General features: G+C 44.8%; 1 pseudogene; it reads left to right on the top strand.

Moving 5' to 3' along the window:
- The first annotated feature begins 26016 nt into the window (after nt 1-26016).
- On the top strand, nt 26017-69655 carry LOC116895737 (annotated as a pseudogene).
- Nucleotides 69656-72089: the final 2434 nt, after the last annotated feature.

The following is a 72089-nucleotide window of genomic DNA, read 5'->3' as shown; positions in this document are numbered from 1 at the left end:
ATGCCCGGCAGGAGACCCCTGTAGTTTGTGTTGGCAGAGTCCAAACCAGGAAGTAATTGGACACAGATAAGCTGGTAAATGGTGCCTTAGAGGCTGAACTAAACCCGTGGGAGCTTGAGTGGGCAGTGATTTCCATACGACATTTCATCTATCCCAACACAGCCTAGGACATCTCAGATACCCAGCTCCAGGGACTCACCTGGCAATTCCTTTCTTAAGGAATTCTCATCATGATTGAAATGTAGGATTCTAGGGGGCAGAGACTTTCAGCCACCTCAATATCATGGGTGGGATTTTGTGGAGCCTAAAAAAAAATGGGAGAACATTTGCAATGAAGGTCATGGAGTCAATCTGTTAAATACAGGGTTAGATCCTGAGACACCACTTTTTCTTTTCAAAAAACAGCCTTGGAGAAGTCTATCTTTAAAGTCCCATGGAAATACAGTGCCGAAAATAAAGGCCGTGTGACAGAGGGCTTGCACTTTTGAATCCGAGTCACGTGTCCTTTGCATAGGCATCTGCCTGAGCATCAGCCCACCAGATGTTCTCTAGGTGACCAGGCTAGGTTCACCTCCTCCTTTTTCATCCGGGGAAACAGGACCAACCTTAGGTAAAAATAGCAAGAGGAATTTGTGTTTCTTTTAAAGATTTATTTATTTTTATTTTGTGGATATGAGTACACTGTAGCTGTCTTCAGACACACCAGAAGAGGGCACCAGATCCCATTACGGATGGTTGCGAGCCACCATGTGGTTGCTGGGAATTGAACTCAGGACTTCTGCTCTTAACTGCTGAGCCATCTCTCCAATCCTTGTGTTTCTTTTAAATGTTCCCCATGCTGAGGTTCCAATGGCAAATACCTTTGAGCCTGAAGTGAACCCTGATTTCAAATATTGATTATACTACCTGATAGTTACGATACATATGAAAGTAGCTGAATTTATGGATAGTTGGAATGGATACAAAGATTGGAGCCAACTCTTTATGGTTTTCCCCATTAAGTAAAAATGTAGATTTTATAATTAATGCAAGTGTATTCTACATTAAAATAAAATGACTGCTGTGTGATGAAACTTTTTCCCGGGGCAGTGCAACACACACATCTACCCCCCCACCCCCCCACCCCCCCACCCCCTCACCTCCCCGCACAGGGTGACCACGACAAACAAAAGCACAGACACCATTGTCTCAGTTAGGGTTTCCATCACTGTGGAAGAGACATGATGACCAAGGCAACTCTTATAAAGGAAAATATTTAATTAGGGCTGGCTTATAGGTTTAGAGGTTCAGTCCATTATCATCAGGGCAGGAAGCATGGGGCTGGAGATGGAGCTGAGAGTTCTAAATCTTTTTTTTTTCTTTTTCTTTTTTTTTAAAGATTTACTTTATTTATACGAATACCCCATAGCTGTTTTCAGACGCACCAGAAGAAGGCATCAGATCCCATTACAAATGGTTGTGAGCCACCATGTGGTTGCTGGGATTTGAACTTAGGACCTCTGGAAGAGCAGTCAGTGCTCTTAACCACTGAGCCATCTCTCCAGCCCGAGAGTTCTAAATCTTTTTTGTTTTTTTTTATTAACTTTGAGTATTTCTTATTTACATTTCGAGTGTTATTCCCTTTCCCGGTTTACGGGCCAACATCCCCCTAACCCCTCCCCCTCCCCATCTTTATGTGTGTTCCCCTCCCCGAGAGTTCTAAATCTTGATTTGGCTGTAGCCAGGAGAAACTGATTTTTTTCTGCAGTGGGTGGAGCTTTAAAGCCCACCCCCACAGTGATGCACTTCCTCCAAAAGGCCACACCCACTCCAACAAGACCACGCCTCCCACGGACCAAGATCATTCAAGCTACCACAACCAACAAAGTCCAATTTGGTGAAGCGTAAGTTCTGGTGTATTTTTTTTTTCCACGTGTTTGTTTGTTTACATCCTGGTCTCTGACCCCTCCCAGTCTCCTCCTCACAAGTCCCTCCCTCCATCCTCAACCCCCTCTCTCTGAAGGTGGGACCTTCCTTCCATCCCCCACCCCCCCACCTCCCACCCCCCACCCCCATTCACCCCACCCCACTCCCTCCTTGTATTCCTCCACCCTGGCACATCAAGTCTCTGCGGAGCTAGGTGAATCCTTTCCCACTGAGGCCAGACAAGGCAGCCCAGCCAGGGGAACAGATTCCGTAGACAGGCAACGGAAGCATGAGTTTTTATCAGAGTACTTAGAGGACTGTGGGTGAAGGATTAATTATGGGAGCAGAAATGACTCCAAGACAGCTGCATCACTGAAGCCTACCCCAGCACGGGTGACAGCTCAGCAGAACCTGAGAACCTAAAGCACACAGATTGAAAAGTCCTTTCCGATGCTTCTTTGCTCCCAACCTCTTCCAGGCCGCCGGTTTCATCTAAGCCCGTTTTGCAGCTTGGCTTGTCTGAAGAGAAGCCCTCAGCAATTGCTGTTTGCTTTGGCAGGGAGGGGCATGTGGAATTCTGTTTACCTTTGAGCTTCCCTACAGCGTGGGGTGTTTCCACCTGGTGAAAACTAATGCAACAATCACCTTGACACACAAAAACTTATCTCCCATCCATTGTTCACTATATAGAAAACAACCGATGGGTTCTAGAAACTGTACCAGATACTAGAGGAAGGAGAACTAGATGCGGTTTTTGCCTTCACATAGCCTGGATGGATAGCTAGAGTAGAAATGGTATTGGGCTAGACAGCAAAGTGTAAACTGTATCAGTGTTTCTAAGGAAAAGCACAGAGCACTGCCTCTGTGCACAGGCGGGACAATTCCTTAAGGACTAGTTCCGGAATTATGGTAAATGGCTCTTCCTTCAGACCTTGTCTGCTCTGTCCTTGTGGAAAGTAGGAATGCGTTCTTCCCTTCTGCAGCAATGTGTCTTTTAACAAGGACTACGTAGAAGCGATAACCATTTCCTTAGTGTTCAATTCCAAAGACAAAGCCAAGGAAAGGATTTTTTAGGTCCAAGGTAGGGGAGGAGGATTTGCCAAACCACAGTCCTGATAATAGTTATCTTAATTAGGATTCTGTCCAGGTAAACAGAAACCTAAAGGGAAGTTTCTGTTTACCCGAAAGCTCCCTTAATCTGCCCCACGAAGGTAACCTTGCTTCAGGCAAGGTTTTCTGGTCAATCTGAACAGCTTGTGTCAGCCCAAAGACCACCACCACCACCCCCCCCACAACCTCCACCTCACCCCCCCCCACCCCACCCCACCCCACCCCCCCACCCGGCTGACTGTCATAAAACCCTCACTTTCCAACCAGTTTGCTTCTCTCTCAAGAGACGGGCTTGGCGATTTGATTCCCAATAAACCTTTCTTTCTACCCATGGAGTGGTCAGTGGTGGCTTCCTTGCACCCTCACTGACAGAAGGAAAGGTGGGGAAGGAGCACAGTCCTGTCTGATGAGCAGCGGTCCCTCCAGCACAGCACTAGCTGAACAGAGGGCTATCGCCGACTCCTGCAGTCCTTTCTCTGGGCTGTTTATCCACCGTCAAATCCAGTTAGAACTAGAAAGGGCCACAATGGTCTTCAACTTTTGTTGTGGTTTTTGTTTGTTTGGGGTTTTTCTATGTTTTCGTTTGGTTTTAGATTTGTTTACTTTTAGGTCAGGCATGAGGTGCACACACCTTTAGTCCTAGCACTTGGGGGGTAGGGAAGGTGGTTCTCTGTGAGTTTGAGGCCAGCTTGGTCTACATAGTGAGTTCCAGGACAGCCATATTTTGACCTCTACCTGTTCAGGAGCATAGGCACATCCACCAGCATAGTCATGTGTATGCAACACACATGGGTACAGGACAGACTCATAACACACAGAGAATAAAGTGAGGGCTAGAGAGGTGGCTCGGTTGGTAAGAATGCCCATGTAAACATACTTGGCGTGGCCCTGCACATCTGGACTGCAGTGCTGGGGGTTGTACAGAGACAGTAGCATTGCTAGACCTTTCTGGTCCCCATCCTGGTCCTGACTCAGTAGGGAATGATGTCTCAAAGGATACATGACGTCCAACTCTAACCTATACACATATACCACACTCCCACACAGGCACACACATACAGAAAAAGTTAGGATGAGAGTAAATTATGAACATTTAAGGTCAGTGAAACAATTACGTATTAACCAATGCCATAGGATGCTTTCTGTGACCTATTTATATAGAAAATGGGCCTGTTTGTGGGCTTATAAGTTCAGATCCTTCATCCAACATTATACTGGATGTTCCCAAGAGATTGTTTTTCACATGAAATTAGCATTTAAGTTGGTAGATGTGCATGCGTGTGTGTAAGCGCATATGTGTGTGTGTGGTGTGTATATGTGTGTGTGTGTATGTATGTATGTGTGTGTGTGGTGTGTATGTATGGTGTGTGTATGGTGTGTGTGTATGTGTGTGTGTGCGTGTGTGTGTGTGTGTGTGTGTGTGTGTGTGTGTGTGTGTGTGTGTGTGTGTTTGTGTGTGTGTGTGTGTGTGTGTGGGTGTGTGTGTGTGTGTGTGTGTGTGTGTGTGTGTGTGTGTGTGTGTGTGTGTGTGTGTGTGTGTGTGTGTGTGTGTGTGTGTGTGTGTGTGGGTGTGTGTGTGTGTGTGTGTGTGTGTGGGTGTGTGTGTGTGTGTGTGTGTGTGTGGGTGTGTGTGTGTGTGTGTGTGTGTGTGTGTGGGTGTGTGTGTGTGTGTGTGTGTGTGTGTGTGTGTGTGTGTGTGTGTGTGTGTGTGTGTGTGGGGGGGTGTGGGGTGTGTGTGGTGTGTGTGGGGTGTGTGTGTGTGGTGGTGTGGGTGGGTGTGTGTGGGGGGTGTGTGGTGTGTGTGTGTGTGTGGGTGTGGTGGGTGTGTGTGGTGTGTGTGGGGGGGGGTGCATGTGTGTGTGACCTTACTCTGTTTACGTCATTTCCTTGTGTTTTTGCTTTAAAGACTCTAATATATGCTTAGCTAATCCCCTACATTGGATCCCCTTCCTTAAGTACCTATGCAGACATGAGAATATATGTATGACACAGAGACACATTGTCTTGGTTTTGCTTCTCGAGAGAGTCCTGACAGTACTTGAGCCAGTCTGACAGAACTTGACACGGTCTGTTTGCACATGCTGGGATCCAAGTGACCCCAGATTGTCTCCATCTCAAATGAGCTTCATGCCAGTCTTTCCTCAGCTCCATGGAGAAAACAGGTGCTCTCAAAGCAATCGTTTGCTTTTAGTTCGTAACGATCCTGAGTAACCATTACAACTAGATGATGATTCCCACACAATAAGCAGGCTGTGTTGTGTCTCTGTGGATAAAGTTGCACATACACACAGAGACACAACACAACACACAGTATGCTGACTAACACCGGTGAAGCTGCATCCCTTGATGGTTGCCATGTGATATAATGGCAGGCTAGCCTAACCACAAAGGGAAAAACAACCCCGTGAGCGCTTCACCACGGGCTGTGTGGAGAAGGGCGCCGAACCACGAGAATCAGAGAGCTGTGATTACACAGGATTTTCCCTTCCCTAGATACAACTTTTCTTCAGAAAATTCAATGTCTCTGAATTCAATGCCGCACGAAAGGGTTTGTTTTGGAGCAATGTTATTTTTTTTTTCCTCCCCTTCCTGGTATTTCTAATTACAGTCAATACCACATGATGGATTTTCTCCTGTAAACCAATAAACACTAGTGCGAGAATACGGAGCTGCTGAGCCAGCGCGGTTGGGTTGACTGACAGATTATACATTCTCTGGTGTGAAGCCCCGAGCCTTGATCCCTAACGGGGATAGAGTGCATCAGGCAGGAATCAATTGCAGTTACAGATCACGCTGGCTCTTAAATTATAAGATAGGAGTCACTAAAGCAAGCCAGGCACGGCGGCACAGGCCTGTAACCGCGGCTCCGAATGGGCTGAAGCACGAGGCTTGTCATTTCAAGAAGATGGATGAAGAAGGGGAAGAGGAGAAAAGAAAGGTTCTCTTATGGATTGGTGTGTAGAGCGTGTTCCAATGGATAAAATGCTTGCTGTAAATGTGAGGTCCAGAGTTCGAATCCCCAACATCCACATTAAAAACTAGAGGCATGCTGCACCTGCCTGGAATCCCAGCACTTGGAAGCAGAGAAGGGGGATGGGGGAGGGGGTCTCTGAGATGAGCTAGTATCTAAGGGGAATAGGCGAGCCTTGTGTTCAACAGCAGACCGCCTCATCCCTCAAGTGGAGAGAAATGTAAGACACCTGATATTGACATCAGCCGCGCTTACCTGTGCGTACATTCCATGCACCTGCACATACGTGTGTGTTTCCACACATGAGAATACACACATACATAAGCAGAAGAGAAAAGTAAATATGAAGTTTTTAAAAAGTTAACTCAAAGGAAAGTACTAGAAATCTCTTAACAGGCAGGTACAGTGACTTCAAGACACCCGGAAGCAAGGAGTGGAATTTCCCATTTTGCTGTTATATTTACCTTTCAATCCTGCTACCAAAGGCCCACATCTTTTCTAACCTGGATTCCTGATATTCTTCACAATTGATTTCTCTTTAAATATAACTCCCTAAAAAGAGAAATCTGTCTTTGAATTTCTTATGTCTGATTGGTTTTTTTTTTCTTCAAAACGCAAACATGATTGTAATTCTTTCCATCTCAGTCATTCGGTGGCTTTCTCTGTCTTTGGGAAAAACTAGAAACATTAGCACCGAGCATAAAGTCTCAGTGGTTGGCTCCTAATCATTGTGACTGTCACCTACCCACTCCGCCCCATATCTCCTCCATCCAGGGTGCCTGATGCTGTCTCCTTCCTATCAGCTTGGAGTCTGTGAAGCCTGAGAGGGACCAGCCCTTATTCGAGGCTCAGCTATCAACATCTTGGAATGTTTAATGTTTTTCTCAATAATGGGACTCCAATCTAGGGATTTGCACATGCGTATCAATCACTCTATCACTGTGACACATACCCAATGTGATGGTTTGTATATGCTTGGCCCAGGGAATGGAGCTACTAGGAGGTATGGCCTTGTTGGAGTAGGTGTGTCACTGTGGGTGTGGGCTATAACACCCTCTTCCCAGCTGCCTGGAAGTCAATCTTCTCCTAGCAGCCTTCAGATGAAGATGTAGAACTCTCAGCTCCTCCTGTACCATGCCTGCCTGGATGCTGTCCTGCTCCTTGATGATAATGGACTGAACCTATGAACCTGTAAGCCAGCACCAATTAAATGTTGTCCTTATAAGAGTTGCCTTGGTCATGGTGTCTGTTCACAGCAGTAAAACCCTAACTAATACACCAAGCTCAAAGTCCTTAATCATCATTAAATAGAGTGTCCCACAATTTAGTTTTGCTCAGGAAACTTCAAATAACCTGGCAATCTCTTCTAGTTTTCCAGACACACTATTCTCTTTGAGTGAAACATAATTTACCCGTATATCATCTCACCTAGTGGGCAGTGCAGGGATATGAGGTGGGTGGGGAGTGTTCTAGGCACAGTGACAACGGGACAAGAGAGCTTAAGTAAAATGTGAACTGGAGCTCCTGGACCTGAATTCAGCTCTACCAGATTTGTAGCTTCAGCCTAGTCCTGTTCCATTGCTTGTGGTAGGGATTAGTCTTTCCTACTCACAACTGTTGAGAGGATGGTGGAGACCGTACGAAAATCTGCACACAGGGGAGACAGGTAAGAGTCTTATCACATCACTACCATTGTAAGTGGTTTCTTCCTTTCAGCTGACACAGGTACTCCTTTCCAAGAGGAAGGGTTGGGTTTGTCAGAGCAACTCATCATGGTTCAGACTCCTGCAACAGCAGAGAGGGCTTCAACAGTGGACTTATTCAGGACCAGCCTGGGTTTCACTCTTCCTTTATGTTCTTCCGCCCATACAATGTATGAGAACATCTCAGCTTTTGTATAGGAAGGTGGAAATTATGAAGCCAAAGTCATGAACACATTTCAAAATTATCAATCCATTAGTTTATCTTGAAAAGTGTAATGGTTAATTTCGTCAACTTGATGGGATTCAGAGTCACCGTGGAAGCAAATCTTTCGGTCTGTTTGAGAAGGGTTATTTAGATTAGGTTATCTGAGGTGGGAAACCACACCAAATGTAGGTGGCAGCATTCCACTACTGAGACTGTGGGCTCTCGGACTAGATAAAAAGAAGAAAATATGGTGGTGCACAGCTTTAGTCCCAGCACTCCAGAGTCAGGGGCAGGCTGATCTTTGTGAGTTCAAGGCCAGCCTGGTCTGTAGAGTGAGTTCCAGGTCGGCAGGGATACACAGAGAAACCAAACAGGAAAAAAGATGAAGATAAGGAAGAGGAGGAGGAGGAAGAGGAAGAGGAGACCATGTGCTAAGCACTGTCTCTCTCTGCATCCTGACTGTAGACGTGACCGGCTGAATCTTGCTCTTGTCATTAGAACTTCCCTGACACAGTGGAATGTAACCCCTGCAGCTAAGTGAAAGACAAATCGTTAATACAAAGAGAACTACAGTGCCCGGGAAATGAGCCTTTACGCATGACTGGTGTAGACACGGAAGCAAATGCAGGTCCTTGTGACAGAACACAATTCAGCAATGAATAGGATGGAGCGGCCGATACACCCAGCAACATGGTGGCCTTGACAACAAGAGCAGGGTAGGAAACCGGGCACAAGAGCTCTGTGTTTGAGAACCATTTGTAGAAAGCTATGGAAAAGTCAGGGTGGGCCAGGGAAAGCTGCCCTGTGGTTGAGGATGAGGAGGAAGGTGGGGTTGGTGGGAAACGGGCACAAGGCAGCTTCCTGGAGTGAGGGGAAGGACCTGGAGCCATGGCGATGTAGTTGTCCAGCTCTCAGACTTACTGAACAAACATCACCTAACCGTACACGCAGTAGAGGATTTCATGGGCTATTAATTGAACCTCAATGAAACAGGGAGAGAAAGTAAACATGTGTAGGGAGGTGTCTTAGTCAGGGTTTCTATTCCCGCACAATCATCATGACCAAGAAGCAAGTTGGGGAGGAAAGGGTTTATTCAGCTTACACTGCCCCATTGCTGTTCATCACCAAAGGAAGTCAGGACTGGAACTTATGTCAGGAAGCAGGAGCTGATGCAGAGGCCATGGAGGGATGTTACTTACTGGTTTGCTCCCCTGGCTTGCTCAGCTTGCTCTCTCATAGAACCCAAGACTACCAGCCCAGGGACCACACTACCCACAGTGGGCCAGGTCTTCCCCCCTTGATCACTAATTGAGAAAATGCCTTACAGCTGGGTCTCATGGAGGCATTTCCTCAAGGGAGGCTCCTTTCTCTGTGATAGCTCCAGCTTGTGTCAAGTTGACACACAAAACCAGCCAGTAGGGGAGGGGAGGGGAGAAGAGGGGAGAGGAACACACTCGCCACTAGCCCACTTTACCTCCAGCCCTGTCCTCTGCATCAGCCGGCAACTCTAATAACTGACAGCTCTGTGGTCTCAGCCAATTGTGCAATAAAGACTTGGGATTCCTTCTTCCCACCACCAGGGAAATTAAATGGGATTTAAGCCACTAATCGCTGCTGAGCTGGCCTCCCCTCTTCTTCAGGAAACCTTCACAACTTATTATTTCCACTCACAAAAGGGAAGATCTTTTGGAAACAAACCCCTCAGTTTGTCATCAAAAATGGCCTGGCATCTATCTCTTCTCGCCTTATCTATCATTTAGATTCCTGATCTTATCTCCCCCCGCCCCCGCCCCCGCCCTCGGAGATGGAGTTCTGATCTAACTTCTCTTGTGTCATCATCTCTTTCCTTTCTGAAGGCCTCCCTTGCCCTAAAATACACCAAGATTTCTCAGTTGTTTTCATTTTTTACTGTCATTTGTTTAGGCTTCTTGGGTTTTGTTTTATTTCTGGTTTCGTTTGTTTGTTTCCCTGTGAGACAGGGTCTCGCTATGTAGCCTCAGCTGACCTCCAACTCGGAGGTCTGCCTGCCTTTGGCTCTAGAGTGTTGAGAATAAAGGTATGCACCATCACACCCAGCCACACGACCTCCTTCTCACTATTCCCATGACGTCCTTGGGAACAGACCTTAGAAGCACTGTCCTGCCTCAACCTTCCTCTTGTAAAGAACCAACAATCATATCCAGTGTTCCTTGTCCTTTCTAGCTCTCGCGTTTCTACACAACGATGCTTGAGGAACCCTTTTAAATTCTACTAATCGTTGTGAGTCTCTCCTGCCACTCCTCTCTCTGCAGACGCTCGTTTTCCCGTCCTCTTCTAGCTCTCCTTCCATGGAATTCTTTCTTCAGCTTCTGGCATTGATTGACGTCTGTGCACTTCACTGCTACCTTACCCAGCCATGCTCTTCTCACCTCTGCTTTGAGGTCAACCCCAGCTCTATTGCCATCTCTAATTACAGTTCAGCTTCTTTTTGAACAACTTAACTTGTATGCACAACCTCCAGCCCAGACATAGCACATCCAACCCCAACTCAAATGTTCCAGCTCATCTGACTCTGAGTAATAACTCTTGAGAATAAAGGGCAACCTCATTTTCTGTGCATTTGGCTATACCGGGATATAGGGACTTAAAAATCACTCAGTATAAGTGTGGCTATCAATGCCTTCCACAAAGAAGAGAGGAGTCAAACACTCCAGAGAATATGAAACTCTTGCAAAAAAAAATTTAATTCAAATACGTTTTGATAAGTTCTCTTGACTTGCCCAGATGTTACCCAATAAGACGCTCATTTTCACACTATACTTTTTTAAAATTTGTTTATTTTATCTTATTTTATGTGTATGGTTGGTTATTTTCCTGCATGTGCCTGTGCACCATGTGCTTGCAATGCCTACAGAGGCCTGATGAGGGCACCAGATCACGCTGAAGTTAGAGTTAAATACTGTTAAGTGATGCCACATAGGTGCTGGGACCTGAGCATGGGAGCATGGGTCCTCTGCAAGAGCAGCAAGGGCTCTTTTTTTTTTTAAATTTTTTTAAATTTATTTATTATGTATACATGATACAGCTTTCTGCCTGCATGTATACAACTACAGGCCAGAAGAGGGCACCAGACCTGATTATAGGTGGTTGTGAGCCACCATGTGGTTGCTGGGAATTGAACTCAGGACCTCTGGAAGAGCAGACAGTGCTCTTAACCTCTGAGCCATCTCTCCAGCCCCCAGCAAGGGCTCTTAACTGCCAAGCCACCTCTCCAATCGCTGTCTTCAATTCTTTAGAGAAAACCAGACTTATGCTCTAGGTGTTTGATGGCCTGCAGAACACTGCCTCCCTTGGCGTTAAGATTTGTAAGAGAAAATAAAGTCACCTTAGAATCGCTCCGTACTCGTGTATGACTTTAGTCCTGAAAGATGACAGACAGTGAGCACACGGCTAAGACTCCTAACAGTACAACTGCCCCTGCTGCCCAGAAACCACAGATTCTGAATGCAAACTATCACGTGGAATAATTTCAATCTGAAATTCCAAAAGTCAGGCCTCTGTTGTCTGCCATGCACACAGCATTAGCGCCCACCACAGTTCCGAGCTCTGAGCACTCTGTTTTTTCCAGCCCATAGCTCCAAATTTTCCACAGAACAAAGGGATGAAAGCTACTGGGTCATGTTCATCCCAGCAACACACCCCTCTTGGTACCAAGATTTCTATTAATTATGGTTCCCCAGAGGATCACAATAGTGACCCAGGTCACCTCATACCTGAGAGGCAAAGAACCCAGGGGTAGCTTAGTGCTTCAAGCTGAACACCTCAGCGGTACCATTCTGGCTCCAAAAACCTTAAGGGTTCCTGAAGAGATGTTGGTCCTTTAGCCAAGGCTAGAAGCCCAGAACCCCAGGTTCTAATATCAGTTAAGAAGTCATCTTCAAGGACAGCAGAGACGACACAAATCACCTCATCAACAAGCAAAGCAAATGATCTCTACAATGGGGGAGGTGGACTTTGTGAGGAGAAAAACAGAAGAGTAGAAAATGCTGCCCAACATCACATTATTTTAAGCTGGCTTACCTTAAAAAATCTATTTGACTAGGACGAGCACAGTGAGTGGGATGTGAAGTGAATAAATAAAAATAAAGAATTAATTAATTACAAATGTATTTTATTTTACCTGTATGAATGTTAGCCTGCATATGCTATATATGCATCACCTATGTGCAGTACTAGAGGAGGCTAGAAGAACGCATCGGATCCTCTGGAAGTAGAGGTTGTGAGCTACCATGTGGGTGGGTGCCTGCTGGGAATCCTCTGGCAGGGCAGCCAAAGCTCTTCGCCCCTGATTCATGACAGCAGACTACATTTTTACTGAAGCAGAGGCGAGTCCCTTGTGTACGGTCTGGTCCGTTGAGACCTGGAGTGGGAGCTCAGGCCGGAGCCATGGTAATAATGCCTTCTGATTATTTTAACTTCTTTCTTGACATGAAATTGTTGGCACGGTCAGCAAAAATGAATCCATTTCTGATGCTGGCTGTAAGTAGGAGGAGGCAAAAGAAGATACACGATGCCCACAAGCCATCTGAAAAAATAAGGACTCATTTATTTACTCTTCAAAATGACTCTAAGCTTCACAAAAAAGGGACTATTTGAAGGTTTTATGACAAGCTGATTTGATACGTGGTTTTGGATGACGACTTTGTGTTTTTGAGTAAACAATAAATTGTAGAGGGCAAAGCAGAGGCTCGAGATCACTCAGGAAGGCCCTGTAAAACCTGTTGATTTATTCATCCATCCCCTGTCTATTGAGTATCTAGGATTTGTGTCATCTCAGGCCGGGTGAGATAGCCATCATCCACAGAAGCCCTGGGCTGAGGTAGCAAACATTGTAGCGAGATGAAACCACTAACCATACAAATAGAGACCCTCAGAATTGGGCAACCAGATAGATAGATAGATAGATAGATAGATAGATAGATAGATAGATAGATAGATAGATAGATGGATGAATGATAGATCGACTGATAAAAGTGAATAAATATAAATAAATAAAGCAAGCCGGTGATAACAGGAAATGTGGGGTGAAATCAGAGGAGCTGTTTGTTCAGAAGTTTGTCTGATGAAGTAAACAGAAACCAGAGGTTCCCAGAGATGCCACACATTGGCCCGAGTTAGGGCTGAGAGCCGTGTTAAAGCAAACCAGATGGAGATACTCCTCTTGATGGTGTTTAAACAAATCTGGTCAAATAAAATAAAACAAGTAAGTCCCGCCCTGTGTAGGAAGATGGAGATCAGTGAGGCTAGGAGCCCCGCCCTCCCCCTCCACACCCCTTTCCTCCACCTCCTCTTCCTCAGCTCCACTCCCCTCCCCCTCTAACCCCATCCCCCATCCCCTCCCCCTCATCCTCCCTCTCCCATCTTCCTACCTCACCCTCCCCACCCCACCCCCCATCCCCCACCCCAGTAACCTGTGTGCGAACAGTAGTACCAGGGTGTTGTTGGGTGTTTTACATTTTTTGTTTGTTGGTTTGGGGTTACTTTGCTTGTTAGGGAACTTGTGCCTCAAGAACATAAAACTAAGAATGCTGGTTTTCATGGTAACTGATCGATTTTTTTTTTAAAACCATGTGTTAGGAATAAGCCCAGTTGGAGTGAGGAAAACAGGAAAAGGGCTGATTTGGCAGCCAAATGCCTGACGGGGAAAGAGCCAGTAAGTTGTTCCAATAGAGTGGCATGACAGCCCCTCTCAACTTAAAAGGAAATCTTCAGCAGAGTCAACCCGCTTAAAAAACGATCGTTTCTCGTTAAATGGTACAGCTACTCTCAAAGCTCACTGTGTGGTTTCTTAGCAATCTAAATGCACACTTACTACACAGCTTGGCGAGTTCACTCCCCCGCAGTCATCCAGAGAAATAAAAATGTGTGCCCACATAAAAACGGGCACGTAACTGTCCACAACAGCTTTACTCGTCCCACCAACACATTCACGCACGTACCCACGCACGCACGTACCCACACGCGCCGCACGTCTCGGCAGAGGAATGTGTGCAGAGCTCTGCTGTAGAATATGACCCAACCATGAAAAGGGAGGCTTGAATGGGGAAAGGGCTGTGTCGTGTGAAAACCGACCTTCAAAGACGCTCTGCTGTACTTGTGTAGTGCTTTCTAAATGACGAAGCTGCGAAGATGGGCGGTGGATCTGGTTCAGGTCCAGATACAAGGGCTGCTGTGCGAAAATACAGGAAAGATGGACCAGCGCCAAGTCTCTGGTGATCGCCCAAGTCCACATTAGGTAAAGCGGCGTGTGACTGACTAGCATCAGTGTCCAGGTCAAATTCTGGATCTTAAAAAACATTTATTTTATTTTTTATTTTATATGCCTGAGTATTCACCGGTTTATATGCATGTGTATCCGGTGTGTTCCATGCCCCCAGGGGCCAGAAGAGGGTGTCAGATCTGGAGTTGAGTATCCTGTGCGAAAGCAACAAGTGCTCTTAACCACTGAGCCATCTCTCCAGCCCCAGATTCCTGAATTTGATATTGCCCTATGATTTCATACAATTAGATTCTCTCCTTGGAGGGACAGTGAGTCAAAGCTGTATGAGAGCAACTAAACCATATTTGTGGTTATCTTACGTTTTTTTAAAAAGAAGTTTTGAGATTAAAAAGAAAGAAAAGACTCTATTGAAGGAGGCCTATACACCCGATGAAAAAGTGTTCATTCATTTCTTATCAAGAGAACATACGGAAAGCTAGAGATGATTTTTAATGCAACACTAACATCTCACAGAATGTTACAGGATCCTCAATGTAATATTCAATATCATGGACTTAATCAGAACTAATGTCTCTCCTGAAATGTTGGAGTCCAGCCATTTGACAGGCACAGGTCAAGGATAAGTTAGGAGTCAACTGACTGTTGTCTGGTCACCTGAGCAATGGCCTTTTCTTATCGTGCAGGTGCAGATGTTCACCGCCAGGTACGCTCATGAAACCACAGGAGCACGCTAGTTCACAAAGCCTGGCAAGGACACGGTGCTGTCTGCACGCACCTCCGTGGTAATTTCTCAGTTCAAGGAAGGCCTCCGCCTGGGTGTCTGTAATCCTAGCACTCTGGAGGCTGGAACAGGGAGACAAGGCCTTCTGAACATTTTAGCTTAGCTCGGCCTGCCTCAAATATGCTCAGAACACTCTCGCTTGCCTCTGTCTGCTGGGATTAAAGGTGTTTACCATCTTGCCTGGGCCTAATCTTTCTGTTGCCACTATGCCTCAAGATCCGGATCAAAAGCGTGCGTCATCCCATGTCAAGATCTGAGTCAAAAGCATGGTGAGTCCTCCATTTCTGGATTGTAGTTCATCCCATCTGTAGTCAATTGACAACCAGGAACAGCCATCCCATAATGGCAAGCCAATCCACAGTAGAGGACTGGTTGTGTGAACTTGTAAGCGTGTGGCTTACTAAGAGCCTGCTGGCTACTGCTACTCGACACCCAGTGTACCTATTGCCTATTGGCAACCAGAGAAGAAAATCAAAATCCAAAGTTTGAAGTGCTGTTTCTAGGCAGTTTGAACCACGTTCACACCACAGACTACAACTGCAAGTTGAAACCTCACATGGGGGGGTTGGGGATTTGGCTCAGTGGTAGAGCGCTTGCCTAGGAAGCGCAAGGCCCTGGGTTCGGTCCCCAGCTCCGAAAAAAAAAAAAAAGAACCGAAACCTCACATGGGGAACCATGTGTCAATTGCTTTTCTTCTGTGACATACTCAGCCTGCGCTATAGATTCACCGGCTTTTAATTGTAGATGGCAACAGCCGAATCTTAATGTAACTGACACAATGCTTATACTGTAAGTAGGAGAGAGATGGCGATAGAAGTTACTTCACGCTATTCGTCAATAAAGTCTCCCTGCTAAAATTCCAGTTGTTATGATAAAGCTGCTTCCTAGAGCTAGTGAGAAAACATAGTTTAGATTGGTAAGCTACCGGCTGGAGGATTATGGTCACCCAGGAAATTTAGTCACAAATGCTGTAACACTGTCTCCTGGATTTAAAGCAAAACAGTGTGAGTTGGACTCACAATTTAGCCTACAAAATCAGAGTATCTCCTACCACCCATGGTATCCCAAGACCTCTGTCAGCCAACCCAATACTGATAGGATCAGGAGAAAGCTCCATTGATGCTACCTTCTCAGGGAAGCAGGATTGACCATGTGTTTCAGGGTCAGTGAAATAAGACTGTTAGCATGATTGTGTAATCATGCCTGCTTACATCCTGAACTAGCACCTGTCACAACGTAGCTGTGAATATGTGTTGATTAGTAATGAGCATAAAAATCTTATACATTGGAAGTGTGGCTAAAAACACCACCTCCCTTCCCTTCGTGTAATCTGTAAATGCCAGTCAAAAGCCACCCTTGCTGAATCTTCTAACCCCTCTCCAGACACTGGTGTTACCAATGATTGCAGGAGCATCGGACGTTAGATGGCCTTTTGCAAATGCATTAAAGGGGCCCAAGGAGGTCAGAGAGGGCATCAGATCCTGTGGAACTAGAGTTAGGGATGGTTGGGAACCACCATGTGGATGCTGGGAATCAAATCCAGGCAAGTGTTTCCATGCCAGTAGGGACCGGGGCTTGTCGCTTTTCTCCTGAACACAGTTGATCTGAGGTACCTCCCTCTTTCTTGATGGAAAATGCATTCCGTGGGATAGTCATTTCCAAAAGAAGTACGTTACTACATTTTAAAGAGCAGTGTGACTTTCTTGGTTACGATAGTAACAATATCCACGACGCAAGCGAGGTTGTTTTTTCAAAAATTTACAATGCAGTGCAGCCATCGCGGAGGCCCCTCAGCACAGAGAGGCTACCTTGTGTATGGTATGGATGTATTACTTGTCAATTCAACAGCCTATGGCCCCTGGCTTAGGCAGGAAATAGAAGGTGAAACATCTGGGAGGCAGAGAGGATTCTGGGAAAGAGCCATGGGAGACCTGCCTGGGAAGGTGTGAGGAGATGGGTGCATGGCACCTGAGCCCAGGCCACACCGGCCACATGGCAGAGTGTAGGTTAAAATAAACGGGATATTTTAAGTTATATCTAGTCAGAGAAGAGCCTAGCTATGTGGCCAAGGTATTTGTAAATATATTTTGAGTCTGAGTCTTATTTCTGGGAGCATGGGGCTGAGAGATAAAACCAGACCTAACATCTTCACCTCAAAAAAAACTAGAATCCGATCCAACCTTCAGACTAATAATCCCAGAAAGGCGGTCAGTACACAAAAAGGTGCCTTCTCCTCCTGTTCTGGGTGCTCTCTGCATGTCTATTTGGTTTATTACGTGTGTGTTTTGCCTGCGTGTTTGTATGTGCACCGTGTGAGTGCTTGCTGCCCAAGGAGGTCAGAACAGGGCATCAGATCCTGTGGAGTTAGGGATGGTTGAGAACCATCATTTCGCTGCTGGGACTCAAACCCTGTTCTCTGTAAGAACAATGAGTGTTCTTGCCTGCTGAGCCATCTCCCCAGTCCCTGGTCCCAGGCATTTTTTTCTCAATGGGAGGTGCTTTAAAAATCAACAGGGTCAACTTGCAGCTAGCAACTTAAACTTCAGTACTCGCTCCTCCTCAGTGCCTCATTCATCCCAGTTAGTTTAGGGGGAATTCGTGAAGTTTATATTTGTGTGTGTGTGTGTGTGTGTGTGTGTGTGTGTGTGTGTGTGTGTGTGTTTTATTTCTTATACTCACATTTAACATCCAGTATATCGGAGCAAAGACTGTGTGAGCTCTGATATCAAGATAACTGTCTAGAGACCGTCACTTTCGGGATCCTTCTTTTGCTATTACCATTGACTCCTGGCCTAAGCCACTGGCAGCTTCTGACTGGGGTGCTGTTAACAGCTCTAATTGTCTCCCTCCTTCTGCCTCTGGTCCTGGGAAGTCTAGTAATCTCACCACAGGACCTTGACATCTTTAAAAACCCAAAGCAGATGGACTTAATCCTGTATTCAGAGATGACGGTGGGGCTCAGTTTGCCACAGTGGCCTGGAGGCTTTCCCATCTTCCCACCTCACCCTTCTGAGCTCATCTCCCACTCTCCTGGCTTCCCTCCTCAGCCACACCAGCACTGTTGGTGAACTCAAACAAGGCAGGCATGATCCCACACTGAGGTCAGCGAACACGCAATATCCCTCCATATGGGTAGTCTCTCTCCAGAGCGCTACCTTCCTAATCCACATTGTACCCTTTCTTTATTTTGCTGAAATGTCATCTCCTCCATGAGTCAAGAAATAAAATCAAGCCTTCCCTACTACCTAGCACTCTTGAGGCCTCTTTTTCCAGTCTACGTTATATTTTTCATGATGGCACTAGTGTTCAATATATTGTATTATTTTCTCTCTCTCTGTTTTTAAGGATTTTAACTTTTACTTTGGTGTGTGTGTGTGTGTGTGTGTGTGTGTGAGAGAGAGAGAGAGAGAGAGAGAGAGAGAGAGAGAGAGAGAGAGGAGTTTGTGCATACTGAATGCTGTGCTTGTGGAGGCCAGGAGAGCACACTGGATTCCTAGACCTGGAGCCTTAGCTGTTGTCTGCTGCCCCACGTGGTTGCTGGGAACCAAACTCAAGTCCTCTGGAAAAGCCACATTCTCTCTTAACCTGCTGCGCCTTCTCTCCGGCCCCTAGTGCATAGTTTCTAAGTTTCTGCTTTTGTTGTCTTTCTTCCCCGAGCGTGTAGAACTGCACTGGATATATGCTAAACACCAGCCCTCCCAGGGGTGCGAAGTAAGCGCCAACCAGATAAGCACTCATTCTTACAACAAGCTGCAACCCATTTCTACCTTCATCTCACCCACTCTTTACTTTGCCTAAACCCCCAGCATGAGAGAGAATGGCCGCGCCTAGCTAACCGGGAAGACACAGCTACATTTGTGTCAGTTGTCCCAATTATGCTAAGGACTCGGATTACACCCTTCATTTCCACAGCAGATGGCTGCTCCAAGACTGAAGAGCGCCACCTGCTGTCTGCTGAGCCCATCGGCAGGCTCGCGTAAGCATTTGAATAGTTTCTGAACTCTGATCTGTTTCCCAACATTATCCTAGGAAACTTTTCACCTGGCAACCTATTTTTCCTCCCCTTCTCCTTCTCCCCCATTCTCTTTCTGATAACGTCCTCGTGTGTTAACTGAAGGCTTTGTATTCGAGCATACGGTATCTTTCACATTAACTAAGCTATTCTACCCGCGTTTATTTTATAGACAAAATAAATTTTGCGACATAACGAAAAAGAGTTTGGCTGGTTGATATGTGACTGATGTAAGTGTGCCACAGAGCACTGGAACGGTTCATGTGTGGAAATGTAGAAGATCTTATCTCTGGAGCCTTGAGGGAAGAGTTATGGTAGCAATCTAGTTTTTCTGGTATGGTATGCCCTTAAGATGATAACTAGTCACCTCAAGCAAACATGTTCAGATACTGCCTTCAGATCCTGACTTTTATAAATAAAACTGCCTTGCTTTGTCTTTGTAACTGTTTATAGCAGACACTGCAAACCACAGAGTGTGCCCCATCTGACTCCAATTGTCAAAGGTCCACCTAACAAACACATACTAAGTTCCTGCTGGTTCAGTTCTAGATGACAATGATTCAGGAGGATTCCCAACAGACATATCGATTTCTTCTAGGAGGTTATGTTCCCATCGTGAGTTGATCGGCCAGTAAAGAGGATAGACTATCCCTGCCTTCGTGGCAACTGGAGAGAAATAAACATGACAGACAAACTCTGTGGTACACTGTACTGGTTGGTTCTGTGTGTCAACTTGATCCAAGCTGCAGATATCACAGAGAAAGCAGCCTCCCTTGAGGAAATGCCTCCATGAGACCCAGCTGTAAGGCATTTTCTCAATTAGTGATCAAGGTGGGAGGGCCCATTGTGGGTGGTGCCATCCCTGGGCTGGTAGCCTTGGGTTCTATAAGAGAGCAAGTTAAGCAAGCCAGGGGAAACAAGCCAGTAAGTAACATTCCTCCATGGCCTTTGTATCAGCTCTTGCTTCCTGACCTGCCTGAGTTCCAGTCCTGACTTCCTTTGGTGATGAACGGCAATGTAGAAATATAAGCTGAATAAACCCTTTCCTCCCCAACTTGTTTCTTGGTCATGATTTGTACAGGAATTGAAACCCTGACTAAGACATACACCAATATGAACTATGCCCTTCCCACATATTCATTTTCGGAAATTTGGGCACCCAGTACCTAAGACTTTATCTGGAAGTAATTTCACTGCAGATCACAAGGGAGCATGGCTGCCCTATAATCCAATACAACTTAGCCTCTGTGGATCAGGAGAGCATGGGCCCAGGAGGGCTGCATGTGAAGAAGAGGGCTAAGGTCAGAGTAATGCACTGTTAAGGAGCTCTACCAGTCGATCACTAACAGAGCTGCGGCTGTGGCTTGGTGGGAGCACTGCCTAGCATGCATGAGGCCCAGTTTGTCACCAGTCACAAGTCAGGGGCTAGGGAAGAGGTGTGACCACATTGTCTCTCCCAACCTATTTCCTTGATCTCGTGCATCCAGCCTCCAGAACTCTAAGCCACCTAGATTTTTGTACCTGACTGTAAGAAATAATAAAATATAAATATATATATATATATATATATATATATATATATATATATATATATGAAAGGGCACAGGGAACCTGGAGCCTCCCATATCTGGGGTGAGTGTCACTGAAGGAGTGACCTCTTAAGAAAATAGTGGCTCTTTTCTTTGGGGCGGTAAAATGTTTCAGTATGCAAGTGCTAGAGGTAGTATGGCCATTACATTGAATGCTCTACACATACACTTAAAGGTAACTATGGGATATGAGAAGTTCATCTCAATTAAAAATAACAGAGATGCTGGAAAATGGAGATGGAGAGAGTGGGCGTTTTGGTAAAGACTTTAAGAAGGAAACTGCAAGGACAGGCCACATGGGCTGTTCTGTTGGTTTCCTTACAGCAGATGCTCAGGAAATACACTCAGTGGATAGAGAGGGGAAAGGAGTCCACCCTTTCATCCAAACAGTGTGAGCAAAAGGTGGCTTATATTTTTAAAAGAAAATCTTTTTCATCGTGCACTTTTTTTGTTGTTGAAAATGGACTTTTTCCTATAATATATTGTAGTTATTGTCTCCCTCCCCCAACTGCTCCCAAATCCTCCCCACTCATCCAAATCCCCCCTCTCATTAAAAAACAGTCATTGTGGATATTTTAAACACAAAATATCAATAATGAGGCAATAAGTCTCCACACAACTATCCAGCTTTGATGGCTACCGGTATTTTCCCAGCTTTTTTAGTTGTTTTGTTCTTAACACAATGACTTTTTTCTTATTTCTGACTTTCTTTTAAAAAAACAATTATTGTACAAGAATTTCAGCCAGGCCGTAGCACATGCCTTTAATCCCAGCACTTAGGTGGCAGAGGCAGGCAGATCTCTGTGAGTTCGAGGCTAGCCTGGTCTAGAGAGAGTGTTCCAGGACAAGCCAGGAGTGTACACAGAGATACCCTGTCTCAAAAACAATCAGAAAATAATTTCGTAAGTACATATGATGTGTGTTGATCTTATAGCCTTCACCTCTTCTCCTGCTGCTCCTCCCACATGCTGCCCACCACTCTTTCCTCCCACGTCTTTATAATTATTATTAGTTTTAGCCCACTGAGAGTCTGCTTAGTGCTGCCACTTTGTGTGTGTGAATGCTGAACCATCCCCTGGAGCTGGAACTTGGACCACATATCCTGAAAGAAACCATCTCTCTCCCCTAAGCATACTACCTATATAGGGCAGACATTTTGATAATTGTCTTCTTCCAGAAGACCAGCATCCAGATGTCATTTTCTTACTCACTGCCAGATTGCTTTTACTTTGTCAGTCTAATTGCCCCTGTCCCTCTCAATATTCTCGACTGACGGGCAACATGACATACTGTGAAAACTCTCAATCGTGAATATCTCCTCTGATGGGGGAGGGATTTTGTGAGCTCCTTCCCATCCATGCTGGGGATTTGGCTGGCTTAGATCTTGTGCAGGTCTTCCACACACAATTACGGCTGCTCGTGAGTTCATGTCTACAACAGCCCTGAACAATGAATGACCTTCTCCATGATATTTTCACATACTCATATCATTATGGTTTACTGAAGGCCAAGACAGGAGGATCACTGTGAGTTTGAGGCCAGCCTGGAATAGAGTAAGATCCTGTCTCAAAGAGAGCTGGGGAAAGAGAGGGAAGGAAGAAATAAAGGAAGGCAGACAGACAGAGGGAAGGTGGGAGCAAGGAAGGAGGCAGAGTAGGGAGGGGATATTTTTAAACCCAAACCAACATCTATCAATCAAGAAGCTCAGATATCCTGAGCTAGAGAAAGGGACAACTGGTTGACCTCCCATGCCCCCGCCAGCGGGGACCCAGTTATTCAGGGCTCTGAAGGGGCACTACCCTTGGGCCTAATGGGGGGCGAGAGAAAGAGACCAAGCATGATTCTATTGTCAAGGTCTCATTTATTGGGATGAACGTTACAGCTTTTAAGGCTTTCAGGTAGGGGGAGTGACCTTTATGAAACAAGAAGGACGGGGAGATGAGGGTATAGGCAGTGATAGCTGGAGGCAAAGAGGTCAGGCGATGGGTGGTGGAGACACCGGGTGTAGACTGAGGAGATAACTGATTTTTGCTTAGGCTGAAGCATCCCGTGAATGTTATCTTCCTGTGCCGTAATTCATGGGAGAGGCTCTTAGAGGAGTATGTGTGGCCAAGAGTCACGTAGCCACTTTGAGCTATACAGTCACAAAATGGCCAGACCCAAATCCAATATGGCTCCCTACATTCCCACTCACCCTTGAATATGCTAAATCCAGGCCGGAGAAGTGATTGACCTTTGTGACAATAAGACCAGTGGCTCTTGCACTGGTCTGTAACACTAAATCCCAAATGCCTTATAATTGTACTCAGAAGTGCTTTGTCATGCATCCTAAAGGAATAACCCTTTGAGTCATTTTTCCAGAATTATTCTAGCAATGCAATTGAGAGAAGAGGGGAAGAACCAGAGGCAGGAGGAGCACCTGGGCCAGTTCAGTAATCACCGATGGGAAAGACAGCAGTGCAGGAGATGAGACTGACCGGACTGCCATTACTTGGATGTGAGCGCGTGGAGGAAGATACAAGGGTGAAGTGGGCGCTGTAGCCAGAAGTAGAGGCAGGAGGATCTCTGTGAGTCTCGGGCCAGTCTGGTGTACACGGTAAGTTCCAAGACAGCCAGAGCTAAGTAGAGAGACCCTGTCTCAAACAAAGACAGGAGGATGATTCAAAGTTTGGGGCTGAGAATCTGGGAGAATGGAGTTGCCTTTAGCAGAGAGAAGAAAAAAATGTGGTGCATAAGGTTTGGCAGGCAGAAAAGGAGGGACAGGAGCTATATTTAGAACCTTTCTTCAGGACTAGGGGCTGAAGAAAGACCTTGGCCAAAAGCTCTACCACTGAGTTACATCACAAACCTCTTTTTACTTTCCATTTTGAGCCAGGGTCTTACTAACATGTCCAGGCTGGTCTTAGGTAACTCTGAAGTCCAGTCAGGTCAGGCTTTGAATTTTTACTGCCTCAGCTTTTCCGGTAGCTGGAATTAGAGGACCATTGCAGAAAACTAGCCTAGGAGAAAGTTCAGTTTGATAAAAGGAGGGAGGAGGAGGAGGGGGTGAGAGAGAAAAAAAGTTGAACATTATCTTTTACCTTCAGTGCAGTGCACACATGTGCGAGCAAACACAAAAACGGAGGGGAAAGCAAGCAAGGAGGGAGGGAGGGAGGGAGGAGGGGAGGGAGGGAGCAGGGAAGGTCTTCCAGAGAGGTTTGGGCAGCATGTCACTGGTACACACTGAAGAGAATGTCACCACCAAACAAGGGAGAGTTCTGAGAAAGCAGCTGTCAATCATTTCTTGCAGCCGGGCTCACCTAGCTTAAGCACACATCATGCAAATGTGTGAATACATATTTCTCCTGTTGGGCTGAATAATTATTCATGCAATTCCTTGTACATTTTCAGAATGCTGGTCTGCTCGTTACTCTCCTAGGGATGGGATCTCAGAACTAAATAGATGCTGACACCACCAGTTTTCTCATGAGCATGGTGAACGCCACCCCCCACACCATCAACCCAGAGGGAGTAAAGGACACAGGCTCTTGCACCAGGCTCTGGGTGACCTCTCTCTTTGGCCAGAGGCATTCTATGTGCATGCCTCCCTCACATGCAGACACGGAGCCCAGGATGGTGTGAGCAGGGGCATTGCCAAGATCCTGATTGAACTGGTTTCAATGTTGATGCTGGGCCCAACTTATCTTTGCTGCTTCAACAAAACAATCAGCTAGAGAAAACAAACCTCTGAAACAATTCAGTGTAGTGTTGACATCGCCTATTTCAAACTGCCAGGGCTATTGTTTAAAATGTGCCCCACATAAACCAGTAAGCCTGTTTAAATGACTGAAATCGAAATTGGGCTGCAAATGTCAGCAACTTGATGAGAAATACATAAAGGATTTTGCTCCTCTGTTTCAGGAGCTCTGCTTTCCCTGAGGAGAGAGAAAAAAAACAAACAAACAAACAAACAAACTTCCTGTTGTGTAAGACAGACAGTTTAACTATACATTTACATTCTTAAAATAATTGATCTCTATTGTACATCTTAACTTCTCTATTGGTTATTTGTTTATTGTTCTGTTTTGTTGAGACAGGGTTTCTCTGCATAGTTTTGGCTATCCTGGAACTCACTCACTCTGTAGACCAGGCTGACCTCAAACTCAAAGATCCACCTTCCTCTGCCTCCTGAGAGCTGAAATTAAAGGTGTGTGCCACTATCTCCCGGCTGATTTCTTTCAGTTTGTTTATAAATGAGCTCTTTATTAGAACGAGAAGACAAAATGGTTAGATAGAACCCATAGATTACACAATGAGTTAGATTTAATTTAAATTGATTTCCCTCCTTTAATTAAACATAGATTCTATTCTCATACAGTGTAATCTGAATATAGTTTCCCCTCTATTTACCCCTTCCAGTTCTTCCCCACCTCCCTTCCATCCTTAGATAACTTACACTGTAGCTGTCTTCAGACACACCAGAAGAGGGCATCGGATCCCACTGCAGATGGTTGTGAGCCACCATGTGGTTGCTGGGATTTGAACTCAGGACCTCTGGAAGAGCAGTCAGTGCTCTTAACCACTGAGCCATCTCTCCATCCCCCTCAGATGATTTTTGAAAGAAATGAATACAATTCATTATTCAGTAGTTAAGTTGAATATAAATGCAGAGTCAAAATTAATAGATCAGGAGCTGGTCATCGTAATTCACACGTGTGATCTTTGCAATTGTGAGGTAGGGCAGGAGGATCAGAAGTTCACAGCCAGTTTCAAGTATAGAGTTCAAGGCCAACCTGGACTATATGAAACCTTGTTCAAACACACACACACACACACACACACACACACACACACAGAGAGAGAGAGGGAGAGAGAGAGAGAGAGAGAGAGAGAGAGAGAGAGAGAGAGAGAGAGAGAGAGAGAGAAATGGCTTATTCCTTTACAAATCTTGACCTGTGTCCTCCATGTAACATGGCACTCATCAATCCTACCTCAGACCCTGTGTAATCAACCACCATTTGCAGGATAGGTACACACCCAAGTGTTCACTTCCTTGTGAGAACAAGGAAGAGGTGATTACAGTTTGCTTTTTTTTACCCACGCAGTTGATAGTTTCTATTGTCTCTCTTACTGGTTGCCTCAGGTGTACTTTGCATGCATCCCTCTAAGGCTATCATGGTCTACTGCACATCCCACACTGACAGATACAGTCCCTTTGAACTGTAGTCACTTGCTGCCCACTGCTGTTTTGTACCAACCAAATCAAACTGTGAAAGCATTTTTAAAAGGAAGCACCTGTCTCTAAATAAGAGGTAAAACTGATGAATGAGGGAACGGTCATCTAAACACAGTTAAGACCATGGAAACAAACCTCGGGAGAACTCTCAGTAGGTACATCTAAAGGAGATTGTCTCTCCCACTCCCCCACGAATACAGAATTGAGTGTGGAAATCTCTGCACTCAGGCAGAGATTCTAGAAAATGTGTAGGTTTTCTTGGGAAGATGGCGGCTGTGTCAATGTTTCAGCCACCGCTTGGAGGCTTTTCTTTTGACAATTGCCACAGGAATGCATCTTGAAAGCTGATTTTGAAAAATAAAGGGGGGGGGTCAAACTTCCGAAAGCTCGGAAAACTGGCACTACCATCGCCGGGGTAGTCTATAAGGATGGCACAGTTCTTGGAGCAGACACAATGGCAACTGAAGGGATGGTTGTTGCTGACAAAAACGCTTCAAAAATTTACTTCATATTTCCTAATATTTATTGCTTGGTGCTGGGACAGCTGCAGACACAGACATGACAACCCAGCTTATTTCTTCTAACTTGGAGCTCCACTTCAGAGAGTTGTTACAGAGAATGGGATGCTGAAGCAGATGCTTTTCAGGTATCACGATTACATGGTGCAGCCCTAGTTTTGGGGGTAGTAGACAGTACTGGATCTCATCTCTACAGCACCTGTCCTCATGGATCAACTGACAAATTGCTTATGTCACCATGGGTTCTGGCTCCTTGGCAGCAATGGCTGCTTTTGAAGATAAGTTTAGGCCAGATATGGAGGAGGACGAAGCCAAGAAGCTAGTGAGCGAGGCATTGCAGCTGACATCTTTAATGACTTGGGGTCTGGAAGCAATATTGTTGGAGTGGGCATGGCCTTTGTTGGAGTGGGCGTGGCCTTATTGGAGTGGGTGTGGCCTTGTTGGAGTGGGTGTGGCCTTGTTGGAGTGGGTGTGTCGCTGTGAGGGTGGGCTTTGAGACCCTCCTCCTGGCTGCCTAGAAGACAGCAGTCTTCACCTGTTTCCCTTCAGAACAAGATATAGAACTTTCCGCTGTTTCAGGGCCATGCCTGCCTGGACACTGCCATGTTCCTGCCTTGATGATAATGCACTGAACCTCTGAACCTGTAAGCCAGCCCCAGTTAGACCTTGTTCTTTATAAGAGTAGACTTGTGTCTCTTCACAGCAATGGAAACCCTAACTAAGACAGTTATCAAACCTGTTACGTGGCCTGGCAGAAAATCTCTGAAGATCATCTGTGTTTCTAGGTCTCATTTTTTATCTCTGGTTTCTAATCCCTCCCATCCGGTTTATCTTTTGGACACACACACACAAACACACACACACACACACACACATACACACAAAGACACACACACTCACACACACACAGACACACACACACAGACACACACACGTCACACACACACGTCTTCCTTTCACTGTTTCTCATTCCTTAATTCTCATCTACTTATATAGTTTCCAAAGCTTTTCCTCATTATTGATTTCTATTTTCATTGGAATTATGACTGGAAAATATATAGTTTAACTTTAAAAATGTTTATACATTTTCGTGGCTTGCCATCTGATGGGAAATAGTCCCTGTGCTATTCAGGAGAATATCTGTTTTGAGGCTGCTAGATGAAATGGTCTGTAGATATCTATTAGGCCTGTGTGATCCAGGGTGAAGTTTAATTCTGCTTTGTATTTTTTATTTTTCCTTCTGAATGATCCATCCATTGCTGAAAGTGGAGCTTTAAAGCCATCTACTAATTTCTTCCATTAGGTTTGTTAATATTTATTTCATATATGGAGGTACCTTGGTATGAGGCACACATTTAAAGCTAGCATTTCTTTTTATTATTATACAGTGAAATCCCTTATTTCTTTTTATTAGGTTTGATTTTAAAAATCTATTTTATCTGAGGTAAATATGGATGTTCCTACTATCATTTAGATTTTACTGACATGGGGCTTTGAAGTCCTGGCTGGCCTGGAACTGGTTATATAGATGAAGCTGGACTTGAACTCACAGAGATCCTCCTGCCTCTGCCTCCTGAGTTATGAGATTTAAAGGAATGCACTACCATACCCCGCCAAAGTGAATAAGCACTGTGTAATAGAGGTTTGGGTTTTATCCATTTAGTCACTCTGTGCCTTTTCATTGAATAATTTGATCCATTTACATTTAAAGTAAATGGCTGCAAACCTTTTCTACTGTTACTTTGTTACTAATTCACTAATTGTGTTGTGATTCCTTTCTTTCTCCCTGTAGTTGTATTATCTTTGGTGAGAAATGTAGTTGGGTTTCTTGCTTATAATATTTGGTTACATCCTGGATTTTTGCTTTATTATCACCAAGGTTATTATAAAAACATATTTTGATGATAAGTTCTTTTAAACCATTCTTGTCTTTTCAATATATCTTCCCCCTTTTACATGCATTTATGCTTCCCGGCTTTTGTTTATTTCTTCCTTTGTAACCCAAGCTGACATCAACCTATGGAAGAAAACATGCATTATTTCTCTGGCTGAATGTGATTTGTGTTGCTTAACATAATGATTATCATCAGTCCATTCGTTTTTCTTTTCACAAATATTATAACTTCGTTCCTCTTTACAGCTAAATAGAAACCCACAGTGTATATACACATTTTATTTATTCATTCCCGTATTGAGGGACCCTTGTAGCCATCACTATTGCGACAGCTCAGCGGTAAACATGTGTGTGCACGCGTCTCTGTGTGACGACTTAGAAACCTCCCAGTTCCTACCTCGGAGTGCTGAGGATCAACCATATAATAGCTCTGTTAGTTTTTTGAGGAATCCTCACTCTGGTTTCCACCAGCTGGGTTCTAAGTGCTTCTCTTTCTCCACATCCTGTCAGCATTCATTGTCATCATACCCCACACCCAACTTTTCTGAACAATAACTATTCTACCTGAGGTGAGATAGAATCACAGTACCACTTGAGCTTGCATTTTTCTGATAACTAGAGATCTTAAACAAGTTTCTACATATTTATTCACCATTTGCTTTTCTTCTTTTGAGAAGTGTCCATTCAGCTCATTGATTTATTTATTGGTTGAATGGTTATTTTTGGCATTTGTCCTATCTAATTCTTTGGGTTCTACATATTAATCTCCTGGAAGATGTAGAGTTCACAAAGATTTGTCCCATTCTACCATCCACCTCTTCACACTGCTGATTTTTTTTTAACCTTTGATGTACAAAAGTACTTTGCTTTTATGAGACGCCGTTTGTTAAATGTTGGTGTTGTTCCCTGCACTCTTAGAGTCCTTTTCAGAAATACCCGCCAACGCCTATCTCTAGAGGTGTCTTGCCTACTTTTCCTCCAGTAGGGTTAGAGTTTCAGATTTTATATTAAGGATTTTGGTCTGTTTTGAATTGATTTTTGTGTAGGGTAAGAAATGAGGATCTAGTTTCATTCTTTTACATATTAAAATCTGGTTTTCCAAGCGGGATTGGTTTTGTTTCTTCAAATGTATATTTTGACACTTTTGTCAAAGATTAGGTGGCCGTAACGGTGTGGATTTGTCTCTAGTCCACCTCTGGTTTAAGGCTAATGCCATGCTGTTTTTGTTACTATGGCTCTGTAGCATACTTTGAAGTCATGGATTATGGCATCTGGGATATTTTAAACTTCTATCTGGATTTAAAGGGCTTTTCCTTTAAGAACTGTACTGGGTCCCCATCAGCACAGCACAGTTGTTCTTCTTCTGGAGAGATGAGCTGTAGATGTCATGTGACCCCTGGAGCATCAGAATTCTCGTTCCTGTGGTAAGAGGTTGATCCACTTGCTGATCCAGGACTCAGCGATCTCACACTCTAAATTATTTACAATTGACAATGAAGATCAAACCTTGGCCTGAGGGTAAAAGTGTTCATCTCTCTCTCTACAAGGACTTCCTGGTTTATCATTTGGATCGGGCTTCTGCTTCTCTTGTCATCAGGGGGAAGCCATGCTGCTGGAGCTGTGTTCAGCTTGGCTCACTTCTTTGCACTGTCTTTTCCATGTATACTTTCCAGCTATCTCATCACCACTTGTGTGAATTCCTCCAGTTCTTTCTCTCTGTTCAGAATAGTGTGGTTATTTTGTTTGTTTGTTTTTTTGTTTGTTTGTTTGTTTGTTTTTCTTGTCTTGATCCCTTTTCACTGGCTCGCACTGAGGCAGCTCCTCATTCTCCCTCTTGCTGGCAAGTGGGGGGAGTTTTCCTTTATTGTTTCTTTGAATAAACTTTCTCCTGCTTTGGCAGTGTTGAGTCCTTCTTGAGCACTAATAGACTGGATGTTTGTTCTTCTGGTGTCATTCTCAAGTTCCCATTAGCTTCCTACTCTCCTTCTCATTCTCTCTTGGTTTTACTGATCCAACTTCAACTTCTTCTTCTTCTTCTTCTTCTTCTTCTTCTTCTTCTTCTTCTTCTTCTTCTTCTTCTTCTTCCTCCTCCTCCTCCTCCTCCTCCTCCTCCTCCTCCTCATCCTCTTCCTCCTTCTCTTCTTTCTGTTTTTTAAAAATATTTATTTATTTATTTATTTATTTATTTATTTATTATATATAAGTACACTGTCATTGTCTTCAGACGCACCAGAAGAGGGCATCAGATCCCATTACAGATGGTTGTGAGCCACCATGTGGTTGCTGGGAATTGAACTCAGGACATCCAGAAGAACAGTCAGTGCTCTAAACCGGTGAGCCATCTCTCCAGCCCTTTCCTTTTTTTGGTTTGGTTTGGTTTGGTTTGGTTTGGTTTGGTTTGGTTTGGTTTTGGAGACAGGGTTTCTCTGTGTGGCTCTTCTGGGACTCACTCTGTAGACCAGGAAGGCCTCAAACTCAGAGATCTGCCTACTTCTACCCTTCCCAGTGCAGGGATTAAAGGTTGGCACCACCATGACCTAATGGGTTTAAGTTATTTCAGTGATCAGTAATTAGATAATAATTTATTTGTTCAGCAATAACAGCTGAAGATCTATAATTCTAGTCCTTGAGACAAAAACAATTCTGACATTAAGAGACTAAAATTGTTTGGGGACTACTGTAGTAAACATTTAGAAAAAAAACAAAGATGGAGGCTCAACACAATGATGTCAGACCACAAACCCCGGGAGCTGATGGTGCACATCAGTCAAAGCAGGAACCAAGGCATCTGAAAGAATGAGATAAGTCTCTGTAGGGTCCCGAAGGGCTAGAAAAAAAATTCCTGCCAGTTCAGTGGATGCTGGTCTCCACCAACCTCAACACACATGAGCCATGTACTCTCACAACAAGAAACCCAGTGATCCATCCTCCTACCAGGCTCCCCTGCCCCTGGCCTGGCTCTGACCTTGAGTTGTTTCCCTCTTTCTGCTGTGTGAGCTATAAACTGTACATTTGAAAACCACACCTGACGATCTGCCTTTCTGATGGGTAAATCCTGTTCAAGACAAAAATCACACTGAGCACTCGGACCCTGACCAATAAAGTGTAAAGTCATATGAGGAATACGGAGTCAGCACAGGGAACGTGCCAGGGCTAAAGGTTGGGTTGCAACATGGAGTTCAGAGAGTATTCCTGATGCTGCATGGCCGAACCTAAACTATTACCAGTAAAGTCTCTGGGTGAGGCAAATCAGGGTTTCTGCTCACCAGGGTGAGGAAGTGTCTCTTAGGCTTCCGGCTGCAGCTTTTTTTAGGAGCAGAACAGGGTCGGGTCATTTATTTGGATTTGGAGTCAAATTTGTGACAAAGCATTGGAAAAACTCAACTTAGAACAAAGGGTTAGTTCAGGCTCACGGTTGGAGGTCTGTCTGTGGCCACTCAGCCTGTGCTTTGGTGAAGTAAATATCAGAGCATAAAGAAGAGTTCAGTTGCTCCCCTAGGGACATCTGGGAACCCAACAGAAAGGCAGGGGAGGGCCTGGGTCCTGATATCCTCTTCATGACTTTAGCAGTTTTCTCATCACTGGGACCAAATATCTGACAAGAAAGTCCCTAATTGCCACCGGGAAGATTTGGGAGGTGGATTCGGTCAAATCGCTTTAAATGTGTGAGTGGGTAGTCCTGGAAAGAGGCTGTCTGTCTACTTAGGCCAATCTGCTAAAAACACTCCAAGGACTGTGGAGGTTTTAGACTGTTACTGATCCGATAGCCTAGTTCCACTTTCTCTGGGGCTCTCTTCCTCTCAGTAAAGAGCCCTTGCCCACCTCAGTATCAGCCCTAACATCCTGATAAAAGACAATAGCCTCTACAATTGACAATTTTGACATTCACAAAATCTATTCTCAGCCAGTGGGAGGTCTCAACCAATGGGAGGGCCAAGAATGCCATCATGTGACACCTGAGACCTATAGTCTCAAGGTCCCTGTGCCCTGTTGTAACCGCCTACCTAGTGTTTCCACAACTGTGTTTTTTAAAATGCCTTGGTTTATAACGTTCTTTGTTATGCTTCTATTAAAACTCCATGAAGATGCTTCTACATTGGGACATTTTATTTGAGGAGACCTGCATATATGTTCCCAAGCCACAGTCACTTATATTTGGCTCCAGAATAAACTGTATCTTTTATTCCTTTGATATGAGCTGTTTCTTTCAACAATATATGCATATATAAAGTTCTCAAACAATAAAGAAGAAGCAACCTAAGACAGACAGGATTTATTTTGGCTTTCAGTTTAAGAGGGTGCAGTCCCTTTCGGGGGGAAGGGGAGTTGGGTTTACAGCTAAGAGAACATGCGTGTGGTGAGGACTGCTCACAGCTTCAAGGGCCAGGAAGCAGCAGATCCATTTACATGCTCCAAGCCCCACCTCCTGTACAGCTCTACACTGTTCAGTCAAGCCCCAGCTTGGGATGGTCCTCCTCCAGTGACCATCAGCTTGGGAGTAAGTGTTTAGAACACAATAACCTATGGGTGATGTTTCACATTCAAACTATAACAGAAAGACAAGTCCCTGACAGTCCAACTTTTTTCATCTAAACGCCACTTCCTAAAAGTTCTTCAACAACCCCATAGTGCCAATCACCGGGGACCACCTCTCCAGGACATCCATGTCCAAACCACAGCTGCTGGGCTGTGGCAAGAAAAGATTGTCTTGAGACAAGTCTTCAGGTGACACTGAGCCCTGACCAGTTGAAATAAGTAATAGTCTCGTTTGTGTTATCTGTCAGGGGCACAGATTTGAAGGAAAATATATGGTTGAGGTTATGGAAGAGCGAAAGAGAAAGGAGGGGAAATAGGGAAACGGACAGATAAGAAGAGTTTCATATGTGCCATGGAAAAGAAATTAGTAAGAAATAAATACTCCATCGTATCAAGAACATCCCAATTTTGCTCACTGCGCAAATGGCCCAACCGGTTCAGAAATGCAGTCAAAGACGAGGTATACTAATGACTTCTTGTAAATGTCAGAGGAGAACCCATTGTCTCTCCATCCTTAGTAGGAAACAACCCTGCTGAGGAGTGGGTTTTAGCCTTCCAGCCTCCAGAAAATAAGGTTCTGCAGCATAAGCCATGCAATGATACACCTTGCTCCATAGGGGCAGCCTTAGCGCTTGAGCCTGATTTCCCTCTAGAGTCTAGAAGAATCCAAGCTTTGGATGCTGCTGTGAAAGAAACAGAGCTCTAGTGGACCTTGTGTGTCTGGCTATCTCACATGCAGCCAGGTTTACTGTCTTTGTACCATCGCAAAATTTACTATTAGAGAAGAGGAGCATTACGAAGAGATTTTGCAGGGGAACGTGTGCGCGTGCGTGTGCGCGTGCGTGCGTGCGTGCGTGCGTGCGTGGGTGGAGTCCTCTAGTTTCCCTCCCTCCTTGGAGCTGGGCCTCCTCTGAGCCAGAGTTTCTCTCAGGGACAAGTGTTCCTTAGGGGCAGTGTATGTGCGTGCAAGCTAGCAGGTAGGACTAGGCTGGCACCACTGTCCCTGCCATCTGATAGAGAAACTGCAAGATCGGGAGCCACAGCTCTCTCCTCTGCCTCTGTATTGTGCTGAACCAGTCGCCCCTCACAATAGGCAAGCATGAGGGACTCCCGAGTATGACGCTGCAAACATTACACGATTGTTCTGGCTGGATTGGTACCCAGCAATACCATTTCAAACCTGTTCGCTTCATGATGTGGCAGCTGCCTACCAACAGACCTGTGCGGTCATCGTGTATGATGGCTGGTTGACGTGTGATCTTATCTGGGCCATGAGTACCTACACATTTGGTGACACATTCTTAGCGTGCCTGTGAGAGGTTTGCTCAGTGAGATTGACATCTGAGCCAACTTACCAAATATAGCATATCTCAAACATCAGTGGGCCTCACTCAGTCATTGGAAGACAAGAGTGAAAAAGGGATAGCCTGCCTTCGTGGACCTTTTCAACTTCTGATTTAAACGGAAACTCTGCCTTCATTCACCAGCCTGTAGCTTTTATTCTAGAACTGTGTTATTGGCCCTTCTGTGAGTCTTTAGTGTACTGACTGCAGATGCTGGAACTTGGGAGGATCCATAATCACCAAAGCCATTTCTTTACAACTATCGTGTGACATGTTACTTGGAGTAGAGATTATCTTATTCCAATAGCCATGGCTACTAATGAACAGAATACAAGTGGTAGCCAGCTCTATGGTAGAATGATGGAGTTAGTGATGCTCCCTAGTAGAAGGGAGTAGGAGAGGGTCACAGGACCCTGACCTAAAACTCTTCCCTGCACTACCCCCCAGCCTTAAGTAATCTTGGGAAGTGCTAGTGTGTCCAAGAAGTTGAAGGTTAGCCAAAAGGAGGACTCTGTGATGCATCTTCCACAAGTGTGTCACCATGATGGCTGGGACTTTGCAGCAATACAGATGTCTCGAGGTCACCCACACTTCTCTAAGCATCCCCTCACCTGTGCTCTGTGTCCAAGCCTAATAAACTCACTTGTTTTCCAAGTGAAATTTTGATGAAATCATACTTTCCTTTGTACCTCTCTGGGCAGAATAGATTTTTTTTTTTACTAGCCCCAGAAAAGTTAGAGCATCAATAACAAATCTTTGTGTATGTATGCACATACATACCACACATACCACATACATACACACACACACACACACACACACACCACATACACCACATACACACTACACACCACACCACACACACACACACACACACACACACACACACACACACACTCATCAGGGGGCGGGAGGAGGACATCTCTGTCCCAGACAGACCTTCAACCAGTCTATCTTTCTAGTGAATCCTTACTAATGCACTGTGTATTTAATCTAGCAAATTGAGTCATTGGGATCAGCCCGTGCCCTTCTCTAATTCAGTCCACTTTGGGTAACACAGGGGTTTACAAACATTGGCCATTGTGAAAATGGAAGACCACCATGTACCTAGGTGGAAACGTGCTGGGTAGCACTGAGACTAGAAAGGTGTTACTTCGTAAATTTACCAAGGTGAATCAAAACTGTAGAGAGACACTTGAGCATATTGAAACCATGGCAAGGTAACCAAGACCAGGAACATGCTGAACCACCTCCCCCCACCCCCAGGCCAAGGAAAGTATGAAACGCCCTTACCAGAACAGGGATGCTGACAGTCCCACCAGCCTATCACCTAACACCTGGCCTGTCCACCAAAAACCAACAGGCAAAGAAGAGGACTTCAAACTGTCTCTAGGGATCAGATCAGCTCACCTCCTACTATTGACACAGCCTATTCAAGGGCCGTGTATCCATCTTCCTAGTCAGCTGCCTAGACCTCCATCCATCTCCTGTTTCTCCATCTGAACTCGTCCTGCCCCTTGGCTGGACTCGCTCGGCATTAACCTGTGACCCACACAACTGGACTCTGTCGCAGTGTTCTGGTCCCTGCCACTGCTCTAGGCTATTGTCCATGCAGACGGCATTTCTGCTTCTGAAATCTCTAGAGACTCTGCAGCAGGCTCTGCGGTGGTTGGAAGGAGGCTGGATCCCTCAGGCTTACATATCTGAATGTGTGGTCACCAGTTTGTGTAAGCCGTTGGGGAAGGATTAAGAAGTACGAGAAGTACGTCTTGTTGGAAGAGGTGTGGCACTAGAGGTGAATCTTGTGGTTTCAAAAGCCCATGCCACTCCAGGTTAGCTTTCTCTGCCTCGTGGTAGTGTCTTGGAATATAGGGTATCAGCTACCGCACTAGCACCATGCCGACCTGACCTGCCTGCTGGCATGGTCCCCACCATGATGACCACAGACTCTAACTCTATGAAACTGTAATCCCTAATTCTATACGTTGCCTTGGTCATGGTGTCCCTTTACAGCAATAAAGAAGTAACAAAGACAGCCCCTTTAGCCCTTTGTACTTATTATTTAACCAATATATCCTAATATTTATGGGTTCTATAATAATAATAATAATAATATATACTATATATAGTACATCATATAGTATACATGTGTGTGTGTGTGTGTGTGTGTGTGTGAGAGAGAGAGAGAGAGAGAGAGAGAGAGAGAGAGAGAGAGAGAGAGAGAGAACTGGTCTATTTACTGTGTGATATGAGTGCTAGTAAAATTAAAATTGCAATTAACATTGAAATAGAACACCTGTGTCCGTCACCCCTAGATCCTCCAGGGAAGCGGAACCGAGAACACTCGGCCCCTGAAAGCATTGCACCTGTCCAGGGATTGATGATCCATAACTTCTGAGTGAGAAGATGCAAGAAATGAACAAGCAGAGAGAAATGAGAGTGAGAAGTCAGATCAGTCTCTACGGTGAAAGCAGGTTTGCACTGGTCTGAGAGGCAGTGCCCCCTGAGACCCTGAGGCAGTGTCTGAGGGTGCAGAACGATGTGCTGTGCTGAGTCTGCGAGCAGTTTTTGTACGGAAGAGTATGGAGGGGGAGAAGACACGGGTTTGCCAGATCCAGATAAACTGTTTTTCAAAACTGCAGGGCGGCAACAGAGAAGACAAATTGCCTGTTTTGCAACCTCCAGGTTCAGGGCACATGGTGGGTGTGAGATGCTTTCTAGGAATTCCATGGGCAGCAGATTTCCTGGAACCTTGCGCTTGTTCTGGGGCCCTGGTTTGGGAGGACTTTCCTTTATTCTGACATTGTAGAAAGGCACCCAGGTGCCATGTTTCTGACAGAGCATGCTCAGAGCGTAGGTGCATTACAGAACACAGAGGTGAGTCACAGCATGGAGAGTGGGGTCTGAGAACCCAGTAGACATGAAATGCTCAAAGAGAACAGCCCATATGGTAGTGGAATACTCTGGCAGCTTCTTCCACATACTTCTGTAGTGACCAGCCGAGCGCTGCAGCCCCTGGTCATATAGCTGGTACCTCAGAGCAAGGTCCTTCCGTAAGCCGTCTGAACCCCATGCATCTTCCTTGAGTGACAGTCACTTCTGTGTTACTTATGAACAGGATTCATCAGCATGCTGACCAAAGGCAATAGCAAAAGCCCAACCTGGGTGCTGTTTCTTCTAGTCCAAGTGGAATGCCATCAAGGAAAACAAATACTAAAGCCATGTGGATACTTGTCTATATAGACGGATAGACACATACACGATGACTTGACTGCTACTTTTCTAATCACTCAACATTGGTCTACACTGTGTGTTCTATGAGCTTTGAGAAATGTCAAATAGCATGTATCTACCATTTTGATGTGTCATAGAATAGTTATTTGCGCTGACAAACCTATGTGTCCTATTGATCCATCTTCATTCCTCCCTGGCACTTGGTTATCGGTCCTTTTTTTTGTTAACTGTTTCTACAGTTTTGATTTTTTCAGAATATCATATAGTAGGACTCATATATAGTATGGTATGTATATAGTACATATATAGTATGTAGATTTTTCCATATTGGTTTCTTCACTGAGTTGTAGGTATTTGACATTTTCTCCTATGTTTATTGTGGCTTGAAAAAAATACTCCTTTTCAGTGGTGAGTAATAGACCTTTGTTGGATATACCACAGTTTATTTCTCCACTTTCCTACTCTAGGACATTTTTGTAACTGTGACTAATGCTGCTAGAAACATCTTATTTACCTAAATCTTCCAAACTATCTCTCCATAGTGCATTTCCGTTGAATTGTATGTGAGTTCCTTTCGCTTCGGGTCCTCACAGAATTAGATCCTGTCAGTGCTTTGGATCTTTGCTATGTGGCCTCAGCACACTGTGCTTTAAAAAACGGTTTAGATTTCCCGCCTATTAAAAATCTGAAGACAGAGACAACCAAAACTCAGTAATAGCAACAGTAATAAGTCAATTATTCATTGTACCCATTTCCCTGTCAGCTGACTCCTTTCTATATTGGGTATATTGGCTATGTGTAGTAATCCATTTCCCTTTTTTGTTTCTTCTAAAAGCAGTATGGAGGTCAATTAAAAGAAAATTCGCAATGTTCATTTGTGGCAGAACCAGTGTTCAATTAATAGTTTGGCCTTTGATCCAACTCAAAGAAGTCAAGCCAAATGTCCTCTGATCTTTCTCAAAACACAGATGTGTTGATAAATCATCCCAGAGTATTTATTTGGCTATTTAATGTATTCTAGACTTTACCTAATTTTTTTTTACTGTTTTCAGTTGTTTCCCACTCTTTAATCATGGATGTCACGTGTATGATGATATTACAACCCCATGAAATCCCTGCCTGTAAACTTTACTGACCTGAAAACTGGCCTTTAATCTGCTATTCCCAACCTGGCGAACCTGGATTCCTTCTGTCAAACACCTTCGTCAGCGGTTGCTGCAATGATGATTATCCTTTGTTAAGATGCCTTGTGCTGGGCTGGAGAGATGGCTCAGTGGTTAAGAGCACTGACTGCTCTTCCAGAGGTCCTGAGTTCAATTCCCCCAATCCATTTACACAAGAATCAAGTGCAGGCAGTAAATGGGTGGTGGAAGGAGAGAAAGGGATCGATAGCTTACAGCAATGAAATTGCACATGCCTGGCGTCCTGCCTCAGAGCCCTGAAGCACACTGCTGAGTCCCCTGTACCCCTACAAACTCTCACCATGACCATTTCAAGCCTACTCTATGTCTATTGTTTGTTCTCCTTTCTCATTCTTGGCTAACATTTCCCCTTTCAAGAAAATGAAAGCTCTCTACAGAGCATCTCTTCGGCCTTCAATCACCGGGTGATCTTTCTCACTCTGACTCTGACCTATAACTCGAATCCTGCCCTCTTTGGTGTCCTGGAGTCTTATTCTGAGTGTCCCTTTATTCTTCCTATGCCCTAATTCTACCTTCCCTGGTTCCTATCCTTCATAATTTAATCAGAATTCTACTTGCAGTCCCATCTACTCACCTCTAGTCCTTCAAGCCATCAAATTACGGTTTTATCTTTCTCTTCAGGGACAAAACTTAGCACTAACTCACCTATTCAGCAAATATGTGCTAGGTGCCAATTACAGAGAAAGCTTCATTCACTCAGGGCTGCCTTCACTTGCTACAAAGGAGGTGTATCTAGAGGGATCAGAAAAGAGAGATACCACTGTCAGCAGGAGAAACCACACTCTGTCCCGGTGTTTCTCAAAGTTGAATAAAAGGAAATACCAGTCTGCAAGAGAAATGGTGCATGGAAAATGTCAACCCACCTTGTGGTCAATGAGGCTAAGTTTCTGTGAATCAATGCATATTCTAAAGACCTGTGTAGGGTACCAGGGAACTCCAGGAATCTGAGTTCAAGAGTAGTGCGAACAAAGCACTTCTCACTTTATTACTAAAGCAAACAAAACACAAGGTGATGTCTATGGTTAGCTTTAGCAAATAAAAGTGCAGCAAGATAATACACCTGGTGCTATGTCTTATCATGTTTGGTCATGTGAAGAGTCAAGAATATCCCTCACAGGCCTTTGTCTTGCCTGCACAGATATTGTGGATACGCCGTGGCATTTCCTTCATGCCCTTGCTTTCAAGTCCATTCCTTTCTCATAGTGTATAGAAGGCCCCCTTGTGGGAAGAACTCTCTGCACTCTGCCCCATCCATAGTTCACAGTAAGCTCACAGCTTTCCTTACACAGGCTCCTATACGGAATAGCTTCATTTATAGTAGCAGTACAGAAATTTCAAGAATTATGTCAGACCTCATAAGTTTGCTCTATATGCTAGATTTCCATTGCATTGACAGATACCGAAGAGAAAACAACTCAAAGTGAGGAAAGATTTATTTCATTCCCTGATCTCAGACATTATACCCGTGGATCACTGTCTCTATTGCTATTGGCCCAAGGCAAGACTGAAATTCATAAGGTGCCAAGTGTATGTTAAGGTAGCGGAGCTCTCCTCATGGTACACAGGAGGTAGGAACAAAGGGAAGGGTCAGAAATATGGCACATCTTTCCTGAGGATGCCCTCAATGACTCACACTCCTTCAACTAAATCCTGCCTCATGGTAATACCATATGATCAATCCACTAAGAGTGTAATTTGATGATTGTGTCAGAGACCTCAGGAGCCTCTCACCTTTCAACAGAGCCACTAGCTGGAGAGCACAAGTTCAACATATGAGCCTTTAGAGCAAACACATCCTAACCACAGAGCAGCACTTCATTAGTAAGATGGGGGAGCTGTTTAAATGCAGTTGCCTCTTGAAACCTTAGCATATATAACCATGTGATTCTCTGTGGACCAGAGAGGATCAGATGAGGCTCGAAATACCAAGAATGCCAAGCCAAGTGGGGTAGCAGTCCCAGCACTTGGGAGGCAGAGTCAGGCTCATATCTGTGAGTTCGAGGGCAGCCTGGTCTACAAAGTGAGTTTCAGGATAGCCAGGGCTACAGAGAGAAACCCTGTCTCAAAAAGAAATAAGAAACAAAGAAACAAAGACAGACAGACAAGAAATATCAATAATATCACCCTACATTGCTCCTCATGAAAAACTGAGTCTGTGAGTTCCTTACTCAGGATGCAGAATCAGAAGAATATGGAGGTAAAGTTGGATTGCATTAAAAGTAGGTAGGCGCTTGCCTATATGGCGCAAGGCCCTGGTTAGTCCTCAGCTCCGGGGGTGGGGGATGGAGGGTGGGGGTGGAGGATGGGGGGATGGGGTGGAGGGATGGGGGTTCGGGGTGGGGAGCTAAATTTGCATTGGCTCTTAGTCTCATTTGAACTGACAGAAAACCTAAACATTGCCCAGGTAGCATGATGTTTTAGTGACAGAAAAACGAAGCTGGCAAAAAAAAAAAAAAAGGAAGTAAGATTTGCATTTCTCATAGCTAAGCTAGAGTAAAATTCTTCTCATCTTCACCTGGTCAGGTGCTGCCTGCTGAGAGCCTGACACAGTTCAAGAACGGTGACCTTTGTCTCAGGTTGCGAACCTCGTGTGATGGATACGAATACACGGCTGCTTGTCACAGACTTTGGGAAGTCGAGGTTTCATAACAATTTACGGGTTCACTGGAGACCTGAACTCTGATTACAGTACAAGATCTGGGGTTTATTTTATAATTGTAATATTTAATGAGAATCTTTTGGATGGAGGTTTGGCCGAAGATTGTTGGTTTGAAAGCCTATGGGTGTTTTGCTTTGTTTTTGTTTCTGTCGGGGGGATGGTTTCTTGCAAACTGAAACCTGTGAGCTTGGTACAAAATCCTGTAATGTACTTTCGAATTAATAAAACAGTAATTTCATCGCAGTAAGTTCAACCCACTTTTACCACGGTCTTGTCCCACAAAAGTAGTAACATTTTAAAGTAATCAGCAACTGGTACCCCAAAGTACCAGTCAACTCAAAGTAAGTTGTCTATAAAAGGTTATTTTAAGAAAAGAAAATAAAAAAGCAAAAACAAGTTTACCTTTGGTATGCAATTAGATTAAATCACAATGTGATAGTCTAGACACACAAGAGACATGAATTTATGGCCATGTAAAAGACAGCTGCTGTCAGTAAACTGTGATTGTTACTGTTTTCCTGTTTCCAGCTCCTGTCACTTCCTGAGGCTACCTGACCTCTCACCCCTCTGCAAACTACCTCAGCATGGGCAGCAAACATCTCCTGGGTGTCAGCCACATAGAAATGTGTTAGTCTCGTCATTAGATCCTGCTCGATGTGAACGATATCCCCTCCACAGTTACTCTCAGGCCATGCCCACCCAGCTCTTGAAAACTTCAGCAGCCGTACATTCCTGGTAGGACAAGCCTTTAGACCACAAATGGAACAACAGACGGTTAGTCCTTATTGGCTGGCTTCCTGCTCCTCTCCGGCTCCCACTCTCACCTCTTTAGTCTTAGCCCTTGGTCTGTCTCTTCTTGGTTCCCTAAACCCGGATTAAGGTGAGCCTCTGAAGCTGCCAAGCGCTCCTTCCCCTCCCTTCCTGCCTCATGCCCACTCTCCCTATGGCCTCACCTTGGGCGACCTTTCCTCTGGAAGCCTTGAGTTCCAGCTATGAATTTGGAGCTCTTGTCAGGTGCTGATGAGAAGCCAAAACTTTTAAGTTCAGACTAAAATCTGACCTAAGAGTGAACTCAGGTAAACTAACGGGCTGGTACCTCACATTAGTTTCCAAGTTGACCCTCAACAAAACCCAAGCCTAGCTCCAGTCTCTCGGCTAATCCCCAACATGACCAGAATCTCCACCCTCAACAAGACCAGTGTCTCCAGGTTACAAGTCCACCCCCTGCCTAGTAGCACAGAAGGACAGAAATTAAGTTTATGATATGACTCCCAGCACCAGCCAATTATGTAAAAGGACACAGTAGCTTTCCAATTAGATGCTTGTACACATACTCACTTCTTACTGCTTACTATAAAGCCTCGCCCTGATAGACATTCAGCGCCAAAACTGTCCTGCGTGATAGAGGTGCATTGGGGGAGCCCAAGCTAGCTTGAATAGAATAAAGACCCTGCAGTGAGTTGCATCAGATCCTGTCTTTTTTTGGGGGGAGGGATCACTAACATTTCCCTGGCACTAAACTTCCATGAGAGGCTCTAAATTATTCCTTCTCACAGTGTTACTGGGATTGTGAATCTTGTCTGTCTTGGATGAAATGAGAAACCCAAGGTTAGGAAACCATACTCTGGATTTGTGTATGAGGACATCTGGGAGAGACCTGCCACCCTGGATATGGGCCTCACTGACACATAAACTGGGGGCTCAGATAGAATAGAGATAAAAACAGAAAGCACTCAGGTACAGGCACCACGTTCCTCTGCTTCTTGGCTGATGTGATGTGACCCATTCTGTTGCACCATACCTATCCCAGTACCAGAGACCCACAGCTCCAAAACTGTGAACCAAATTAAGTCTTCTCCATCCCCAAGTCAGAGTTAAGTAGTTATCCTTATCAGGTGACTTGCCTGATCCCCTACCTACACAGACCCATGAGACTTGATAGTAACTTTGACCAAGAGATATTTATAATGCAGTTTCGGATACAACATGATTTCTCCATAACTATCACCTCAAGGCTGGATACAACTCAGTTGCTACAATGCTTGCCTAGCATGCATAAAACCTGGGCCCAATCCCTGTGTTGCATAAACTGGATGTGATAGCACATGCCTACAATCCTGGGAGGCAGAGGCAAGAGGTCAGGAGTTCAAGGTCATAGCTACAAATAGGTTCTAGGACATGCAGATAAGATTTTGCTTCAAACAAAGCCAGATATGATAAATAACTATTACTCAGATTAAGATTATGTTTATTGCTGGGCAGTGGTGGTACAAACTTTTAATGCCAGGACTCTGGAGGCAAAACCAGGTGGATCTCTGAGTTCGAGGCCAACCTGGTCTACAGACTGAGTTCTAAGACATCCAAGTCTACGCAGAGAATCCCTGTCTCAAACAAAAAAACAACGAACAAAAAGATCATGTTTACTGAAGACTTGGGTGCCTGCTTTGCGAAGCAGTATGTGCTTGGAGTCTTGTGAAAGAAGAAACCTATTCGCGATCAAAATTACTGTGTGTAATCAGAAAAGTGCACGGCCAGCAAAATGACCTGATCCCACATGACGAGTCCAGTGGTTTTCCACCATCCCTTTAAGGAGCAACCTCAACCACCATCCCTTTAAGGAGCAACCTCAGCCACAGGCACACTAACCGAAAGTCAGGATACGTAAAGAAAGAAGTGCCCTGGCACTCAAGGGCTGACCTAGAAGCTGTCCAACCAGTCTGATTGAGCTCCACACCGAGCATGCCTTGTTCAGTCAAGCATCTGCGTCACCTAATGGTGAAGGACAGTTCTGAGAAATGAACTGTCAGGCAGTTTCATCCAGACCATCACCGAATGTCCTGTCATGAACCTGGAGGGCAGAGGCCAGTCACTCTAAAAGGCCTCTTATACAACCAAGAACTGTGCTCAACTCAAGATGCACGCAGCTGCTGACGGCATAACACAGCATACTGCTTCGCGGAAAACTGCCTTTTAAATAGGTAGAAAGTATGTTCTGAAATTAATTGTGAAAATATAGCATAGTGAGTGTCTGGCCACAGAGTGGGTCCATAACTTCACTGTACTGCGCACAGTAGGTTTACAATCATCGCCAAAAGTGTGTGAGTGATGACACATTGCACTCTGCTGTTAGGATGGCAAGAGCACCACTGGACAACAGGAAACTCTCCGTTCTGTGATGGGATTGTCATTGTCTGTGTGGTCTGTCGGATGAACTGTCCTTGTATGGCATTGTGGTGGCACACTGTGATATCGGGACAATTTAAAAAAAATAGTTTTCTGGCCAGGGACAGATTTCTTTCTCAGTAGTCAAAGTAGCATGACTCCAAACGTGTCTACAGATATGCAAATTAACCAATCCAGAACAGCAATTCTTCTGTCTGGTCCTTGTAAGTCAGGAAGCAGGCGTCCTCTGCCCTAACAGTCCCAGGACAACCAAGGACATGCCTAAACTTAACACCCACAGAAATGATTGAAATGAACCAAACTCACGTTGCTTGCCTGGTTCTGCCTTGTCCTTTGGCAGAGAGGTAAAGGTTCTGATCCAACCCTCTGCTACTGCATATCTCCTTCGTCCTGACATCATTTCTTTACCTCATGGCCCCCAGGGTACCATGCAATGACTCCTTTTCCTAACACCTATATGACAGACTGTTTTTCTGAGTTTCTCCTGTGTCTAATCTCACAACTATACCGGAATAACCCACTCATAAAAGATACAAAACTAACCCTGAAGTCCAAGGGAGGTTTCTACCAAATGCCAGAAGCAGGAGACGGCAGCCCTCAACTTAAAACAAGTGGTAACTGTCCCCATGTTAGACACTGGAGTGCTCAACTTACCTCGCTACACAGTGTTCTATCTAAAGTGTTCAGAAAGCCAGTAAGTGTTGAAATGGTTGGCACAAGGGAGGGACTTGGCACTCAGTTTTGACTACCAATTTTGAGAGGATCAAGAATCACCAAAGAGGGGCATAGGCAATGGCTCTGTGGCTAAAAAGAACACTTGTTGTTCCAGGGGATTAGAACTGGTCTCAGTATATACAACTTACAACCCCCTGTAACCACCAGCTCCAGATGATCCAATACCTTCTTCTGACCTCTACGGGCACCCAAGGGCATGTGTATGTACACACCCACACAGACACAAATACTTGCACATTAAATAAACTATATGTATCCCCTGGGAACAAACCCAATAGACGTATCTCTTTAGGAATCCCAAGACTAATTAAGGTAGAAGCCATGTCTCAACTGTGTTCAGCACCGTCTTAGACTGCCGTGCTTGGCAGAGCACACTGGAGAACCTTGTGCACCAGCATTCATTTAGCCCTTGTTGTAGATACAATGTAACAAACTTCGTAACAGTCCTAGCCCCGTGCCTTCCCGATTATGGAGGACTATCACATCCCAAGGCGGGTGCCAAAAGAAACCCTTCTGCAGCAGTCTGAATGAGAATGATTCGGTAAGCTCATATATGTTAATATTTGACCCCCAGCTGAGTTGTTTGGGAAGGTTCAGGAGATGCCACCTTGCTGAAGGACATAAATCACACAGTGTGTGGGGGGAATGCTTTGAGAATAAAAAGCCTCGCCTACTTCTGGTGTGCTCTCTGCTTTGAGCGTGTGTTTGAAGATGTGAGCTCTCAGCTTTCTGTTCCTGCCGCCATGCCTGCCGCCCACTGCCATGCCTGCCGCCTGCCATGCCCCATCATGATGGACTCTCGTCCCTCTTAACTAATACAGCCCAGCAACAAAGCAGCACTTCCTGTTTGAGATTTCAAAGGGAATGAAGAGAATGCCGTGAGCGCAAAGCCCAGTTGCTGTGTGCCTCGGTGAAACCTTCTCAGACTCTGCTGTGTTTCCCACTCTTGGGTTTCTCCTGATGTTGTATGTTGATGTCGGAGTCCCAGTGTGATGACTGAGGATGGGAAGATGGGTGGTTGTCTCTGCCACTGCACCTCTGAAAAGCTGCGCCCAACCAAGTAGGGATGTAGCCAGAGAGCAGGGTACTTGCTGAGCACACCGTAGCTGTCAGACACACCAGAAGAGGGCATCAGATCTTATTACAGATGGTTGTGAGCCACCATGTGGTTGCTGGGATTTGAACTCAGGACCTCTGGAAGAGCAGTCAGAGCTCTTAACCCCTGAGCCATCTCTCCAGCCCCTCTCTATTTCTTTTTGTTTGTTTTGTTTGTTTGTTTGTTTGTTTGTTTTTGAGACAGGGTCTCTCTGTGTAGACCTGGCTGTCCTAGAACTTGCTCTGTAGACCAGGCTGGCTTTGAACTCAGAGATCTGCCTGCCTCTGCATCCTGAGTGCTGGGTACTGCCACCACCACCACCACCACCCCACTCAGGATACAGCACCAGTGAAGCAGTCGTGAATTCTGGATGCAGAGGACACTGAGACACCATATTAACTACATTCAAAGCCAGGACCTAATATTCATAGCAAATTTGATGATCAAAAAAAAAATGATCACTGAGCCAGACTCACTCTTATAATGTAAAAACATAGAAAAGTACTATAAATACTCAAGTGCTGTGTGAGATCGCAGCATATTACAAGAGGTTGGAAAGTAAACGAACATCGCATGGGGTGTGTCTGTAGTCTCAGCACTTGTTGGATGCTGATAGATTTCTATGAGTTTGAAGCCAGCCTGGTCTTACACAATGAGTTCCAGGCTAGTCAAGGCTACACAGTGAAATCCTGTCTGGAAGAAAAGAAGAAAGGAAGGAAGGAAGGAAGGAAGGAAGGAAGGAAGGAAGGAAGGAAGGAAGAAAGGAAGGAAGGAAGGAAGGAAGGAAGGAAAGAAGGAAGGAAGGAAGGAAGGAAGGAAGGAAGGAAGGAAGGAAGGAAAGTAGGAAGGAAGGAAGGAAGAAAGGAAGGAAGGAAGGAAAGAAGGAAGGAAGGAAAGAAGGAAGGAAGGGAGGAAGGAAGAAAGGAAGGACAAATGGACATGTTTAGCAGTGAAAGTTTAGCAAGACTGAACCCCTGAGATGTTCCAGGGACTGCATGCAAACATGGAATGCGGTCTGTATCGAGAGAGTCAAAAGCAAGTGTGCATGTGCAGTTTCTGTTATAGGAAAGCTGGCCAAGTTAGTACACCACAACCTGACATGTTTCCTTATGTCCCTGGCTGCCCTGGCTGTCCTCAGAGGACCTCTAGCATTTTACCTGCAGAGATTGATATGATCCAGGGTTTACATTAAGACTCAGGTTTTCTACACTTTGCATCAATGCCTGCCAAAATCACATTGTCACAACATGGCATCTATTCAGCAAGATTGCTTTAACTCATTGTCTCCATGAACCATTTTTATAAATAGTCAGAAAACACAGCAAAAGAACCAAGCTTCTCTCAAAGGCTTACTCTGTTTTCTGCTGTGATAGCTGAATATCTAAGACTGGGTGTTTGTCAGCGTTTATTAGATCATGGTTCTTTGCAGGCTGGGATTGCTGAGAGCCTGGTGCGGGCTCGTGCTCTGCATGTGGTAAGGGCTTCTGACTGGGTCCCAATATGGTAGAATAAAGACTAAGCCCGGCAAAGCTGGTTCTGTAAGAAAGCCACTGCTCAGGCCACAATCAAAACAACCTTAATGGCTTGGTCACCCTGAAAGGAGGTGGCTGCTCTTTAACATCATTGACTAAGCGGCCAGGTTTCTCACACATCAGTTTGGGAGGGACGTGTTGAAACTTATGCACCTGTTAAGTGTAAAGAACCTTAAACGTGAACAGAAAGCAAGTTCTTCTCATCTTTAAGTCCCAATTTCTACACAGCTCCAACAGTGTTCTTCGGGGCACAGCCTTCATTACAACCAGAACCCATATCCTTGTTACTAGCCACAGGTTATAGCATTGATGTTAGCACTGATCAAAAGTAGATTGCCTGTAGAGTCAGTAACAGCCTCCTTTTTATTCATAAGTGGAGAAACCATTTCCTTCAGCCAAAGTCAGTTGAAGACCTAGCGCCCAAACAGATCAAATCATCCCTTGACCCATTTTCTTGTAAGTTGAGTCTTTCCTGTTGGAGGAGTTCTCCCCTAGCCTCCCCAGCCTTAGGAACAACTTCGACAGAAAAGCAGCAGTAGACATAGGCTTGTGCAAGAAAACTCTCTCCTGGCAGGGTCTGGTAGTACTTTCTTAAAGTCCCAGAACCTGGGAGACCAAGAGGATGACAAGTTCTGGGCTGCATTAGTCTACACAGTGAGTCCAAGACCAAAAGAAAAAGAAAAAAGTAAAAAAGAATTGAGCATTTTTTAAACAATGCCTAGAGACTGCCACCCTCCTCCTCTGGTCAAGGTGACAGTGCGACAGACCAGCTATTAGAAGAGAGTCTACTAAACATCAGAGTCCACCCAGAGATGCTAGATGTCAAAGCAGTGGTGACCTGAAGGAGCTCGGGGCTGAGAGGGGCACAGGACAACTGTTTAGGGTTGGGAAATGGTGCCTGCTTTGATCAAGGCCATCTTTTTTTTTTTTTTTTTTTTTTATTAACTTGAGTATTTCTTATTTACATTTCGAGTGTTATTCCCTTTCCCGGTTTCTGGGCAAACATCCCCCTTCCCTCCCCCCCTTCCTTATGGGTGTTCCCCTTCCCACCCTCCCCCCATTGCCGCCCTCCCCCCGACAGTCTAGTTCACTGGGGGTTCAGTCTTAGCAGGACCCAGGGCTTCCCCTTCCACTGGTGATCTTACTAGAATATTCATTGCTACCTATGAGGTTGGAGCCCAGGGTCAGTCCATGTATAGTCTTTAGGTAGTGACTTAGTCCCTGGAATGATCAAGGCCATCTTTACATGGGTGGGTGCACATATTAAAAAAAAAACTCACTAAACGGCTTAAAATTTGAATACACCCGTGCATCTATCTAAACCAGATCCCAAGAACAAAGCTAAGGGCAGAAGACACACACACACACACACACACACACACACACACACACACATACACACGCCCATTTTCTAAATCAGAAATGTTTTCAGCCCTTCCTTAACTCTCCAGGTTTCTGAAAGTGATGTATTCAGAAGACAGAACATAGGACCAACCTAAACCAGGAAGACAGTGGTATTGAGGCTGACTCAGCTCCTCCTTCCTGATACCTCAGACAAGGAAACATAGCTCAGAAAGAAAGACAGAGAGAAAAGGTTGGGATGCAGTCAAAAGAGACAGTCCTGACCCTCACCCTCAACCTGGTGCATGACAACATGCATCTCACAAAAAGACATTGCCCGGTGACTTTAAATCTATCGTCTGACAGCCTGACACCAGAGCATACACCTGACAAACACAGAGAGTTAGTAGCCCTGGGGTGATCATCTCTGACTCAATTCCACGAAGGCAGCACAGTGACCACTGCATGGATTTATCCCCAGGAATGTGCCAAATTACTTTCTTTCTAGTAGTGGTCCTACATTAGTTCAAATTGAAAAAATAATTCCTTTGAGGGCATCCCTTAAGACTAACAATGAGAACAAAATGACAGATCTTGTCAAATACTGAGACACTGCCCTATCTCCCCGCTTTTTCTCTTGACACAAGTACCACAGCTAATCAGAAAACTGGATCGATTGTTCTCTGCTCTCTGACTAGGATGAAGGATAGATCAGGAGACAGAAAAATTTAGATGAGCTCATTCCTGGATTTAACATTTTGACATGTGGGACATTGGAAAACCAACAGAGTGGTGACAAATAAAACTGGAGACACCACTGAGGAAAGCCAAACTGTCTCAGCTTACACCAGCACACTTCCAACCTAGGGAGGAGTCCTGAGAAAGACCCAGGGCTATGGAGCCTGAGAGGAATCTAACGGATCCTGAAAGGGAAACCATGTCCCCTGACCTGGAAGGACTTGCAACCCCTCAGGCAGCCCAGTGGTCTTTAAGGGAAAAATCTTCAGAAACCTTACTGCCTGAGCAGAACATGGATAGAAAGAACGGAGACCTCTGGGGAAAGATGACTATGAGGTTGGTTACCTGAGCAGATGACACAGGACACAACAGCATAGGCTTCACCATACCCCACAACAGGAAGAACATGGAAAGTTTTCCCCTGCAAACCTCCTAAAGACACACAGTGTAGTCAACAATGGAAAGGTCTGGGCAGATAAGAATGAACTTCGGGACAGCTCCTTGTGTGCACCTGTGGATCAGGTGGGATGACGTCACTCCTAGATTCCAACGGCAAGACAACACTTAAGAACCACACTGTTTTCTCCTCAAAAGCTCGGGGTTGGGAACCGCTAGCTAAGGGATCGAGTACATTTCTAGGCAAACTAAGGCCAGCCATCTGTCTTCAAGCATGGACTGCTGAGGGGATAGAGGCCAGGTGGCTATGGGGGTTCACACCTCAAGTCCTAGTACTCAAGAGGCTCAGACAGGAGGGTTGAGAGTTCAAAGCTACAAAAGAAGACCATGTAGCACGTAGAAGGCCCTACGTTCCACTCTCCATACCAAAGCTATGGCTTTTTTTTTTTTTGTTCTTTTTTTTTTTGAGCTGGGGACCCGAACCCAGGACCTTAAACTTCCTGGCAAGCGCTCTACCACTGAGCTAAATCCCAACCCCTTTTTTTTTAAAATGCATTGGTGTTTTACCTGAACATATGTGTGTGTCAGATCCCCCTGGAACTAGAGTTATAGACGGTTGTGCCATGTGGATGCTGGGAATTGAACTTTGGTCTTCTGGAAGAGCAGTCAGTGCTCTTAACTACACTGAGACATCTCTCCAGCTCCAAAGCAAGATTATTTTGTTTGGTTGATTGATTGGTTGGTTTGGTTTGTTTTTTTGAGATGACATTTTCCCCTGTAGTCCTGGCTGTCCTGGAACTCATTCTGTAGACAAGATTGGCCTTGAACTCACAGAGATCTTCTTGCCTCTGCCTCCTGAGTGCTGGAATTAAACGTATACACCACCACACCTGGCTCCAAAACTATATTTTTAATAAAGTGAAATAAAGTAAAGTAAAACACAATGCAGTAGCAATGAATATCCTAGTAAGAGCACCAGTGGAAGGGGAAGCCCTGGGTCTTGCTAAGACTGAACCCCAGTGAACTAGACTGTTGGGAGAGGGCGGCAATGGGGGAGGGGTTGGGAGGGGAACACCCATAAGGAAGGGGAGGGGAGGGGGATGTTTGCCGAAACCGGAAAGGGAATAACACTCGAAATGTATATAAGAAATACTCAAGTTAATAATAATAATAATAATAAAAAAAACACCATGCAGATTGGATTTCAGCCCTGCTGGGTCTCTGCTCCCTCTCCTCCTAGAGGACAATCCACTGAAGTAGCGTCAGGGGTAAGTGAAGATCCATCCTCTTTTGTGTTTTAGAGACAAGGTCCCAAGTGTAGTCCTGTCTGGTCTGGAACATTGTTGCTATGCAAACGGGGCCAGACTGCTTCTGGCATTAAGCATGCACCTCTATATCTCCCAGAATGCTTTTTATATAAATTGCTTCTCATGATCCGAGTGTCTTATAATAATAAGTGTTGTTTATGCTTTGCATTTTTATTATTGTATTTTTACTATTTAAAACAATTTTCAAATCCAAATATATTTCGATCATATTCTTCCCGTCCTCCAAGCCCCTCCACATCTTCTCCCCCTCCCTACCCAGCCAACTTTAGGTTATTTCTCAAAAAAGAAAAAAGAAACAAAAACCCAATACAATAGCAAACCTGGTCTCCTGCCAAAACCAAGAAAATAAAACCACATCCAAAAAGAAAAAGAAAAAATATCACACGCACTTCAGTCCCCATCCAAGAGATGGACCCAATACGGACACTGTTTGGATGACCAAGACACACACACACACACACACACTCACACACACACACACACACACACACACACACACACACACACACACACTGTGGAGTCCAATTATGTGTTGGTGAATTATTCCTGAACATGAGGGCTATTCCACACAGTGTCACTCCGCTGGAGAAAACTGGTTCTTCCCCTTGCTGCTGGTATAAGTAATGGTTCGCTTGTTAACATTTACCACAGTGGCTAAGTTTTTATTCTAGACAACTCATTAAAAACTGAGACGTTGAATCTGTACCTAAATAGAGACTTCATGCCTGTGTTCCAGTGACTTTGGTATAGGAACATACTCGGTTTGTGTGCTGTCAAAGAGAAATGTAAACATGGAGCCATCCACAAACCCTTTATCTACAGTGGTACACGACCTGCAAGATATGTCACTGCAATGTTGGCACAACGCTTATGCAAGCGACCGACCAAGGATTAGCTGATTTGACTTAAGGCCCCCTCTAAGAGACGGAACACATACCAGACACTGTTTTGGTGACCAAGAACCTGAGACTAGATTTCCCAGAGACCTAGGATAAAGCCAGATAGTACTGGTCTAAAAAAGAAATATATATATACATATACATATATGTATACATATGTATATATATATATATATATATGGTAATAAAATGACTCCTAGTGACATTGCGATGTACTCATAAATCAGTGTCTTATTCTGCTATCAGCCCAGAAGCAAGGCCTGAATTTGACACCCAGAAGCTTTCTGAGGACAATGCCTTCAGTCCTGCTGAGTGGACAGTAGAGATACTCTGTGTTAATTTGTTTTTAAATTTCAGAGCACACTTAAATCACAATGATAGCACATCTTGAACCACTATGATAGTCTTGATCCACATGGTGCCTTCGCCACCCGAAAAAAACATTCCCTCCAAGTGTATATAGGACAAATCAGGGCTGGGAACTCTCACGGCTAACTCCCTGGAGGAAACCATGAGCACACTCACCTGCTATTTCACATCACCTCATAAAACTAAGCCCTCTGTATTTACCCATGAAACCCAAAGGAACATCGAATCTTCAGCCCTCAAGTAACACACATGGAACAAATGACCTTTAGACATGGAAATTAAGCCAGCCTAGAGACCGATTTGCCATGACAAGCAATTCTAGATACCTTTCACAGAGTGTTTGCAAAATAGTGACCTCTTTTAATCTCCACAAGACAACCTCCAGCTCTCCCCATGACAAAGCTCACTTCTTTAAACTCAAGTGTCCAGCTAAGAGGAGCTTGTTCAGTTACAGCAGAAATCTGTGGGATGACTTCAGTAGTGACCTTAGCCATACACTTTAGAACCTAAGACTTTTAAATAGCATAATGGAGCCAGGTACATATCTATAAATCCCAGTGCTTGGGAGACTGAAGTAAGAGAATTGCTCAAAAGTTCAAAGGCAACTTGGACTATATGGTAAGTACCAGGCCAGTCAGTACTGCAAGAGACTCTCAATGTCTTAGTCGGGGTTTCTATTCCTGCACAAAGATCATGACCAAGAGGCAAGTTAAGGAGGAAAGGGTTTATTCAGCTTACACTTCCACAATGCTGTTCATCACCAAAGGAAGTCAGGACTGGAACTCAAGCAGGTCAGGAAGCAGGAGCTGATGCAGAGGCCATGGAGGGATGATACTTACTGGATTGCTTCCCCTGTCTTGCTCAGCTTGCTTTCTTATGGAACCCAAGACTACCAGCCCAGGGATGGCACCACCCACAATGGGCTGGGTCCTCCCTCCTTGATCTCTAATTGAGAAAATGCCTTACAGCTGGGTCACATGGAGGCATTTCCTTAATTGAGACTCCTTTCTCTGTGATAACTCCAGCTTGGGTCAAGTTGACACACAAAACCAGCCAGTACACTCAATAAATAAATTAAAAAAATATCTTCTAAATAGCATAATGAACATTTCTGGTCTCATGCTGATATTACCATCCTACTCCCTGTTGCGTCTTTTCATTTAAGCATTGTCATTTAAAACATAAAATAATACCGCCACAGCCTAGAACATTGGGAATCTCAATTGGAGGTGGGTGGCTGAGGGAGGAAATTCACAGAATTTCAGACCATAAAGTAACATTAACATTTGCATGCAGTACTGCTTACAGATCACTGGGAAAGTTTTCACGTGAAATATCTATTTTATGTGTGTCTGTTGTGTGCACATGTATGTACAGGTGCCTACACCCAGGATCCTACATGCCAAGGCCCAGAGGCTGACACCAAACGTCTTCCTCTAAGTCTCTCCACTGTAGTCTTTATATAGTGTCTCTCATTGAACTCAAAACTTAGCAGCAAGCGCTTAGAATCTGTCTCTGCTCCACAGTGCTAGGGTCCAAGAATTGCTGAAGAATGACACCCCAGACTCACATAGTATGCAAAAGCAAGGAGTGTTTATTCAGCTGAATTTCCTGCATGCAGGGGTCTCCCCATTTGGGAATGGAGACCCCTAGTGGGCTTTCAGGCCCAGCTTTTATTGTCAGGAGAATTCCAGGAGCCAGGAGCAGGCTTGCGCCCTTTTACTTTGATTGGTTATCTCTATCTCTAGGGATCTGACTGATTCTACAATTGGTTGGGCTCCAGAGACCTCCTGGGGATGGGGGTGGGGGTGGGATCGCTCACTCATTCTAACTACCTATTCTTACTTCAGGCCAGATGACAAGGTGTCCTCTCCGTTTGGCTGCATATGGCTTGGCTGACCACAGCTTCCTGGATCCAGGTTCTCATTTCTGGGAAAAAGAAACTCAGGCCTAGTCTCCCAAACTGCCAGTTTGCAGCCTGTCATGGAGTTGGCTTGGCTCTGGCTAACTCCGTCCCCTCAACCATGCTGTGTTCACAGGCACGTGCAGCCATACCAAGCCTTTACACAGATGCTGGGAGCTTGAAGGTTGTCTTGCTTTCATTCCAAATACTCTTATCCAACGAGGCATCTCTCCACATACGAAATCCTTAGAAGAAACAGCACGTCTTAGAAAGGGCTCATTAGGCAAAATTTGCCCCTTCTTCAAATACACTTACCTCACTTAGATACAGAAAGAATTTCTTAAGAGTATAAAGAGATCAAGGTTTTTAAATGAGATTTGGGGATAATATAAGGAGACCATACACACCCCCAACTTCAAGTGAATTGTTATCTTTTACTGTTATCAGGTAACGAGTAAAGAGCCTAATGTAAACTCCTAAGTCTAAAAACAGTAGAAGAAACATTGCCTATTCCAGGTCCAAGAGAACCAATCTCCCAAATACCCAGGAGAAAGCAAAGATGAGTGTTCATGTCTGTGAAGAACACCAGTGAATTCACTGTCCGGGTATAACCTATCTTACACACACACACACACACACACACACGCACACACACACACACACAAAAACACATATACACACACAAACACACACACATACACACACATACACACACATACATACACACACATACACATGCACACACATACACACATGCACACACACATATGCACATACATACACACACACATATACACACATACACACACACATACACAGACACATGCATGCACGCACACACACGCACAGCACAGGCACAGGCACATGCACACATGCACACACACCAATATTAGACATAATCTCTTTTTTCAATTTACATATTAGAAAAATTAGGTAGAAAGAACATTGTTGAAATAAAACTAGTAAGCTTAGGACTAAAGCCAGAGCAGCTAGCTCTCTTTCTCTCCCCCAACCCCTGCTTCTCTATTTCTTCCCTCTCTCTTTCTCTGTCTTCCATCTCCTCTCCCTCCTCTCTCTCTCTCTCTCCCTCCTCTCTCTGTCTCTCTCTGTCATTTTTTAAAGTTATACCGCATCCCCCCACCGCAGGTTTGAACCACTAGCACATGACCTGCACTGACCTGCAAGAGTTTGCTTAACTCCCCGATCAATGAGTTGAAGGGTAACTTTAGTACATCACCTTCCCAGGATTTCTGGACTGTAAACTTGTCTCCACCCATATTACAAATCCCTGGGCCTGGTTTAGTCCATATCTGAATAGAGGGTTATGCGTTTTTACAGTTGCTGAGAGGTTTTTTTTTAAGAAAGATTTTTTTAAACATTTTTTGTGTTGTTGCAGAATAAGAGTCCAACCTTACAGAATCAGCTCTCTCTTTCCCTCATGTGGGTCCCAGGGATCAAATCCATGTCACCAAGCTTGGTAGTAGGTTCTTTTACCCACCTAGCAATCTCACCGGCAGAGTTTAGTGTTTAAAATAAGGATTTCCAAACATGAAATGCCAACTTTGTTGATGGAAAACAAACGTTCCAGAACAGTCAAATGTAAGTCAAAATGGACACCTGCCTTTGATGCCTTTTACAAGTGAGTAGCTCATGATGCCTCCCACTCCTCGGGCTCTGGGCCTCTCACAGTGATGAGCCCAGGGTCCTCGTGGTCATTTTAATTTCTATTTCATTGGGATTAGCATGTCTTCGGAGGCATTGTGTCTCTTGTGGTTTTCATCCTCATCTAAGCAGTGAAGAGAAGTTGTTTTGCAATCTGGCTTCCAGCAGCCTAGGTTGAAAGGATGACCGTGCACGATTTTATCAGCAGAGGGTCAGCAAGTCAGACTTTGCACTACTATCTGGCTGTAAGAGCTCCAAACCATTCCCAACTTCCAAACATCACTCTTGCCCTCCCCGCCTCCCATTCAATACATGGCATTAACAGCAGCTACTGTTCCGTTACCTTATTGTTAACACCAGGGCCTCGATTCTGCCAACGGAATGTTAGTGGTTAGGCATAGCCAAAGATATGAAAATAAGCACTTACTTCTGGCCACCCAGGTAAGACACATCTGGAAGTGGCTGCTGAATAGACAATGGTGAAACTGAAAGTGACACAGGCAGGCTCCTACCTCACCACAGAAAGATCCCACTTATGGAAGGCAGTCCAGACCAGCTGAACCCCTACAGACTCTCAAGAGCTACAGTCTATTGTCTGATGTCGCGATGCCACAGTTTGATTTTGTATATCAATGTTTGTGTAACCACAGCTACCAGGAACATCACCTTGAGCCACTGTATTCCTGTTGCTGTCCATCAAATGCTTCCCCAGGAAAGGGGTGTAAAATGGCAAATATGTATTATCTTCAAGGTGTGTGGATGGGAGGTTTTTGTTCTCTGTTTTCTGAGGTAGGGTCTTACTGTGAAGCCCAGGTTGGTTGTGTAGCCCAGGATGCCTTGGAACTTGTAGTTCTCCTAACAGCCTCCAGAGTGGGTGGCAGGCAGGTGGCACTGTGCCCCGCTGAGAATGTAGAAGAGCCCTAGGTAGGTGTCGCTGGCTCTGGCTCAGAATATGTCATGTGATTGCAGTAGGATCTTTTGCCATCGTCCAAAGTGTGATGCAGGGGACTGAGGTAGAAGGTTTGCTTCTAGAATGGCTAGTTCACAGGCTTAGAGCAGGGTACCCCATAAGCCCTATGAGCAGGCTACCTAGAAGCCTTAACTTGAGACGTGCTCTGGAGGCCACCCCAGTATCCTCAAGCAGGACATCTTACTTTCCTCTGAGAAGAGGAACGCCCATGACTCCAAGTCTCCAATATCACATGCCCTCCCTCCCTCAGCCCTTATGACACCCATTAGGAAAGGCCAGAGACCCCAGCACTTATTCAAAGGCGGGAGAACCAGACATCCGAAATGACAGTCATGCTTTCTCCATCACAGGACACTGTCCAGCCATATGTTATACACCTCTCACCTATGCTGTAGACACCCCCCTACCAGTATACAAGTGTGCCAGCTACCGCACATACTCATTTGTCCCCAAGGCTTCCGAAGCTCAGTCCTTCCCATCCATCAGACTCCATAATCGACGTCAGTCCCAGGTGCCCTTACCTGTTGTATCTGAAATACCGTTCTCACCCTTGTAGAATCTGTGCACTAAAAGAGCCAGCTGTCCGCTCCTACCCCAGTCCCTCCAGCCAATGAAAACCGTCGGAGCCAAGGGACAAGATGTCAAGGCTGTTCGGTGCACTTTGGCACGTTTCTCATCAAGCATCTAGGAAAGGTTCCTATTATACAAGAACACACAGAGTCGCGCCTGGAAACCTGAATGCTATCCACGGTAAAAGGATAAAATGACCGTAGAGAAAATAATCAAGAGGCTGGAGAGATGGCTCAGCGGCTAAGAACATTTGTGGCTTTTACAGAGGACCCAGATTCAAATGCCAGCATCCACTTGGAGACTCACCACTGTCTGTAACTCCAGCTCCGGGAGATCCAACACCCTCTTTTGACTTCCTTGGGCAGCAGACATGTACATGTAGGCGAGAAAGATTGCTTGAAAAAAAAGAAGGAAAGGCAGGGGTGGTTGGAGGGGCATGAAATGACTTCGAACCTGAGTGGTTACCAGTTAATGCTTTTGGTACATAGTGTCTGGATTAGTCAGGGTTCCCTAAGGAACAGAGCCGAAGGGAACGAGCCTTGAGAGTTGGCAGAGCCCCCACCACAGTGTCTCTCAGTAGGGAGTTAGTTGCCCAGCCCACAAGGTTGCTGCTTCAGTTAGGTCCCAGTCTAGCACCCAAAGCCTAGAAGGTTCCTGGAGAGCTGGCCCCAGGTCCACGACAATAGCTTGGAGGTGCTGTTTCTGATACCAGTGAAGGAGGGAATGGGGAGCAACATCAGGAGAAGTTAACTTGTCGACAGTGCTCTGTGCCCCACCCACCCCCACCTCACCCCGTCATCCGGTGATCCCAGAAGGCACTGCCCATAATCTCACATCAGTCAAGGCAATCAGGACCCTGACTAAGGTGAGGCTTCCTATTTAGGTGATTCTAATTTGTGGCAAGGTGACATTAAAACCAACCATAATAACATCAGACACCAATAGCCCCAGAATTTGGAAGGCTGAGGCAGAAAGTCTGTAGGTTTAAACTCACAGTCTGGGCTACACACAGACCCTATCACAAGTATGAGTGACAACAGCAGCATTAATTGTAATGATGGTTGTTGAGGCCCACCCACCCCAGTGTAGCTGTCGCCATTTTGTTCCATGCCTGCCACCTATTTCATTTTGTTACTGTAATATGTCTGCCAGTCACCAACGCAGAAAAATGACTTAACACAGAGGAGGGTCATGCTGACCACACACCCTGTTACGTTCCATGTGTTCCGAGGTTTGTTCATCTTACGAAATTCTACAACTGCAAGTCCTCCGAGTAGGACCAATCAGAATAAAAACCAGTTAGAACCTGTTCTGTCTAGCTAGCCCAAATAGCTTGAGTCAGAGCTGACCACTGGGAAGCACGTCTTACACCTGCGTATGAGTTCATTGTTTTCAGTTTTAGCCTTTATGAGGTGACAGTGAAAGATGTTCATCCTCATGGTTCAGCCCCAGATTCTGAGCTACAGCCATCATTGATCAGTATTAGGGGGTGCATTCAATGAACCCTATCTGACTGAGATTGGTGTCCGTGTGGTTTGTGGGGTGACTCCTAAACCCCAACAGTGGTGGAGATGATGATAACGATGATGACAGTGGTGGTGATGATGGTAAGGATAAATTGACCCAGAATGTTTAAATTATGAAAAGGTTAGTTACATGATGTCACCCTTGTTATCAAAGACAATCCATAGGTAACAGCAGCCGTGGGCTAAAAGTTATTTATTCCTGCCTTCCTGTTATTATAAAAAACAACACTTTTAGAGTATACAGTTTCTGGCTGGAATTCTGCCAAAGTCAAAAAGTACCAGGTGAGTGGCTAAGGATCGTCGTTTTTCAATCATATAGAAAGTCGTTGTACTGAGCAATTAACTTCAGTGCAGAAATGCAAGCAGAAATGGACCCCAGAACTTCCGAACACTGAATTTTGTTGAATACATGCTTTGTTTACACGTGGTGACAAAAACACTAACTAGTACACATTTTAGATGATGTCAGCTTTCCACATGCAGAAATCCTTCAAAGCAACACATACAACGGTCTGTTCTTGGATAGTATGTCTTAACAAAACAAACGCATTTAGACCAAAAATATCATCTACTTAAGCCCTAAACGTGAATAGCTTGTTTATTTTCAACGGCTTTCAAATTTCCGTTTTTCTCTATGCACTTGTAATTTTTTGTTTTGTTTTGAGACGGGATCTCACTACTTAACCCTAGCTGGTTTGGAACTCTTTGCGCACCGGCTGGGCCTTGAGCGTGCAGCAATCCTCACACCTCTGCTCTCCTAGCGGTGGGCTTACAGGTATGGGCCATCAGGCCTGGCTTGGATCCCAGCTTCTGAGTTTGTTTTTGAGATAACCAAGGAACTCTAACGTCAGCCTAACGAGACTTAGGATGACCTGGCAAGGAAGGATGTTTGCAGTCCATGGTGGCAAAGGGTGTCTACCACTGAAGAGATAGGAATTTCCTTTATAAATATGAAACAGCCCTCCCCTCACAGTCTACAGTTTCATAAAGTTTCCACTTTAACTTGGTTTCAGTTTTATGCTATGCTCTCTTCCCTCTCATCCATCTGTCCATCCATCAGTCTATCCGCCCATCCAACCAACCAGTAGTCTCCATCCTAGTCAAGTCTCTCTTCAGGAAGCCAGAATTCAGTATAGTTTTGCTTTTTAGTTCACTCTGATACTTCCTGCTTGCTTTCTGTTTGCATTAGGGTTTCATTGCTGTGAAGAGATACCATGACCATAGCAACTCTTAGAAAGGAAAATGTTTAACTGAGGCTGGCTTGCAGTCCAGAGATTTAGTCCATTATCATCATGGCAGGAAACATGGCGGCAGGCAGGCAGACAGGGGGCTGGAGAAGGAGCTGAGAGTTCTACATCTTGACCCACAGGCAGCAGAAGATTGTATGTGAAGCTATTGGCCTGGCTTCAGTACATATGACACCTCCAAGCCTGTCCTCACAGTGATACATTTCCTCCAACAAGGTCATGCCTACTCCAACAAGACCACACCACCTAATACTGCCCATGGGCCAAGCATTCAAACAGAAGTCTACGGGACCTATTCTCATTCAAACCACCATACTTTCTTTTACCCTTTTAGTTTTGAGCCAGGGTCTTACTCTGTAGCTGTTTGGCCTAAAACTGAGTCTAGAGGCCAAGGAAGCTGAAATTTAAGGACTCTTCCCTGCCCTGCCCTGCCTGCCCCCTGCCCCTGCCCTGCCCCTGCCCTGCCCCTGCCCCTGCCCCTGCCCCCTGCCCCCCTGCCCCTGCCCCTGCCCCTGCCCCCCTGCCCCCCTGCCCCCTGCCCCTAGCCCCCACCCTCCCCTGCTTTAATGCTGTGATTATAGATGTGTAACACTATGCTGGGTTTCTGCTTTTAGTCAAGTTACCAAGGTGGGTAGATTTAGTTAGGCCATAGTATTATTTTTGCCTGTTTTCTATTTCATGTCTCCTGTCTTCTTCTGAACTATTTAAATGTTTCAAGTTCCAAATCAAGTATGGTGGCACACGCCTTTAATACTCGCATTTGGGAGGCAGAGGCAATTGGATCTATGTGAGTTCCAGGCCAGTCTGGTCCACAAAGTGAATTTCAGGACAGCCAAGGCTATTACACAGAGAAACCCCTGTGCTTCAGTTAGGTCCCAGTCTAGCACCCAAAGCCTAGAAGGTTCCTGGAGAGCTGGCCCCAGGTCCACGACAATAGCTTGGAGGTGCTGTTTCTGATACCAGTGAAGGAGGGAATGGGGAGCAACATCAGGAGAAGTTAACTTGTCGACAGTGCTCTGTGCCCCACCCACCCCCACCTCACCCCGTCATCCGGTGATCCCAGAAGGCACTGCCCATAATCTCACATCAGTCAAGGCAATCAGGACCCTGACTAAGGTGAGGCTTCCTATTTAGGTGATTCTAATTTGTGGATTCTAATAGAATTCTAATTCTAATCTTGAAAGACCAAAACCAACCACCCATACAAACAAACAAATGTTCTGTGGACTTTTTAAACTACCTCTGCGTTAATTTCCAATGAGTCTGATAGAGCTCTCCACATTGATTTTCGATGGGTCTGATGAAGATGTGTGTATTAATTACTCTTATCATCTTTAATTTTTTTGCACCGTACCTGGAGCAAGGATTGCACTACGTAACTTAAAATGGAGAAGCCTCACCACTGCACAGAAGCATTAACTACCCTGCTCCTTCACTCAGTCTCTGTCAAACGCAGGATCCCACTACTCTAAACCAAACGCAACAATGTTGTATTTGTTTGTTTAAACAACAGCCCACAGTACAAGAACCTAAGATGTTTCCTTCAGTCCTTATGATTTCCTTGTTTCCCCAAGAAACAATAGAAATGAGTAGCAGAGGGCAGTAGATCCAGTTTGCTCTGCAACTCAAAAAAAAAAAAAATCATTGAAGCCCACAGTTTTATTCTGTTTCTTTTTGTTTTCTACTCAGGCACCTACATCAAAACGGTTCCTGCCACAGGTTTGTCCCTTCTCAGACATGTCTCGGCTCTTGTATTTCCAGAAGAGTCAGTCCCCTAGAGTTGAACAAATGTCCTGGTAGGTTCCTCCAAGGCTTCCCAAGAGCCACCTGGGCAGGACACATGACAGAGTCTTCCCAGGAATCTACCTGGCTTTGTACCTTTAAACTCTGTCACAGAGCATAGTAAAGACAACGGATGAGAAACAACCACTTTGCTGGAATTTAATAGCCACTACCACACCCCTTTACCTCTGTCTCTCCATAGACGCTACTAAGTGCGTTGTATTTAAAAGAATTGAAAGCTGAGTTCAGAATGGAACACTGTAAAGTGTCAAGCTTGCATGCCTACAGGAAAGAGCATTGAGAAGGTTTGCATCTGTTGGCTCAAACTGTCTGACATAATTCTAGAATACCTGTCTTCCATATTACATCTGCCAGGTGCTTTAGACCCCTGCCATTTGGGTTGAAGCTTCAGTTTTAGATCATGCTAATGCTTACGATGTTCTCCTGCCTTCTTTTCATGGTTACTAATATGGAATTGTATCTAGTTGAACATTCGGTTGTAGATTTAACTAGATACAATTCCATATTAGTTACAAGGTCCACGTCTAGTCTTTCCTAAACTGAGTTACTAGCATCTGAAAAATCTGGCTAAGGTTATCCACCCACTCCATCTGGCTTCATATTCTAGTGTAACACAGGAAGGGCAGTTTCTCATAAAGAAATTGATTACTAATAGTGATACTTCAAGTAGCTTTCATCATGACATGTGTGATATACGAGGCTTCCTATACATTCTAAAGTCTCTTGGTCCAAAGCCAAAGGCAGTTGAGGGCAATTGGAACCTTACCTATGGATAAAAATCTCATTATATAGCTCTAACTGGCCTGGAGATCAAGTAAAACAGGTTGGCCTTAAACTCACAGAGAGCCACCTACCTCTGCCTCCCAAGGGCTGGGATTAAAGGTGTATGCCACCATAACTAGTTTTCTATGGAATATATTTTTAATACATAGCACACTAGTCTGCTGGATCCTAGAACAATCAGGAAATTGTAAGATTATTACCAGTGAATTCATATCATTAGGACAGCAATTGCTATTTCAAATACTACTTCTCTTACTCCTTAAACTCAGATTAAGAGATTAAGTGTGCTGAACCACACTGCTTAAACTGCATTCCAAGTGCCCACACAGTGACTCACAACTCTGTAACTTCAGTGGTAGGGAATCGGAAACTCTCTCCTAGCTTCCAAGGCCACCGACCATGTACCTACAAGGTACACACAAGGCCACCAAGCATGTACCTACAAGGTACACAAGCATGCATGCAGGCAAAGCACCCATACACGTACAATTTAATTTAAAAGCAGAGGGAGACACGAAAAGTGATAGCGCCCTATAATCCCAGTAACTCTTGAGGATGGGGCAGAAGGGTGACAAGTCTGAGGCCAGAAAACAATCCTATTTCCAAAACACAAGGGGGGAAAAAAAGGAAGAAAGGAGAAAGGAACTCAAGCTCAATCTATTGGAATTAACTAACAAATTTATACACCCGGGTTTTCAATGCTGTAGCCCAGCCCAATGTATCTATTCTACCAGAGCCTCCTCCTGGAACTCAACTTCTGGAGATTCACGATTCATTAATCGTTGTTTGCTCAGAGAAAGTACCCAGAGTTGCACTGTGCCTTGGTTTACCTTTCAAACATGAGTCACATTCTTATATTTTACACTTAAATTTAAACTTTTTATCCGATAAAAAAAATGGGAAAGACGGCATAAAATGAATCTCCCATAAAAGTCAGGAACTACGACCAGAAGCCTTTGACGCGGGAGTCCTGAGCTCCGCCCACCTCCCCATCTCTTCATTTCTTGTCAGTGTCCAGCTTAATCCTCATCGGAATCACTCGGGTGTTGCTTGCAGAAGAGAAACCAAACACAGGAAATGGGGGGTTGACACAAGTTTTGGTATGGCTGATAACAGAGTTCTCCAGACCACATGTTTAGGAGTGTTGGCCCCTGGAACGTTATTGCTGAGGGAGCTGTCTCTGAGGTCACTACTGGAAGGATTGGGTCAGATCTTACCTTACTATGGCCGGGCTCCAGTCTACAGATGGTGGCAGCTAATCACTGCCTCTGCCACATCTGTATTTTGACACCCAGAAAGGAAAGCAGTGTATAGAAAACAGATGCAGAAAACCTTGTGAGAAGAGAGCCAAAGGGACGGCCACTTCCTCCTCTAAAACACATCGGGCTACATCTAATAGATGGCGACTATATCATAACCAGATCCAAGATGCACAGGACGGTGGTCAGTCCCATTCCCCACTTTCTACCCTCACCTTTCTATAAGGGCACCAAGTCAGCAAGGAGCCAGCATCAACACAGGGCATTCGTCCCCATGTCCACTGCAGATGCTGCATCCTGGCGTACCTTTTACAAATACAGTAGACCACTTGAACCTTCTAAAATCACTCGGTGCCAGAGAAACATGGGGAAAGGTGGTGTCCCTTGGGAAATTATTTTTAGCAAATCTGTTCGATTGAAAGCCAGAGGGATGCAACTCGCGTTGCCTGGCAACTGTGAATATCAATGAAATGATTAAGCACAGCTTCCATTCATTCGTGAACTATGACTAAGCATTGCCAAATTTCCAACTCTTTGGTATTGCGGGGAAAGAAAGAAAGGAGTCTGGCCGGTGAAAAGCTCGTTTGAACCTAAATATAAAGATGACGAAACTCTGCTTTCTGTGGCTCTCATAAACAGCGGGACCCGGAAGGGATGATTTATTTCCTTCCAGGTTGCAGTCCATCAGCAGAAACTGGGCGAACACTCAAGGCAGGAACCTGGGAGCAAGAACTCAAGGAGAGACCATGGAGGAGGGCTGCTCACTGGCTTGCTCTCGGGGCTCAGTCATGCTTACTTTTTCAAACAACCTAGGACCTCCTACCCAAGGGTGGCCCCTCCTACAGGGAGCTAGACCCCGCCCCCCTCCCCACATCAATCATCAAATTCTAGAAAATGTCAAAAGTTGCCTGCAGGCCAGTCTTATGGAAGCATTCTCTCAGTTGAACGTGCTCTCCCCAGACACACACCTAGCTTGTGCCAAGTTGACCAAAGAACTCAGCAACACACTATGCCTCCCCTAAACGGACTGATTCATACTCTCTAATAAAAAGAAAAAAAAATCGAAGAAGTACCCTGTGTCTTGAGTCGTACAAAATCTGAAATTTCTACAAACATTAAGTAAAGTACTGAAATGGGGCAAAGACACCAGGTCCTAATTCCTCAAGCCTGTACATATCAATTTATTAGTAATATTATTTAATTATTTTATTAATTAAAATAATACGATTATTAGTGGCAAAAGGAAAGTCCTCACAGGTGTAACGGGGCCTTGAGGTGGAAGGATTATCTCGGCTCATCTGAGTGCTCCCTGATCACAATATCATGTGTTATGTATTGTAGAAGAGACTACGGGATTTAACCCGGAAATGGAAGAGGAGAAAGGGGAAGGACAGAGGCAGCTGAGGGGCTGGCGAAGGATACACTGCATTCAGCAGCAGAGGGTGTCATTCCACAGTGATCTGCGGGCATTTTACAGGTCAAGGACCACAGAGCAGAAGTCATTTTAAAACCTCATGACGGGGACGACACATTTGTGTTTTATAAAATGGTCTCTCTGTTGCCCAGGCTAGCCTTGAGCTCTCAATCCTCCTGCCTCAGTCTCTCAATTACTGGCGTAACTGGAATTACGAGGGTGTACACCATAACTGTCAGATTTCAGAATGTGGTAACTCTGGTCTATGCAATCCAGAGAAAAATGATCCTGGATCTAAAAGCAAGCAAAGTCTAAGCCGTAAGATAAAGGTCAAAGGTTCCCCGGGAATCCACTTTAGTTAGCTAACAGTGTCCCACACCTCGGAAATGTCTCTAAGTACTGCAGAGGGCCCTGGAGTTTCTGTTACACTCTGGCAACCATCCCTCTACCCGGCATGGAAAAGACCAATGTTTTCTTGCCTAAAACCCAATATACTATTCAATTCATCTACCAGTTCAGTTTTTGTACTATTATCTTACCCTTGGTATTCTCTGGGATCAGTCTTCCTAATTTCCTGTACACTCTGTGTTTCTAACATCCCCCTTATTCCTACAATATTATTACACTTGTTTTAATTTCTAAGATTATTTGGGCAGTTAATTCTAGCACATACATAAGTCCGTTTGTTTATTTATTTATTTATTTATTTATTTATTTATTTATTTATTTATTTTTGCCACCTGGCATTTGTATTCTTCAAAACACTCCTTCTCCTCTTCCCTCAAGGCTCGTTGTGTACCTAGACTTACCTGTGTCTCTAAATAAACCTGAGGAGAGAGAGAGAGAGAGAGAGAGAGAGAGTGTGTGTGTGTGTGTGTGTGTGTGTGTGTCAGATATAGAAATAGATACAGATAAAATACAGACATGTGTTGTGTATTTGTCTGTGTCTGTCTGTCTGTGTCTATGTATATGTTTGTCTTCGTGTGTCTGTGTGTTTGTCTGTGTGTTTATGTGTGTGTCTGTGTGTGTCTGTGTCTGTGTGTGTCTGTGTCTGAGTGTGTGTGTGTGTTTGTGTGTGTCTGTGTGTGTATGCGTGTGCGTGTGTGCATAGAGTACATGTGCACAGGTGTGCTAATCGACTTATATCGATTTATAGGTTATTGGAGGAAAACAGTTGGGTCCTCTCCCTCTGAGTTGTGTTCTTTGGAGAGCTAGCTACCCCCATTTCAATGGCTTTTACTCTGTGGGTTAGAAGACAGGAAAGACCAGGTGCTTAACTTGAAACTGCACACTCCCTTAGTGCCCTGGAGTCTCCTGCCGTCTGCCGAGGTTTAAACCGACTTTGGTTGCCTTTGGGAGGAAGCTTGGTTGGGACTGGTGCTTTCTGTTTAAAGTATATAAGCATGGCAGTATATAGCCTGATAATTTCCAGACATTATTGTCATTAAACACTCTGTGTCTGTGTGTGTCTATGTGTTTGTCTCTATGTGTCTGTTTGTGTGTTTATGTGTGTTTATGTGTGTGTTGTGTTTATGTCTAAGTCTGTGTGTGTGTATGTGTGTGTTTGTCTTTGTGCATCTGTGTGTGTTTGTCTGTGTTTATGTGTGTATTTGTGTGTGTCTATGTCTGTGCGTGTCTCTGTGTGTGTCTGTGTTTGTGTCTATGTGTGTCTCTGTGTGTGTCTGTGTTTGTGTTTATGTGTGTGTTTGTGTGTGTCTATGTCTATGTGTGTCTCTGTGTGTGTCTGTGTTTGTGTTTATGTGTGTCTCTGTGTGTGTCTGTTTGTGTTTATGTGTGTCTCTGTGTGTATTTGTCTGTGTCTGTCTGTGTCTATGTATATGTTTGTCTTCGTGTGTCTGTGTGTTTGTCTGTGTGTTTATGTGTGCGTCTGTGTGTGTCTGTGTCTGTGTGTGTCTGTGTCTGTGTGTGTGTGTGTTTGTGTGTGTCTGTGTGTGTATGCGTGTGCATGTGTGCATAGAGTACATGTGCACAGGTGTGCTAATGCCTATAGAATCCAGAGGCCAACCCCAGGTGTCATTTCTCAGGCACAATTGCCCTTTTCCTTTTAAAGAAAGTCTCAAGTGGGCTGTGAGACTGGAAATCAAACTCGTGTCCATAAGATACAATAAGCCTCTCATGAACGGAGCCATCTCTCGGACCTGTGCGCCCTCATGTCACCCTGAGACCCCGATGGGCAGCACTTGATAGAAGTCAGACACAGAGCAATGTCAATCTCCTGGCCTCTTTCTTTAACTTTAGAAAGTGCTTTATTTATGTATAAATAATAGCATTCTGACCATAAATTTTACTTTCCAAAAGTCAGAGTTCCTTTTTGGTTGTTATTTTAAGGTTTTAAAAGAAAATCAAAAATGTTGGATATGATGGTGCATGCCTTAAATCCCAGAACTGGGGAGGCGAGGGCAGGTGGATCTCTGTGAGTTCAAGGCAGCCTGGTCTACAGGTGAGTTTCAGGACAGCCAGAGCTACACAAAGAGATGTCTTTTTAAAAAAGAAGAAGAAGAAGAAGAAGAGAAGGAGGAGGAGGAGGAGGAGGAGGAGGAAGAGGAAGAGGAAGAGGAAGAGGAAGAGGAAGAGGAAGAGGAAGAGGAGGAAAAGAAAGTCGCACACTAAACTTTGAAAGGCACCAAGATTCTTCTGCTTCTAAATCACTGCTGGGCTGGAAGGAGAGGTGAATCTTTTGGGACAGATGTCACAACTTGGCAGCTGAGCATCCTCCAAAGCAAAAACAGTAAGGTGCCATTTAGGCCAAGTTTATCAACCCGGCCCACCTCCACCATCACAGCTGCCTATTAGAACGGCCGAGGCAGGTCAGACAGACCAGCATAATCAACTGTATTGTACGCTGCCGTTATGCAACTCTGAGAAGTTACTAAGCATACCCGTCCAGAACAAAAGAGACTCAGGTAGACATGAGAACAGTCAGTTCTTCACCTGACCTCCATTTCAATAACCCTAATAAACAGATGATCCCAATGCAAGGAAAATATTACATCATGTCTAATTTCACACTGGAAGACGGTCAGCTCAGCCGTGCTATGCTCACGGTTCACGTCTTCATCCACATATAAACCGTCCTGTTTGCCTGGCCTAGCACAGTGAAGCCGAATGCTGAGCCAAGACCTAACACCCACAAGGGGAGACTTTACAGGCTGCAACGTTTAGGGGGAGGCACGCTGAATCACCCTTGTCTGAGGGACCTTATGGGACCAATCAATGACTTAGGAGTCAAGTCTCCGCTTGACTCCGGTGTGCACAGGGCTGGCTGCAGGCAACACGGTCAGGAAGCGTCCTCCATGTCTATTTTTTTTCCTCCAGCTGCTTCCCTTTGCCTGCAGGCGGAGCCCGAATAAGATGGACGTTCTGCTGGACCTCTTTGATGTCCTGAACCTTCTGGAGCTCTTGGTTTTTCTTCAACCTGTTCATTCTGAATGTAGCCTGGTACTTCTGTTGGATCTCTTCAACTCTCTTCATTGCATCAATAGTTTGATTCCACAGCTCCCGCCGGTGTTTCAAATTCAAATGACCTGTCCACCGCGAGCTCCAGCTACTTTACCTGACCTTGCGTGGGTTCCTCTCCTTCTCGAAGTTTTTAGGACACTTGGATTTGCAGAATCAGAACACCTTGCAGTCATTGCGGACGAACATCATGCCATGGCCTGGGTAGATTGGCCCAGAGCAGAAATAACACTCCTCGATCCTCATGTAGACACCGCGTGGGACCCACCTTCCAGCCGTGGAGCTTGAGAGGAAGTGGTCTCCTGTCCTCTTCTTAACCCTTCAAAGGCAGTGTGGATTCAGTTCTGTAGATGAGGAAAGTTCATTGAGAGGGAAAGCATGAAGGTTATTGCTCAGGGATCAGTGATACAAGGACTCAGTGCTATTTCTGTCACCCTGCTTTCTAACCTCCGCCACTCTGCTTCACCATGTTCCCTCCCAGAATGCTTTGCGCCAGCCACTGGCGTCTCTCTGAACTCTACCTAGGAGATGGAAATTCTCATTTTTCCCCAGACTCTCACTGTTCTTCAGGCCCACAGCTTTTCAAACTGAGGTCCTTTCTATCTGAACTTCACTACAGTTCTCGCGGCCACATTCTCCTCCTAGGCTTTTTATCTGATATCAGATCATGGCAGTAACGCCTCAACTCTCAACTCTCACTCTCAAAACACCCTACCACCTAAAGCATAATACCTAAGGCCTGGCATGGCACAACTTTGCCCCAAACCAGCCATATTTCTGCCCACACTGTGTTCTTCTTACAAACTAAATACTTTATTGTTCTCCCACACACAATTTTGCAACTACAACTTTATAACTGACTATTGTTTCTGCATAAAATGGACTTCTTCTTTTCCTCATGATATCAATCGAACTCATTATTCAATACTTAGTATAAATGTCACCCATCTCACAAATCCTTCCTGCTACCCCCAGGCAGTCCTAGAGACTCTTTGTGAATTTAAATATACCAATCATAAAGTATATAGCAATTAGAGTGTGAGTCCCTCAAAATTTGAGAAAATTATGCGCCTCAATTATCACCAAAGTGGAATGTTCAGTGCCCATTTGATGTGCATAAAAATATTCAAAACTATACTTTAAAACTTGATTTAAAAAAAATTTTTCATGATTATCATAAAGAAAATTTCATGGTTTTTCAGGACAGAGTTTCTCTGTGTAACCCTGGCTGTCTTAAAACTCTCTATAGACCAGGCTGGCCTCGAACTCACAGAAAGCGCCTGCCTCTGCTCCCCAAATGCTGAGATTAAAGGTACGCACCACCACTGCTTGGCCACGCGTTATATTTTGATTTCCCGTCCCTCGGTTCCTCCCAGATCCTCCCTACAACCTTACTCACTCAATTTCGCATACTTTCTTTCACACTCTCTCTCTAAAAATAAATAAATAAATGAATGAATGAATGCCAGGCAGTGGCGGTGCACACAAAACCAGAAATCAAAATAAACAAACGACTAATAAGACCAAAAGGCCCGAACGGAGCAAACTGAGACAGAAGTCTACACGAACACCACCAATTTCATTTTATTGTTGGCCAACTACTCCTGAGCACAGGTCCTCTTGAAGTGTAACATTCCATTGGAGAAAACTGATTTTTTTTCCCTTTGCCAATGGTTATCAACTGCTGATAGCTTCTTGCGTAGGGATAGGACCCCAAGTCCTCTTCCTTCTCTATCTGGCTTGAACCGGTGCAGGCCTTGTGCATGTTGTTACAGTCTCTGTGAGTTTTATGTGCATCATGCTCGAGCTCGCTGGCACTGGAAAGGGCTTTTGAACAGGACCCCATCAGCTCTAGGACCAACAGTTAGTAAATGGGACCACCACTCGAAGCTGAAAGGCTTCTGCACAGCACAGGACACCATCATTTGAGCAAAACGGCAGCAACCTACAGAATAGGGAAAGATCTTTACCAACTATACAACTCACTAGTTAATATTATCATCAATATTTATATCTAGAATATATAAAAAGCTGGAAAAAAATCAAGAAAAAATAGCCTAATTTTAAATGGGGTACAGAGCACAAAAGCTACCAAAAAATAAAATGGCTAAGATACACTTAAAGAATACTTAGCCAGCAGAGAAATGCACATCAAAACTATGTTGAGATGGTATATTACCCCAGTCAGAATCAATAAAACTAATGACAGTGCACGCTGGTGAGGAGGGGAGGGGGGAGCACTTGCCTGTAACCAATTGTTACAGCTACTGTAGAGAGAATTTCTAGTGTATTGAGTGGAAGCATCACCTGTCAATTGAAAGCTGATGGCCAATGAGCTGAGGCAGGATTAGAAGGTGGGACATCAGCAGAGAGAGATAGGAACTCTGGGAAAAGTCAGGCATAGAAAGATGTCTGCCTGGACTCAGAGGAAATGGACGTATGAAACCGAGGAGAGATAACTAACCATGTGACCCATGTAGAATAGACTAAAGAGGTGATTGTATAAGTTATGAGCTAGTTGGGGAACAAGCCCCAGCTTATGGCCTAGGCATTTACTCATGCACACACAGCCCCTGAGTTGTTATTTGGGAACTGGAGCATGGTTACAAACTACTAAGGAAATCAGTATGGAGTCTCCTCAGGAAGCTGGAAATGGATCTATCTCAGCAAACAATTCTACCATTCATGGGTATGTACGAGAAGGACTCTACTGTAGAGATGC

Source organism: Rattus rattus, chromosome 3 (assembly GCF_011064425.1).
Source record: "Rattus rattus isolate New Zealand chromosome 3, Rrattus_CSIRO_v1, whole genome shotgun sequence".
In the NCBI taxonomy this organism is placed as follows: Eukaryota; Metazoa; Chordata; class Mammalia; order Rodentia; family Muridae; genus Rattus; species Rattus rattus.
This window is presented reverse-complemented; position numbering and strand designations above follow the sequence as displayed.